The 70,717-nt window shown below is 43.8% G+C and overlaps 5 protein-coding genes across 7 annotated transcripts; 3 read left to right on the top strand and 2 right to left on the bottom strand.

Moving 5' to 3' along the window:
- Positions 1-30,659: 30,659 nt before the first annotated feature.
- Positions 30,660-36,602, bottom strand: LOC129589462 (peroxisomal N(1)-acetyl-spermine/spermidine oxidase-like). The gene is made up of 8 exons (XM_055484239.1): positions 36,316-36,602; positions 36,009-36,231; positions 35,154-35,335; positions 34,842-35,092; positions 33,621-34,098; positions 31,954-32,150; positions 31,751-31,892; positions 30,660-31,267 (listed from the first exon to the last, which is right to left on the bottom strand). The coding sequence occupies exons 1-8, from the start codon at positions 36,391-36,393 to the stop codon at positions 30,839-30,841; spliced, it is 1,980 nt and encodes a 659-aa protein (XP_055340214.1). The 5' UTR covers positions 36,394-36,602; the 3' UTR covers positions 30,660-30,838.
- A 12,338-nt stretch (positions 36,603-48,940) lies between these two features.
- On the bottom strand, positions 48,941-51,870 carry LOC129589508 (uncharacterized). 2 transcript variants are annotated; one of them, XM_055484297.1, is made up of 5 exons: positions 51,500-51,870; positions 51,272-51,436; positions 50,323-50,580; positions 49,575-49,616; positions 48,941-49,374 (listed from the first exon to the last, which is right to left on the bottom strand). In XM_055484297.1, the coding sequence occupies exons 1-5, from the start codon at positions 51,558-51,560 to the stop codon at positions 49,322-49,324; spliced, it is 579 nt and encodes a 192-aa protein (XP_055340272.1). In that variant the 5' UTR covers positions 51,561-51,870; the 3' UTR covers positions 48,941-49,321. The 2 variants fall into 2 exon arrangements, with proteins under 2 accessions (XP_055340272.1, XP_055340273.1); XM_055484298.1 differs by lacking the exon at positions 49,575-49,616.
- A 9,318-nt stretch (positions 51,871-61,188) lies between these two features.
- On the top strand, positions 61,189-64,387 carry LOC129589457 (uncharacterized). Of its 2 annotated transcripts, XM_055484232.1 has the most exons (5): positions 61,198-61,260; positions 61,323-61,703; positions 61,842-62,048; positions 63,559-63,807; positions 63,874-64,387. In XM_055484232.1, exons 2-5 carry the CDS (start codon positions 61,649-61,651, stop codon positions 63,993-63,995), a joined length of 633 nt encoding a protein of 210 aa, XP_055340207.1. In that variant the 5' UTR covers positions 61,198-61,260; positions 61,323-61,648; the 3' UTR covers positions 63,996-64,387. The 2 variants fall into 2 exon arrangements, with proteins under 2 accessions (XP_055340208.1, XP_055340207.1); XM_055484233.1 differs by having other exon boundaries at positions 61,189-61,703; positions 61,872-62,048.
- A 140-nt stretch (positions 64,388-64,527) lies between these two features.
- On the top strand, positions 64,528-67,193 carry LOC129589456 (sodium/potassium-transporting ATPase subunit beta-2-like). The gene is made up of 4 exons (XM_055484231.1): positions 64,528-65,083; positions 65,584-65,688; positions 65,786-65,991; positions 66,501-67,193. The coding sequence occupies exons 1-4, from the start codon at positions 64,795-64,797 to the stop codon at positions 66,864-66,866; spliced, it is 966 nt and encodes a 321-aa protein (XP_055340206.1). The 5' UTR covers positions 64,528-64,794; the 3' UTR covers positions 66,867-67,193.
- A 1,163-nt stretch (positions 67,194-68,356) lies between these two features.
- Positions 68,357-70,493, top strand: LOC129589505 (uncharacterized). Its single transcript, XM_055484286.1, has 5 exons — positions 68,357-68,551; positions 68,943-69,035; positions 69,145-69,308; positions 69,483-69,533; positions 69,694-70,493. The coding sequence occupies exons 1-5, from the start codon at positions 68,488-68,490 to the stop codon at positions 70,066-70,068; spliced, it is 747 nt and encodes a 248-aa protein (XP_055340261.1). The 5' UTR covers positions 68,357-68,487; the 3' UTR covers positions 70,069-70,493.
- The last annotated feature ends 224 nt before the right edge of the window (positions 70,494-70,717 follow it).

The raw sequence follows: 70,717 nt of genomic DNA, 5'->3' as shown, positions 1-70,717 counted from the left end.
TGCGATTATGCTCTGTCCAGCAAGACGAGCCGACGACTTGTCGTTTTTTTAATGGCGCTGTCAGCCCGCTTAATCAGTGTGTACTGGGAACCTGATCGAACTGTTTTATACTGTACTGTTCTCCGCCTTGAAACTCACTGCATCACGGGTATTTTATAGGTGTTGTGCGCGCTGCAGTCAGCTGATCCGCGTCCATCGACGCATTATCGTGGGAAGAAGTGGTGCGTGGATTGCCTGCAAGATTTGGATCTGCCAAAACTGTCGCGCATTACTCGGAGTTTTCTCCTTAAACTGCAAGAAATGTCCTGGTAGTCGTGTTCCCGTCATGTTAGCGGCCTTACAGATGTGTCTGCATTTGATGGCGCATATGTTTTTTTGCAAAGGTCACGCTGCAGTTTCAGGCTGCATTCAGTCGGACGCGCAACCGGCTGCTGAACAGGAGTGACTTTCAACATCTTTGTGTGCAAACTTAGATCAAGTTCATGGAGTACGCAGCGTTTTAGCGGTACTGTCATTGCAATATTTGCTTTTTTCTTTTAGCCCATACGTTCTTTTTGCTGTTTTTTTTGTTTGAATGAGGCAGTGTTGTAATATGTTTCTTTCCGTTGTAACATCCGTCTTGTTGAATGTGAAATCTGGTGAAATGCTGACCTCGAGTTTTAGGTATATTCACGGTGAATTTCGAAATAAACTGTTGTTTTGGTTCTGTGCTAACATTTCTACCGCATACAAATACATTCTACCGTTTGAGGAGATTCCGATTCCGCCATTACTTGTCAGCTAGCCGCAAAAAGCTTGTTGAGTTGACGAAAAGCTTGTTGAGTTGACGAAATGCGAAGGACACTGCAAACGTAAACAATTTTCCCTTCCCAGATTGAACAGCAAAGCAAAGCATTTTGACAGCAGAGTCTGGAAAAGGCAGGAAGTGATTGATGTTCCCTACCGCAAATGTTCTTAGTGCTACTTTTGAAAATGAAAACGCCACCAACAGCTTCATTGAGAGTCGGCGAAAAGATCGAGGTAACCCAGATTCCCGAAATGCTACCAAAACGCTTCCAACCACATTACAAAGCGTATCAATTAACGTTAACCACCTTATCCCGATCCGTGGCCGAGCAGACTTAGTAACATGCCAGCGTAATATTATGATATACCAACTTTCGATTACCAAACTCGTAATAATGAAAAATAAACATATTAATAGACATATTTTATTGTTGTGTTATTCCTTGTAATTTGCACAATAAGTACGTTTGTAGGCGCTTTCGGAGACATTCTGCATGAATCTCGATTTCAACTGATAGAAAAGTAACCACCGCACCACTTGGCTCGGATAGCGTATGTGGCCTAGAGGAAGGAAATGCCGGATGGGTGGATTGGGGACATTTATATATTATAGCGAAACTGCATTGACCTTTTCCCGAAAGCCGGCAAAAAGTTGTATGAGTCGTAAAATAGGTCATGCCACAAATCATCCACCATTCTACCGGTACGTCGACTATTCAGCCGAAAATATGCAGAAAGAAGAATGGGTTCTATACCTTTTTGCCAAAGGTTAGCAGTACTTCTGCGGCACATTTAGCGTTGTCTCAAAGATCAACTAAATCTATGCAGAAATTCATCTGATTTTCTGTCGGCACTTACTGCCACAGTTCATCTACTGGGCTTTCTGTCACAGTTCATCTACCTTTCTCGCAAAGGTTTGCGAATTTCCTGCCGTTTTGGACACTTTTCTGCCAGTACATCTAAACATCTGCGGCAGTTCACTATTCTGCTTTTAAACCATTTTTTAATCGGTTTGACGAACCAGAATTCTCGATCAAAAGCCTTACTGTGGTAGAAATTTCATACCATTTCCAGTTAAATAAAGGTTATTACAGTTTAAGAACTGCAAAGTACTATGTCCGTTTAAGATAGAGCACGGGGCAGCTTCGTGCAGTCGCTTGTAAACGAATCGTGCGTTATTGTAAGCACATACTTGTACAGTATGAAGAATGTCCGTGCAACACTGCAAACTTCCATAGCCATCGAGTAACACCGGTCGATATTTCAAAATTTGTAATGACAGAATGACAAATTTATCAAATGTGTCGACCCTGAAACACAAACACCCGCGGATCTCTGCGTTATGCTCTATGAGCTCCATGCTGCGGCAACCTCTCCACATGAATCGGGAACCCAATGCGCTGACTGGAGCTTTAGCTTGACACTGTACCGGGAACCGCCCCCCCCAAGGCTCCAGCATCGCGAATTTGTTTGCCATCAATTCCTTCTCTCGGCACTCTATCTCCAGCACCGCCTTCATCACCCGCAGGAAATGCGATACCAGATCTTGAGATCGGAGTGCTCCATTTTTGACTGTCAGCTCGAAGTTGGTACGTAGATGACACAGTCCGGTCACACGCTGCATGGCGGTCAACTGCTCTTCCAGCATCTCCTCGTGTTCGCCGACCATGCAGTGCTTCGGTCGCCGGCAACCACTTTGTTCTTGGGTTAACGCTTCCATGCGCGGGACACCGCGTCGTAGAGAACGGCGTTGTCCTTCTTAGTGCTGACCGGCCACATTTTGCACCATTAGCAGACTTCGCGCAGTTTGGCTGAGCATACACTTTTACAGCATAGTTGCGTGCATGCAGCAAAAAGAACAGATGGAGAAACATAATCCATCAATGATCTTATATCGTACTACATGACGCTGTCAAGCTTAAACTTAAAGGTCAACTACATGCTCGATCCCGAGCGCAAGGAATAAAAGTTGCTTACGGAACAAAGGTTAATCTCCTCTTCCCCTTGATTTTCTGACGCTCATTGATCTATGGTACTGCACTGGAATTGATGCCCGTAAGTATTATTTTGATAGGTGTACTTACTACATAGTTAATAATCGGCCAACTTCGCCCTTGCCGTCCATTTGCCTTTGCCGTTTCAGTCTGCCATTTTCAGCTTTACTTTTACCTTTGCCTTTGCCACACAGACAGAAAAAAGATATTATATGTCATTAATAATGGTGCACTCATATTTTAAAATTCATGTGCAGTATTAAAGCCTTGTTTTCGATTCCCGCAGTGAGAAAACCCTTGGTGTAGGCACATTTGTGGTTTTTAATTATTACCCAGTAATAGGTAGCAATTTTGGAAGGTCACATTTTTTCTTTGTTGTATTCCGGCCACCCACTAAAAATGTTTGAAGTTCGGTTGGTGTTGAATCGCGGAATTACGTGAATTAAGTCCGCGGTTGCTTGCCACCTGTAACAGGGCAAACATTTTTCCGATAGTTGGGGAAATCCGATCAATAATCTTGAGACTGATGCCTTTACTCACTAACTTATTCGCCCTTCCAACAAACTATTCAAAATTAGCGAAATTTTTTGCCAGGGTAAACTGGAAAACTTATCTTCGCAACGGAAGTGAGTACACAGTGTTAATCGGTAACATCTTTGTATTTATTTTGTGAAGACCTATTTTGCATATCTCCAACTCGTAGTACGTAATAACTACGTATACTGTAATTGAGCGTTATCTAATCCACCCCATAACTTCTTTCCAGGTTTTATTGAACGCAGCCTCATAACGTTGGCTTCCTAATTCCAGGCCTAAAATAAAATAATGATCTTTCGGTACCACGGAAATTACTCGATAAAGCTGCGCAATTGGCAGGCCCTCTCGATTGCACCAAGTTATCGGGCACTGCAATGTGCACCTCAAAGCGTTGTTTATCGAACAAGACTTGCACATGTTTATTATTTTTGTACACGATACTTCCGGAATAAGTTACTCCATCGAACGACTGCAGATACTGCACTAACGTTACAGCTGTTTAACCGTCATCAACAATTTGCTAACGACTGCTTTACTAGTCCGACAACGGATCTGCTTGATTGCGTTCTTAGTTTGTACACAGTAAGCCTTCTTCTGTCGCAGTTCTGTGTTTTGAAGTGTCAGTCGGTTGTTGATGCACTTATTCAATGTAGGAACGCTCCTTGTATACCAAGTACTCCCTTTTGTTGTTTTGTATAACAAAAGCGGACTGATACTTCCGGCAGAGCTCGCACTTTGAAAGCGACCGCCAGTGTTCAGATACAGTCAAGTTTCATCTGCGCATTCATGGACGAAAGGTCGTCCAACCACTTTATAATAGTGACAATCACTGCATGTGCGCTATGTACGATTTGCAATGCCCGGAGTCGTCCGAATACAGTGTTCTGCTTGACTGGACAGATTTTAACGGATGTACAAAAACAACAGCTTTTTCTTGTTTGCTTATCCCGATTCGATGAGACGGGTGTTCATAGAAGACGTTCCGATGTACGCGCAATCAGCCAGTAGCAAATAATTGCCTAGTTTATGCGTCTGCTTACGCCTAAGACCTTTTGCTGTGCAAGCAGAATCAGAACGCAAATTACACCAGAGACGAAGACTTTCGCAAGTGGTTCCTTGAAATAAGGAAACAGGAACACTGAGATCTCCTAGATTTCAAGGACCAACTCGCGCAGAATGACATGTGTTACTATAACCATAATTTTACCACAACGGAAGCCGACGTGAACGTTATCATTGGTTGTTTGAATATGCCTATTGGTTTCGGAATCTTTGTTGCTTAGTTGCCACGAAAATTCTCGCGCGAACTTCGCGCCGCGAAGTCAAAACTCAAAGAGTGAGATACTATCGCGCGTATCTGTACAAACTGTAGACAAGACGTCAAAAAATTTCAGTACCTAAAGTTTGTCATTGCGTCCTTGTTTAGACAAGTGTAGCAGTGTCGACTGCAACAGAACACAGAAATTCAAGCTTGAAAAAATCGCTACTGTAGTCAACACTCCGTCCAACGGAAAACATTGGTTACGTACTGTAATTCAGAGCAATCGCCTTCACACTGACGAACACTAACGGTCAACCTATGTTGTTAAAAAAGCCGTTTCTTTTGCGCTCTGTTTTAAAGACACCCCTTTTCAAATATTTAAAGCTTGCACTTATTATTGTGAAAAAGCTATGAGCTCACCCTTTTCGAAAAGACAAAAGATTAGACCTCTGGTATGCTTTCCGGTCATATTTTCTAGGCGTCAGATTTGTCTTAGACATTGCACTGCCGGCTTTGAAATATTTAGGAGGTAAACTACCACTCACAGCTGGCGTTCCTAAATGGAAGTGATGGAACTTCCTCCCGGATTTTTTTCAACAGTGAATACTTACTCCTAAGTTTATCAAGCATTCACAGTCGTCGCCACTCGCTGTCGGTAAACTGTCGCTGTCGGTAAAATGTTGAACGCCCTGGTGTAATTATCCAAAAGGACTATCCCGTCCGCATCCGCTCCTTCCTCGTCTTTCGCCGATCAGGCAAACCGGCAGATAACATGCGTAGTACATACCTAATTTACATATTTTTGTGAGTATGTGAGAAACCGACGGTCAAACTAATGCGTCAGATTCTGTTTACTATTGTAAAAAATGTTTTTGTGTGGAATAAACGCATAAAAACGGGATGCCAATAGTTCGACCTAATGAACGAGTTAGAGTCTCCACAAACGTCAGAAGCCAACTGGTAGAAACGCCATAGAATTAGCCAAAACCAACGTAAAATTTTATTCACAATTCACCGTAAATTGTATCGGATAGCCACAATGGAGGGCATTGTTTCGGAAACGTAACAGACAGGATATTACAAAGCTAACAAAACATATTACCAACTGCCGCTTTCAAGGGGTAAAACTGAATAAACTGTAAAAAAACAAACTTCTGGGCCAACGAAACGACGACTGAAGTAAAAAAATGAAATATAAGAACTTGAATAAACAGTAAATACCGAGATTCAGCAGATGAAGTAGAATTCGTCGAACGCGTCGATTCTACAGCTTAAAACAGGTTTTCCGCAATATATCCGGCTGCGCACTGATTTAGAGAACTGAGAACGAAGAGAGAAAGGTAAACGTGTGTTACCAGTACCGCTTGCCGTCAGTATACGTTGATCGCGATATACTGTAGCCCCAAACCGGTTCTAAACAGTAGAATCAACATTAAGTGGGATCAGGGCTGCTGTGCGGCGGGACTCCAGGTTTTCGGCGATGCATAAGAAAGAAACTGGAGGTCCTTCAGTAGTGTGCATGTGCTGCGTTCTCAGGGTTCCCTCGCCAGTTACCATGCGGAAGTGCTGAGACTGTCCAAGTTGTTCGCCGAGGTCCCGACGGTCAACGCTGACAAGGTGCTACCCATTGAATTGTGGCAGGAAGTGTTGTCGTACCTGGACACGGTGACGCAGATGAAGCTGCGCGCGGTATGTGCAGCGTGGAATCAGATGGTCGACTCACCACCGCTTCGTGAACGCATTACGCTTAGCGACTACACTGGCTCCAAGTTCGCATTCCGCCATTATTTCCGCATGGCGACGGTTTACAAACGTTTAAATCCGGGCACGCAACACATTGTGACGCAGTCCGACGCTGGATGTTGTACGATGAGCACCAGTGATATGGTGATGCTGAGCAACATTATCCGTTATGTGGCTCAGCAGGCAACCGGAATCCGATTGAGAACTTTGTGTCTAGATCGCTTCACGCTGGAGCTGCAGGTTAACGGTGCCGCCGAGAATTCTGGCATTGTTGAATGCGTGCAGCATCATGCGGATCCGGCAACGGTCAACAGGATTGCCAAACACGGTTGCTATCCGTTGGAGGATTTTGTTAGCGTTTTCAACCGCCTGCCGTGCGATGCAGTTCACCTGAAAAACTGCGTTGTACGATTGTTATGTGGCTGTTATTCTCGTAAACCGATCGGCTGGGGAATGAGACTGGTTTGTGTTAAGATCGACATCCCGGCAGCGCGACTGCCGGTTGGTCCGGATTTCCGCTGCGCGCTGTGGGATGTGTTGGAGGCGGCGCTGCCGGTACCCAGTGAGCCGCAACAACGTGAATTCTTACTCGGATTGACATGGAAGCGGAAAGTCGAGAAGATCGTCTGCACGGTAAGATTCACAGTTACGGGCTCGTACACCAACCGACAGCCGTTACACCTTCTGCACACATTCTCCGCATCGCGAAAGCTTTGACGAACGCTGTGCGTAACAGTGCGTTATCGTATTATTCACAATTACTAGTTTTTGTTACTAGTACCAGGAGTGGAACTCGCTGTGCGATTCAGGTAGCTGCACACCGACAGACGCACCAGCGTGTTTTCAACAATTGCTTCTGCATAACAATATGTCGACGGTCTCATGATCATGGCAAGCACGGTAGAGCTAGACATTTAAAAAACTCCACTTAATTGCGCCCTGCTTGAGAAAAGGTTTCGTGGTGCGGCGAATGCGATTATGCTCTGTCCAGCAAGACGAGCCGACGACTTGTCGTTTTTTTAATGGCGCTGTCAGCCCGCTTAATCAGTGTGTACTGGGAACCTGATCGAACTGTTTTTATACTGTACTGTTCTCCGCCTTGAAACTCACTGCATCACGGGTATTTTATAGGTGTTGTGCGCGCTGCAGTCAGCTGATCCGCGTCCATCGACGCATTATCGTGGGAAGAAGTGGTGCGTGGATTGCCTGCAAGATTTGGATCTGCCAAAACTGTCGCGCATTACTCGGAGTTTTCTCCTTAAACTGCAAGAAATGTCCTGGTAGTCGTGTTCCCGTCATGTTAGCGGCCTTACAGATGTGTCTGCATTTGATGGCGCATATGTTTTTTTGCAAAGGTCACGCTGCAGTTTCAGGCTGCATTCAGTCGGACGCGCAACCGGCTGCTGAACAGGAGTGACTTTCAACATCTTTGTGTGCAAACTTAGATCAAGTTCATGGAGTACGCAGCGTTTTAGCGGTACTGTCATTGCAATATTTGCTTTTTCTTTTAGCCCATACGTTCTTTTTTGCTGTTTTTTTTCTTTGAATGAGGCAGTGTTGTAATATGTTTCTTTCCGTTGTAACATCCGTCTTGTTGAATGTGAAATCTGGTGAAATGCTGACCTCGAGTTTTAGGTATATTCACGGTGAATTTCGAAATAAACTGTTGTTTTGGTTCTGTGCTAACATTTCTACCGCATACAAATACATTCTACCGTTTGAGGGAGATTCCGATTCCCGCCATTACTTGTCAGCTAGCCGCAAAAAGCTTGTTGAGTTGACGAAAAGCTTGTTGAGTTGACGAAATGCGAAGGACACTGCAAACGTAAACAATTTTCCCTTCCCAGATTGAACAGCAAAGCAAAGCATTTTGACAGCAGAGTCTGGAAAAGGCAGGAAGTGATTGATGTTCCCTACCGCAAATGTTCTTAGTGCTACTTTTGAAAATGAAAACGCCACCAACAGCTTCATTGAGAGTCGGCGAAAAGATCGAGGTAACCCAGATTCCCGAAATGCTACCAAAACGCTTCCAACCACATTACAAAGCGTATCAATTAACGTTAACCACCTTATCCCGATCCGTGGCCGAGCAGACTTAGTAACATGCCAGCGTAATATTATGATATACCAACTTTCGATTACCAAACTCGTAATAATGAAAAATAAACATATTAATAGACATATTTTATTGTTGTGTTATTCCTTGTAATTTGCACAATAAGTACGTTTGTAGGCGCTTTCGGAGACATTCTGCATGAATCTCGATTTCAACTGATAGAAAAGTAACCACCGCACCACTTGGCTCGGATAGCGTATGTGGCCTAGAGGAAGGAAATGCCGGATGGGTGGATTGGGGACATTTATATATTATAGCGAAACTGCATTGACCTTTTGCCGAAAGCCGGCAAAAGTTGTATGAGTCGTAAAATAGGTCATGCCACAAATCATCCACCATTCTACCGGTACGTCGACTATTCAGCCGAAAATATGCAGAAAGAAGAATGGGTTCTATACCTTTTTGCCAAAGGTTAGCAGTACTTCTGCGGCACATTTAGCGTTGTCTCAAAGATCAACTAAATCTATGCAGAAATTCATCTGATTTTCTGTCGGCACTTACTGCCACAGTTCATCTACTGGGCTTTCTGTCACAGTTCATCTACCTTTCTCGCAAAGGTTTGCGAATTTCCTGCCGTTTTGGACACTTTTCTGCCAGTACATCTAAACATCTGCGGCAGTTCACTATTCTGCTTTTAAACCATTTTTTGAATCGGTTTGACGAACCAGAATTCTCGATCAAAAGCCTTACTGTGGTAGAAATTTCATACCATTTCCAGTTAAATAAAGGTTATTACAGTTTAAGAACTGCAAAGTACTATGTCCGTTTAAGATAGAGCACGGGGCAGCTTCGTGCAGTCGCTTGTAAACGAATCGTGCGTTATTGTAAGCACATACTTGTACAGTATGAAGAATGTCCGTGCAACACTGCAAACTTCCATAGCCATCGAGTAACACCGGTCGATATTTCAAAATTTGTAATGACAGAATGACAAATTTATCAAATGTGTCGACCCTGAAACACAAACACCCGCGGATCTCTGCGTTATGCTCTATGAGCTCCATGCTGCGGCAACCTCTCCACATGAATCGGGAACCCAATGCGCTGACTGGAGCTTTAGCTTGACACTGTACCGGGGAACCGCCCCCCCCCCCAAGGCTCCAGCATCGCGAATTTGTTTGCCATCAATTCCTTCTCTCGGCACTCTATCTCCAGCACCGCCTTCATCACCCGCAGGAAATGCGATACCAGATCTTGAGATCGGAGTGCTCCATTTTTGACTGTCAGCTCGAAGTTGGTACGTAGATGACACAGTCCGGTCACACGCTGCATGGCGGTCAACTGCTCTTCCAGCATCTCCTCGTGTTCGCCGACCATGCAGTGCTTCGGTCGCCGGCAACCACTTTGTTCTTGGGTTAACGCTTCCATGCGCGGGACACCGCGTCGTAGAGAACGGCGTTGTCCTTCTTAGTGCTGACCGGCCACATTTTGCACCATTAGCAGACTTCGCGCAGTTTGGCTGAGCATACACTTTTACAGCATAGTTGCGTGCATGCAGCAAAAAGAACAGATGGAGAAACATAATCCATCAATGATCTTATATCGTACTACATGACGCTGTCAAGCTTAAACTTAAAGGTCAACTACATGCTCGATCCCGAGCGCAAGGAATAAAAGTTGCTTACGGAACAAAGGTTAATCTCCTCTTCCCCTTGATTTTCTGACGCTCATTGATCTATGGTACTGCACTGGAATTGATGCCCGTAAGTATTATTTTGATAGGTGTACTTACTACATAGTTAGTATTAATCGAATCTGGGTCGGCCAACTTCGCCCTTGCCGTCCATTTGCCTTTGCCGTTTCAGTCTGCCATTTTCAGCTTTACTTTTACCTTTGCCTTTGCCACGAAAAAAGCCGTTAGTATACTAATCTGTGTGCACAGACAGATAAAAGATATTCATGCCGTAAAATTAATGCAGGTGCACTCATATTTTAAAATTCATGTGCAGTATTAAAGCCTTGTTTTCGATTCCCGCAGTGAGAAAACCCTTGGTGTAGGCACATTTGTGGTTTTTAATTATTACCCAGTAATAGGTAGCAATTTTGGAAGGTCACATTTTTTCTTTGTTGTATTCCGGCCACCCACTAAAAATGTTTGAAGTTCGGTTGGTGTTGAATCGCGGAATTACGTGAATTAAGTCCGCGGTTGCTTGCCACCTGTAACAGGGCAAACATTTTTCCGATAGTTGGGGAAATCCGATCAATAATCTTGAGACTGATGCCTTTACTCACTAACTTATTCGCCCTTCCAACAAACTATTCAAAATTAGCGAAATTTTTGCCAGGGTAAACTGGAAAACTTATCTTCGCAACGGAAGTGAGTACACAGTGTTAATCGGTAACATCTTTGTATTTATTTTGTGAAGACCTATTTTGCATATCTCCAACTCGTAGTACGTAATAACTACGTATACTGTAATTGAGCGTTATCTAATCCACCCCATAACTTCTTTCCAGGTTTTATTGAACGCAGCCTCATAACGTTGGCTTCCTAATTCCAGGCCTAAAATAAAATAATGATCTTTCGGTACCACGGAAATTACTCGATAAAGCTGCGCAATTGGCAGGCCCTCTCGATTGCACCAAGTTATCGGGCACTGCAATGTGCACCTCAAAGCGTTGTTTATCGAACAAGACTTGCACATGTTTATTATTTTTTGTACACGATACTTCCGGAATAAGTTACTCCATCGAACGACTGCAGATACTGCACTAACGTTACAGCTGTTTAACCGTCATCAACAATTTGCTAACGACTGCTTTACTAGTCCGACAACGGATCTGCTTGATTGCGTTCTTAGTTTGTACACAGTAAGCCTTCTTCTGTCGCAGTTCTGTGTTTTGAAGTGTCAGTCGGTTGTTGATGCACTTATTCAATGTAGGAACGCTCCTTGTATACCAAGTACTCCCTTTTGTTGTTTTGTATAACAAAAGCGGACTGATATCTTCCGGCAGAGCTCGCACTTTGAAAGCGACCGCCAGTGTTCAGATACAGTCAAGTTTCATCTGCGCATTCATGGACGAAAGGTCGTCCAACCACTTTATAATAGTGACAATCACTGCATGTGCGCTATGTACGATTTGCAATGCCCGGAGTCGTCCGAATACAGTGTTCTGCTTGACTGGACAGATTTTAACGGATGTACAAAAACAACAGCTTTTTCTTGTTTGCTTATCCCGATTCGATGAGACGGGTGTTCATAGAAGACGTTCCGATGTACGCGCAATCAGCCAGTAGCAAATAATTGCCTAGTTTATGCGTCTGCTTACGCCTAAGACCTTTTGCTGTGCAAGCAGAATCAGAACGCAAATTACACCAGAGACGAAGACTTTCGCAAGTGGTTCCTTGAAATAAGGGAAACAGGAACACTGAGATCTCCTAGATTTCAAGGACCAACTCGCGCAGAATGACATGTGTTACTATAACCATAATTTTACCACAACGGAAGCCGACGTGAACGTTATCATTGGTTGTTTGAATATGCCTATTGGTTTCGGAATCTTTGTTGCTTAGTTGCCACGAAAAATTCTCGCGCGAACTTCGCGCCGCGAAGTCAAAACTCAAAGAGTGAGATACTATCGCGCGTATCTGTACAAACTGTAGACAAGACGTCAAAAAATTTCAGTACCTAAAGTTTGTCATTGCGTCCTTGTTTAGACAAGTGTAGCAGTGTCGACTGCAACAGAACACAGAAATTCAAGCTTGAAAAAATCGCTACTGTAGTCAACACTCCGTCCAACGGAAAACATTGGTTACGTACTGTAATTCAGAGCAATCGCCTTCACACTGACGAACACTAACGGTCAACCTATGTTGTTAAAAGCCGTTTCTTTTGCGCTCTGTTTTAAAGACACCCTTTTCAAATATTTAAAGCTTGCACTTATTATTGTGAAAAGCTATGAGCTCACCCTTTCGAAAAGACAAAAGATTAGACCTCTGGTATGCTTTCCGGTCATATTTTCTAGGCGTCAGATTTGTCTTAGACATTGCACTGCCGGCTTTGAAATATTTAGGAGGTAAACTACCACTCACAGCTGGCGTTCCTAAATGGAAGTGATGGAACTTCCTCCCGGATTTTTTTCAACAGTGAATACTTACTCCTAAGTTTATCAAGCATTCACAGTCGTCGCCACTCGCTGTCGGTAAACTGTCGCTGTCGGTAAAATGTTGAACGCCCTGGTGTAATTATCCAAAAGGACTATCCCGTCCGCATCCGCTCCTTCCTCGTCTTTCGCCGATCAGGCAAACCGGCAGATAACATGCGTAGTACATACCTAATTTACATATTTTTGTGAGTATGTGAGAAACCGACGGTCAAACTAATGCGTCAGATTCTGTTTACTATTGTAAAAAATGTTTTTGTGTGGAATAAACGCATAAAAACGGGATGCCAATAGTTCGACCTAATGAACGAGTTAGAGTCTCCACAAACGTCAGAAGCCAACTGGTAGAAACGCCAAGCCAAAACCAACGTAAAATTTTATTCACAATTCACCGTAAAAAAACAAACTTCTGGGCCAACGAAACGACGACTGAAGTAAAAAAATGAAATATAAGAACTTGAATAAACAGTAAATACCGAGATTCAGCAGATGAAGTAGAATTCGTCGAACGCTAAAATACAACTCTAACAGTAGCGGCATCCAAAAATAATAACGGAATGAACAACGAGAACGAAATCCACGGGCTGAAATCACCACATAACGGTCTATCGGGCCCATGAGCGGCCACGCTGCAGCTGTCTCAGAAAGTGAAGAGAAAGCTGCGATAGGTTCTTCAACTGTAAACCTTTAATGCCGTCGATGCACCATTGCTTCCCGCGGTAATGCGAGGACGGACGCGGATCAGCTGACTGCACCGAGCACAACATCTGTAAATTAACCGCAGTCCAGCATTAATTCCAACCGGGAATACATAGAAGGCGCTTTATTCTGTAAATGAGTACTGTACCTTTGCCAAAATTCTTCTGTAGGAGTAAAAACCACCAAAAATTTCATGTCGCTGGACGAGCTCTTTCATCTGAGTATCGGACAAAGGAAGCAGCGTCGACTCAATAGCATCCCACACGCCACAGGAGAGGTCGCTTCCCTTGCGAACTTTCAGAAGCGGGACATTTACTCCGATGTGAATCGATAATGTGTCCGTTCCCACAACATAATCAAAGAATATATGAATGCCACAGTTTGGAAAGAGAACATCGCAAGATAGCCCATCGCATCCTGCGATAAAATCCCGCAGCCGGTAGAAGCCGGTTTCTGAACTCCACGTGGTTTGTAAGAGCGCCGTGCTGGACTTATCCAGCATACATTCAGGACTATTCACATCGTCGGTGGCAAAACTAATATGCATCTGCATGTCAAAGTTTTTCAACACCAGAACTTTCAAACCGATGTCACGGTCTTGCTGGGATACAAAGAGGAACATGTCACTCAGGGAGAATAACTCAAGCATTGGGAACGGTACCCGCTGTCCGATCCCCATAAGAATCACACACTTTATGCCAGAATGCAGTCCCTTATAAATTGTCGCCAGATGAACAAACGTCGTATAAGGAGAATCCGTAGGATTGCCGAACCCAATGGAAACGCAGTTGCCCGGAGTGAACGGGTCCATCATATCGTCCCAAGCTGAACACACAATGCGTAGTTTAGTCTGCGTTACCGTGTCCAAACATGAGAAAACTTCCAGCCACAGGTCCATTGGGAAGTCGTCCAATGATGCATGCGTACCGTCCCCTACCAGTCCACGCATTCCGACAACTTGCGCGATGCATTGCGAGGTTGTGTTCTGCAGAGATACATGACTGTAAATGAATCGATTTGCAAATCAGAAAAATCTTTCTCACCCATAGCGGCAAGAGATCCTCAGGCGTTTCGAAAACCACCGCACGCGAAATAATATGTACCAAAGTCCCGTTGACGAAATTCACAAATTCACGGGTGTAACCATCCGCCCCCCTAGAATCAATCCGTGCCCGTCTAGACGTTTGATAACGGCGTGCTTCTCTTTAGTGGATAGCGAGTTTAGTTCACCGCCCATTTGTTCGCCTGCAAAAAAACGTTCCAGATTTAGACTTATGAACGCTAATCAACTCAGCGTGCCAAAACAAATGATTATACGCGCTAAAATTTAATCAAAATGGTAAATTCCACATTTTCTGATTTAAGCCTTAAAGACTGGCACACGGCAACTTTGCGAAAAAACGTATTAGATAAACACTCGTAGGTTTTCAACGTTTGCAACATTTTTTTCAAAAAAACTATTCAGAAATTTCAATGGTTGCAAATACGGTTCAAAATTGTTAAGTTGACCCTTACCCAGCAGCTGAGTGTGCCTGGCATAGGTTCCAGGTTCAATGCGCGCAAATCCGCCTGTCCGCGTCGCAGAATCCGGCGAACCGATGCGTTCCATCGGTAGGAAATCGTGTGAGACCGCTTCAGTGTTGCCACGGTTCCAGTACACCACCGCGCCCCCGTAGCGCTGCAAGGGCACTCCGCGGCCAATGCGGATAGCTTCGCCGGGAACCCACTCCCAAGCACCAGACTGCGTATTCTGGACTAACAGCTGTACAGGGATAGTGGAATCTTTGGCAAACTGAGATAGCAGCTCTTCTTCTCTCATTGGAGCGCGGAGGTAAGCGCTATTGAACGACACCGGCACATGGCGCTGGTTAGCACACAACAGGTCGACGAAGAGGCCGCTGTCCGTCACATCCGTTACGCGCCCGTACCGCATTATCTCGTCCTCGCCGAGAATGTCCACGCGATTTGCACTGCGCAGTCCCCCAGGCATCATGAATAAGTGAGATAAAACAAACGGAAGGAAAGACCTGCGCCATTAAGCACTGCATGGACACCGGTCCTCTAATAATTCTCACACAAGTTCGATAACAGCTTAAAAATTTAATCCACTTGCCAGCAGTGCGTTAAAGGTTGTAATGACAATTGACAGTAACGCCAAAACGCAGCGTACTCCATGGCCTTGATATAAGTTTGCACACAAGGATGTTGAAAGTCACTCCTGTGCAGCAGCCGGTTGCGCGTCCGACTGAATGCGACTACGGATCTGTTTCCATTGTTATTCGCTGAAACATCCGACATCCTGTTGGGGCGACTGCTGAAACGTGTATTTCTTACACGACAAATTATTAACTTGAAATATTTGGTGGTGTTACTATTGTGTACTTATACTCGGGATTTAACAGTGTGGTTCTCTTCCCTGTCGTTGTCAGCGCGCAGAGCAATAATTCGGGCACGTTTACCGATTGTTCTGCCGCGCAAGCTTCAACATCATCGTTATAGGCTGCAACATCAGGCTAACGGAAAATAATAATGATCAAACATCGTTCTCCGCCTAACAAGTCACATTGTTTTAAAATCGCGCGTAACAAAACATCCACAGTTCACTGTACGTAAACTTTGTATTCGATTCGCAAACCCAGTCATTCAAAAGAAAGCCCTAACTTGACGTTCAGCAAACCGGTATTTTCAGTAATCCGCACTTTCATATAGAAGCACTCAGGGCCGCGATCGAACGAATAAGTTTGTTACCAGTAAACTTACAGTTCTCTTTACTAATTTTGTGCTATCAACAGGAGCTTCCCGCCGTTTCGTAGACCTAGCGTAACGGCCGCCTGGTCTCAACGAACCGAGAACACTGCTGACTGAGCATCTGTAGTGACATTTCGATTTCCATTCATCACGTATACCAACAGGAGCCCGCATTTCGCTGTGCCGAGCGAACATGCCTATATAGTTGCTCCACCTTCACGTATCTGTAAATACCAGCGCCAAATACATTGCGTGCACGAAATCTAGAAACGAGCCCTGTACTCGTAGTAAGAAAACAGTCCATGTTAACCACCTAAGACCTTTTTTTTTCTATAGTAGCAAGCTTTTCGTATAGCTGATAGTCAGCCGCTGAGCGTAGCAAAATGAGGTTGGCAACTTGGCAGAAGGTCACTAATAAAGTTTGTAACACTCTCCTCATTAAGAGGGTTCTGCTGCATTCTGCAGCAGTCGAAGTAGTTAAGTAGAACGTCAGAACATTGGCGTGAACGGCGAGAGGCGGGAATCCGGGCAAAATGATTAAACGTTCCTTGGTCTTGAAGCGTTGAAGGATAACAAAAGTCTGTTCTTTTGCGACACCCGCGAATAATGGTTTCATGTTCATTTACATAATACCTCACACCAACATAAGACAAATAATTCTTGCGGCTTTCAGTAATCTTTGCAGTCGTTATCATTCCAACAAAACACCACAAGAAACATCTGTATAAAGTGGGTTAGGCAATATCACGTACAGAGCGTGAAAAAAACGAAGTCTGAATCAATCAAAGGTCATGCTGATCGCATCAGAGGTGCGTTCCCTTGTCGGGACGTCAGCGGTTTGATTTATTTGAATTTTCTATCGATACTAAAATATGTAATGAAAGCTGGCTACCCGAGTGGGCGAAGCCAGCTAAAGCACGCCTTACTAATGTAAAACATTATTATGCAAGTCACAGGATAGAGGCACAATCGATTAACTTCTACATACATGACTGTATCACTATTGATCCGAAACTGGTCACAGTGCTTACAACAACTGGCAACCTGAAACAAGCGTGACCTTCCAAAAAAACATATCCGCTATCAAATGCTGACACATCACTATCAGGCCGTCAACATGACGGGACATGGCTACCAGGCGATATCTTGCAGTTTAAGGAGAAAACTCCGAGTAACGCGCGACAGTTTTGGCAGCTGCAAATCTTGCAGGCCATCCACGCACCACTTCTTCCCACGATAATGCGTCGATGGACGCGGATCAGCTGACTGCAGCGCGCACAGCACCTAAAAAATACCCGTGATGCAGTGAGTTTCAAGGCGGAGAACAGTACAGTAAAAAAACAGTTCGACCAGGTTCCCAGTACACACTGAATAAGCGGGCTGACAGCGCCATTAAAAAAACGACAAGTCGTCGGCTCGTCTTGCTGGACAGAGCATAATCGCCGCACCACGAAACCTTTTCTCAAGCAGGGCGCAATTAAGTGGAGTTTTTTAGATGTCTAGCTCTACCGTGCTTGCCACGATCATGAAACCGTCGACATTTTGTTATGCAGAAGCAATTGTTGAAAACACGCTGGTGCGTCTGTCGGTGTGCAGCTACCTGAATCGCACAGCGAGTTCCACTCCTGGTACTAGTAACAAAAACTAGTAATTGCGAATAATACGATAACGCACTGTTACACGCAGCGTTCGTCAAAGCTTTCGGGGTGCGGAGAATGTGTGCAGAAGGTGTAACGGCTGTCGGTTGGTGCACGAGCCCGTAACTATGAATCTTACCGTGCAGACGATCTTCTCGACTTTCCGCTTCCATGTCAATCCGAGTAAGAATTCACGTTGTTGCGGCTCACTGGGTACCGGCAGCGCCGCCTCCAACACATCCCACAGCGCGCAGCGGAAATCCGGACCAACCGGCAGTCGCGCTGCCGGGATGTCGATCTTAACACAAACCAGTCTCATTCCCCAGCCGATCGGTTTACGAGAATAGCAGCCACACAGCAGTCGTACAGCGCAGTTGCGCAGAAGGACAGCTTCACATGGCAGAGCGTTGCAAACGTTAACAAAATCATCTAAGGGATAGCAACCGTGTTTGGCAATCCTGTTGACCATTGCCGGATCCGCCTGATGCTGCACGCATTCAACAATGCCAGAATTCTCGGCGGCACCGTTAACCTGCAACTCCAGCGTGAAGCGATCTAGACACAGACTTCTCAATCGGATTCCAGTTGACTGCTGAGCCACATAACGGATCATGTTGCTCTGCATCACCATATCACTGGTGCTCATCGTACAACATCCAGCGTCGGACTGCGTGACAATGTGTTGCGTGCCCGGATTTAAACGTTTGTAAACCGTCGCCATGCGGAAATAATGGCGGAATGCGAACTTGGAGCCAGTGTAGTCGCTAAGCGTAATGCGTTCACGAAGCGGTGGTGAGTCGACCATCTGATTCCACGCTGCACATACCGCGCGCAGCTTCATCTGCGTCACCGTGTCCAGGTACGACAACACTTCCTGCCACAATTCAATGGGTAGCACCTTGTCAGCGTTGACCGTCGGGACCTCGGCGAACAACTTGGACAGTCTCAGCAGTTCCGCATGGTAATTGGCCAGGGACCCCTTAAAGCACAGTACATATACACTACTTCGAAAGGGACTCCTGTTTCCCGCTTATGCATCGCGGAGAATCTGGAGTCAGGCCGCACAGCAGCCGCTCACATGATCCCGCTTAATGTTGATTGTACTGTTTAGAACCGGTTTGGGGCTCCAGTATATCGCGATCAACGTATACTGACGGTAACTGGTACTGGTAACACACATATACCTTCCTCTCAGTTCTCTAAATCAGTGCGCAGCCGGATATATTGCGGAAAACCGGTTTTAAGCTGTAGAATCAACTTTAAACGGGATCATGTGAGCGGCAGCTGTGCGGCGACTGCGAGACTCCAGATTTTTCGGTAATGTATAAGGGGAAGCTATAAGTAGATCCCCTCCGAACTACCCCACTTTCAACCAATACACCCTTCTCGCTTACCAGAACTTGCCTGTCCCTGGGAGCATATTCTCCAGAAGATTCCTCAAAACCCTGCTGGTAAATGTAACCCAATCGACCATCCACGAGTTCTACAATGTCAACTTTCCACGGAAAGGAAATGCCACGCAGTTGGCCGTCATTCAGTCGCTTGATGAGCTCTTCTACTTCTTCGCTGGATATTAAGGGAAACCCGTAATCCAGCTGAACGGTGCGCTTAACGAAAGGTCCCGGATGGAAGGGATCGTACATCGAAGCGTCTTCTTCGGCCAAACAACGCCAGTCTTTTCCCGTTTCGCGCAGAGTGAGAGCGTTCTCCTTTGGCCAACGGATGCGTTGGTTGGGGACGAAATCTGCGCACGGCAATCCGGAATCCTTCCGTCGCCAGTGGACGATCGCTCCACCGTACTCGTCCAACGACCCACTGCGCCCTAAATTTACTGTTTCCCCAGGTAACCAGATCAATACCCCTGAGGGAGTTTCCGGCACCAAGACTTCCACGGTAGTGGAGTACTCTTCTGCATCAGTGGGATACGGTGCAGGGTAGCTGGTCTCGCTGGGTAGGAAGAGCCGGTCGAATGGAACGTACTCACGCCGGCGGTTGGGGTAGAGGAGATCGACGAAGAGACCTCCTTCCGCAACGTCAACTACGCGCCCGTAACGCATCAGCCCGTCATCGCCGAGAACGTCCACGCTGTTAGCGTAGCGCATTAGGCTGAGCATAGTGGGTGTTGTTTCCCAATCAGTGGACAACATGAAGTCCTTCTCCTCACAACTGTAATCAGAGAAAGCGCTAGATAACAAATATTTTGCATGCATCGAATAATTAGTCGTGCTGTTATTTAAAACAATGATTATCTAAATTTATGTGAAAAGTAAATATATTTATTTGAAATAATAAATATTGGTTACCGAGTATTCTTATACGGGTTATGTGGAAAATTATTAGGACAGCTATGATAAAATAATTATTGTTTTGATTGTAATTTTTTATGAGTATAATTATGTTAGCGAAAGTTTATAGCAGGCATTTTTATTCTCCTAATTTTAGAATAAACAAGAAAACAACAAGCCAGCCGCAAACATACCGTAAAATCTTTCCGCAGGAGAAGATGAGCAATGGGAATCCCCAACAGTTTGGTACTTTTGCCGCACTAAGTCGAATTAATCAACCGAAAACTATAAATCCACAATTAAGCTGTGCATTGCATACTCGCTGGTAAAATCATCCAAGATGGCTGCAGGGCGACCTGCATCGTGCAATTTCGTGTCAATCCAGCAGCACTTAATGTACAAGTGGGTCGGTGGTTAAGGGCGTCAACCGGCTATTCCGAGTGAGTCGAAAGAGAATTGCATTGAATGAATGCAGAATGCGCAACGCCGTAAGTGTCCACTAAATGCCGCTAACGGTATTAAAGGGCTAAGCGCAATGCCGCCAGTGTCGACCGGCATCTGGGCGCCCATACGTACATGTACAGTACTTGTACTTGTATGAACGTCCTTCATTGTTGCAGAGCGGTCAACGTCCAGAGGCCGGTTAACGTCAAGTTGTGGCATTGAGCTTGCGGCATTGATTGAATACGTCTTTCTCTTCTTGCTCACTCGGAAATAGCCACTTCAACGCCCAGAACCAGGGCCTACTGGCACTAAAATTCAAACCGTATCCAAACGCTGCTTTTTTACAGGAAACTTCAATAAGTAGATCGTACAGCGGCTATCTTGGATGATTTTATGAGTAGTTAGCCATTCAGAAGTGAAGTGCGAATTTTGCTTGCTTACTTCGATTCAGTGTGGCCATAAAGCGAAGCTTCTGGGGAGTCGATGTTTTTATTTACCTGCTCAAAGATTTTATGTAAAAGATTTTACGGTACGATTGTATTTCGTTTGTTCTTTATTGTGTAATTAAAATCAATTATCTCTAAATTTTACGAAATTAAAATGAGTGTTTGAATTTCTCTAAAACTCACTCTTACGAGATACTGTAGTTATTACAGTAAGAGAAAATATTGATTAAATATCGTAATACATATTTATACTTCGTATTCTTAATATTTAAAGTTAACCACTTTCATATTTATTTTGACATTAAATGAAAATCTCCATTTTTTTACTGAATAACTCAATTGTTATTTCAATGTATTCGGTATATTTCTTGTCTGATCATCTCCCATTGCAGTTGTTAGGAGCAAGACGGAGTGTCATCCATTGCTTCGTAAACTTCTTCCACTACAAGTATGCTTAGCCTAACGCAGTGCGCTAAACGTGTGGACGTTCTCGGCGGCGATGGGCTGATGCGTTACGGGCGGATAGTGGACGTTACGGAAGACGGTCTCTTCGTCGATCTGCTCTAACCCAACGTCAGTACGCTCCATTCGACCGACTCCTCTTACCCAGCGAGACTAGCTACTCGTCTGCACCGTACCGCGCTGATTCGGAAGAGTATCCACTGCCGTGGAAGTCGTGGTGGCGGAAAACCAGTCAGGATCGTTAATGTGGGTGCTTGGGGAAACAGTCAGTTTAGGGCGTGGTGTGTCTGTGGCGGAGTACGGATGGGCGATCGTCCAGTGGCGCCGTAAGGATACCGGAGTGTCATGCGCAGATCTCTTCCCCTTGCAACGAATCCGCTGGCCAAAACCAATTACGATGCGCCTTGAAGGGGGAAAAGACTAGTGTCGTATGGCCGATGAATGCCCTACGGTGTACGACAGGTTCCGCCCGGACCCTTTGTTAAGCGTACTGTGCAGCTTGACCGCGATTGTCGCTCGGTGTCCAGCGAAGAAGCAGAGGAACTTGTCAAGCTGTTGAATGAAAGCGAATTGCGTGGATTTCCGAAAAGACTGTCTCCATTGTTGGACGAGATCTCCACATCCCATGACGAGATGCCGTTTGGTGTGGAACTATGGCGGGAAGTGTTGTGGTACTTGGACACGGTGACGCAGATGAAGCTGCGCGCGGCGTGTGCAACGTGGGACCAGCTGATCGAGTCACCAGCGGTGCGAGGCAGCATTACACTCGGAGGCTACACTGGCGCGAAGTTACGCTACGCTAAGTACTTACGCTTGGCAGCGGTGTACAAACGCCTGCAGGCGGGAACGCAGCACGTGCTGACACAGTCCGACGCTGGATGTCTCCCGCTGACCACCGCTGACCTGTTGATGCTGTACGACATGATCCGCTACGTCGCTCAACATCGATCCGGCATCCGACTGCGAAGTTTACAGATGAACCGTTTCCAGTTGCACCTGCGGATCAGCGCGGCCGCCGTTCATTCCGGTATCGTTAAATGTATCTTACATCAGTGCGATCAGGCAACGGTCCAGGACATTGAGAGCTATGCGTATGATCAGCTGGAAAATATCGTTGCCGTATGCTGCAGTCTGCCCTGCGACATAACCTAACTGAACAACTGCGTTATGAATTTGCTGTGCGGCCGTTATTCTCCCGACCGTTACGGCTGGGAAGTAAAAACTATCCATGTTAAAATTGACATTCCCACAGCGCGTTTGCCGATCGGTCGGGATTTTCGCTGCGCATTGTGGGATGTGTTAGAGGCGGCGCTGCCGGTACCGGATGAACGGGAGCTCGAAGAACTCAGAATGCGATGGGGGAACGAGTTTTCAACTCAAGAAGCACGTATGCACGGTAAGATTTGTGGTTCCGAAGTTAAACTAGAGCTGGTAGTTATCGTAAACTAATCCATCGCTACCGTAACACGGTGAAGGAAGGGTTCGAGTTGCGCTATGCTATTTAAGTAATTCGACCGGTATCGGTATTTCACGCGAGTTACGTTGCAGTTATGTTTTTTTACCGAGTTACCCCTCAAAGTTACGTGATAGTTTGAAAATAATTCGCATTAGATTAAATCTTTTGAAATGACTTCCCAGGTCAGAACTTTGAGAGCGAACGGCTGAGAGCGCTAGCAAGCTCATACGCGCGCGTTGTACGTCGACGGGTGTGGCAGCGTTCAGCGTCCAGATGCCGGTCAACGGATATATTTGTATTTCGGCATGTATGGAATGCGTCTCTCTTCTTCCTCACTCGTAAATAGCCCACCGAAGGCTTCTAGCCAACCAACGCCCAAGTTGCACATTAAACCTTATTCAATACTGCATCTCCATAAAATTTCATGATATAGATTGCACAGCAGCAATCTTGGGCGACTCTGTGACTTGGTGTGCAGTGCAGAACTGTGAATTTTGAAGCTTTGCGAAATTACGGTGATTTAGTGCGGCCACAATACATTGCTACATTGCTGTTGTTCTTCTTATACCTGGTGGAACATTTTACGGTACGTTTGGAATCTGGCTTGTTTCTTGTTTGTGAAACGAAGACAGCAATTTTTCTAAACTTTAAGAAAACCATAATTGCTAGTAATTTTCCTTCAAATTTATCTGGCAGTTGCATTCAGAAAAAATGTTTAAATAATGTTATCCTAATTTTCTCATTCTCGCAAAATAAGTTTCCTTTCTAACACTTGTTGTGCCTATGCTTATTAATCATAATGATTTAATTTTTGCAATAAATTCAAATATTTGTTGAAATAAATTTGACAAATAAATTTATTAACACAATTATTATTTATTATATCCCGTGTATATATTAATTAATGCTGTCTCCGATTGAAGCTGATAGGAGAAGAACGCTGTTTAATCCTTCGCTTGGCAAACAACACCCACTATGCTCAGTCTGATGCGCTACGCTAACAGCGTGGACGTTCTCGGCGACGACGGGATGATGCGTTACGGACGCGTTGTAGACGTTGCGGAAGGCGGTCTCTTCGTCGATCTGCTCTATCCCAACCGCCGCCGTGAGTACGTTCCATTCGACCGACTCTTCCTACCGAGCGAGACGAGCGAACCTGAACCGTGTCGCTTTAATACTGAAGAATCCTCGACTTCCGTGGAAGTGTTAATGCCAGAATCTTCATCAGGGGTATTGATCTGGTTGCCTGGACAGACAGTAAGTTTAGCGCGCGGTGGGTCGGTGGATGACTACGGAGGGGCGATTGTGCACTGGCGAGGGAAGGACACCGGACTGCCATGCACCGATTTCGTCCCCATCCAACGCATCCGTTGGCCAAAGAAGGACGCCCTCACTCTGCCTCGCGAAACGGGAAAAGACTGGCGTTGCTTGGCCGAAGAAGACGCTTCGATGTACGATCCCTTCCACCCGGGACCCTTCGTTAAGCACACCGTTCAGCTGGATAATCAGTTTCCCCTGATATCCAGCGAAGAAGCCCACGAGCTCATCAAGCGAATGAATGACAGCGAACTGCGTGGCATTCCCTTTCCGTGCAAAGTTGACGTGGTGGAGATTGTCGACGGTCGTTTGGGTTACGTTTACCAGCAGGGTTATAAGGAGTGCACTGGAGTATGCGATCCGAAAGACGGGCGGCTGCTGGTAAGGAAGAATGTTGTATTGGCTGTTGAAACGGCTCGCTTACATACGAATATATTGCGCGGTTTTCAGGCGTCCCTCGCCAGTTTCCAAGCGGAGCTGCTAAGAGTGTCCACGTTGTTAGCCGAGATCCCGGCAACCGACGACGGCTTGGTGTTGCGGATGGAATTGTGGCAGGAGGTTTTGTCGTACTTGGACACGGTGACGCAGATGAAGCTGCGCACGGTGTGTGCAACGTGGAACCAGATGATCGAGTCGCCAGCGCTGCGAGGCTGGATTACACTCAGAGACTACGCGGGCTCCAAGTTCAGATTCGCCAAGTATTTGCGTTTGGCAGCTGTGTACAAACGCCTGCAACCCGGAACGCATCACTTGGCGACACAGTCCGACAATGGATACTGCCCGATGAGCATCACGGATGTGATGCATTTGTCCGAAATGATCCGCTTTGTGGCTCAGCACCAACCCGAAATCCGCTTGAAAAGTCTGCATCTGAGTCGCTTCACTTTAGGATTACAGATTAACGCCGCCGCCAGTAAGTCTGCCCTTACCGAATGTCTCCTGCATCAGTCGGATCTGGAAACGGTCCAGAGCATCGGACGGCTCGATTCCTACCGGCTGGAGAATTTCGTTGCCGCATACGGCGGTTTGCCATGTGACACCGTCTATTTCACCGACTGCGATGTGAACCTGTTCTGTTGCTTCTTTTCTCGCAAATCGCACTGCTGGGTGATGGGACTGGCCTGTGTGGATGTCAACATTCCATCAGCGCGACTGCCGATTGGTCGGGATTTCCACTGCGCTCTGTGGGGTGCGCTGGAGGCAGCGCTGCCGATGCTGAATGAGCAGGTGTTACGAGAATTCTTAGCGCGGCTGAAAAGGGAAGAAGAGTGCAAACTCAGAACGATCGTCTGCACGGTAAGATGTTCAGATTGTGCGAAACGTGCACGATCCAACTGGCACCGCAGCGAGACCAGTTGACGAATGAAGTTTCAAGTTTTCGGAAACTACTCGTAAGTCGTAGGACAGGTTGCCGCATCAGAATAACTTACAACGGTTTTCCCGATTACCAACTTTTATAGCCTGGAATAACTTCGGAAATTTTTTTCTACCATTGAAAGATGTTTTTGTGAAAGTTCTGTGTAGAATAAACGAGGCATGAGCGTTGGAATTTGATGTTCGAAACTGTGAACCCTTAACCTGCTACCTCTTCTTCGCACGGAACCGTCAGTCTTGGAGGGCAGCACTACATCCGCAATGCGTTCAGGTCGTCAGTTGGTCTCGCTGAATCAGCGCCCTCCCGGCTGCATTGTGAGAGGCTCTCGGGATATAAAAAATATTGCGTTGTTCGCAGATGTTGTGTGCGATGCAGTCGGCCGATCCGCGTCCGTCGGCGCACTATCGCGGAAAAAAGTGGTGCGTGGACGGCCTGGAACATTTACAGCTGGCGCACCTGTCGCGTATTAGCCGGCATTTTCTGTTCGAACTACACCGAGATAAGGATGCTTAGCCAATGCCGCGTCGCGAAATGGCCGGAAGACGATCCTTGTGCGCGACAGTCCGAGCACAACTATAGGAATATAATCACTTCTGCGTATTTTGTGTTGCTTTCTTTAGTTTGCTGCATGGTCATTTTTTATAATATTTGGTTTCGGAGACTCATGATGCCGTGTGCGCACGAAATTTTGCATTGCGTCGACGTCGAAAAAAGACATTGGAATAAGAGCTGCATAAAATCTGCTTTTAGAATTACAAAATGGTACTAATTACTGAATGGGCAGATTGCTTCGATTCGTGCTTCGATTCGGGATTAGATGTGCGTGAACTGCTTCCTGCTCTAAACTTCCGCTTTGTAAAAAGTGTTCAGCGGGAATTGCACCAGTTTCCGAACCAGACGTGAATGAGTAACGAAACGGATGAGGCACATTGTGCAGTTCGTCATGTAAAGGGCGCTACAAATAGCCAGTCTGCCGCAAAACTTTCACTAGCGTAGTTAGGCTAATGCTACAGATACCAACACTGGGCCTAGTTAAAATATTACTCACGTTTCCTGTGTAAAGATGTATCTGTAGTACATGTGACGCTCATTGTCAGTATCGCAGTCGACCATGTCGATCACTTTCACTACTACTCAGCAAATACTCAAATACTAAACTGTTGTAAACAAACCGTGTCCAAAATCATGGAATTTTGTAACATTTTTTGTTTCGATAAAGCAGGAAGCGTTCTGGTTTGGTATCTTAGTGCAACTAGGGTGTACCCTTTTCACGGGAATTAGTGTTGTACTTATTACAGTACCATTGCGAAATGGAAGTGCCAAAAGTTTTAAACCGAGTAAAAGGAAAGGTTACCATAATTTTTCAAAGCTGAAAACGCTGCCAAGTGATTCTTGCTACACTGCAACCGTGAGCTTTTGAGAGGCAACAATGTCGCGCAAAATAACATCGGTTTTTTTTTTAGTGAAGAGCGAACAAAATCGGTTGTGTCTGTATTCTGTGATTATAGACTATAGTGTGAGACGGCTTTATATTCGGCAAAATGAACGTTTTGGTCAGGTAGTTTACCAGAGAGATGGCAAAAAAATAATATCTTTTCGCACAATAAACCGCACATCGATAAACCGTACACCATACAACAAAAACCGCAGAAATCGTCCAAAATGTTCGGACGTGCTAGGCGTCCAGCGGACATTTTGGCGCTTAAGGCGGGCATCTAAAATGTCCGGGTGCCACCAAAACGTTAGCCGTGAATTTTTTTCGTTTTTGATCTTGAGCAATTAAGACGAGTGTAATTTCGTGATTTCGTCCTAACTTTTCATGGTCGAAAACGCAAGAGACACTACACTGATGGTAGTGATGGGCAACAATTTACGGCGGCCCCGGACGTTTTAAACGGTTTAAGCGCCAAAACGTCCGCTGGACTTGTCAAACGTTCGGACATTATGGGAGAACTCCGCCGAAGTACGCTATGAGTAAGCATAACACTAATTACGCACAAGGTCACGTTTTGGAACTTCAAAACACTCCCAACTCAGGTAAGCCGAGCATTTTGGAGGTGACTGCGCCAGCTGATTTTTTACCACATCTGCCCACAAACTCAAAGTTTGGGAAACCAGGTTTTTTCGAGGCAGCTTCTCGAACGGAAACTTTGTAGCGTCGTTTAAAGTCATCGGGGGATCAACTCTCCATCTGCAATCGGTACAACATTTCTGAATAGAATTGTGGTAAATGCCGGCAATCGATCGAAGCAAGTGGAACTAACTTGGTGAAACATGCAACAAAGGTCGTCCAGTAACCTTCTACCCAAACTCCCGGCTTTTCAAAAATCTCGTTTAAAACACGGATACAGGATTGTATTGGGATGTACTTGGAAGTGTCTAGTGGTTGGATAAGGTCATCAAGCTGATTTAAAAGCGCTAATTGTACATCGCACAGGGAATCATTGGCGATGGAATAAGTAAAACAGGGAACAAAAATGCTGATTTCCATTCTGTAATCATAATTGAAGCGCGACTCATCGAAGAACTCATACCGCTTTCGATCGCATAAATACCACTTAAATGCAATATTCCGACATATTCTCGACAGAGTGCTCGTAAGTGTGTGACCGTCCCAGTTCAGAAAATCGCGGGTATTATTCGCGCTATTCACCATCACCAGCCAGTGGAGGCGGAATTTCATGTAGGAAAATAGCACGGCACGCGGCTCCAGGAAATCGTACCATGGATAATAGTATAAATGTAAATGGTTTTTCTAACGCTTATTACGCAAACAAGACTGGACTGAATGGCACTGGTCGATATCCATTATTTTATGACCAATGGCAAAATTAACAAATTTATACTTCATTTACTGCGTTTATTTATACCTCCGTAGGACGCTAGGCTAGTCTACTCTGACGCTCTTAACTGCAAAAAAAAACATTTCTAACAGTTGTAAACGAATTGTCTTTTAGGTAATTACCGTTAAATAATTACGTTCCCGGTTGACCGTAGCGGTTATTAATCCTCGTTAGACAGGCTCTGTTAAGAGCGACGCTATCCAGTCATCGGGCGGGACAGCGGAAATCAACGAGCAGGGCCGCCTAGGAAGCGCCCACCACTGTTCCACACTGGGCGATTCCAGCATCATCGGTAATTTCCACGACACTCCCGCGGTAGAAATATACCGTCTGCTGGATGTGGTTACCTTGGCCGCTAAGCGTCAGCATATTATTGTCCATCTTAAGATTAAAACGCGCTGCAGAAGGTTGTAAAGTGTAAAAGACTGGATAACCGGCAAATGTATGCTTCACTGAACGGTTTCAGTGTCCGGCATACGGGTGCCTTGACTTATTTACTCACAGGAATTCGTTTGCCAGCAGTGCGTGGCAATGGAGTTTAAATATGGGTTTGTAGTTTGTATCTGTACTACATTTATTTCAAATTAAGAAACAATAAATTCCTCGAATCCCCGGGAAAACTCGCGCTGGACGTGGCCTGCTTCGACGTCAAAAGAGGCCGGCGTCCCGCGCGAGCGGTTTAGGAAATGTCATTGTTTCTTTATAATTGATCAAATACCGTAATGATAATTATGACTTCGTACTTCACCAATACATGCAGGACATGTTAGCGATTATTTGTGCTAGTTTAACACGCTTTCTCTTTTCGTACTTGTGCTATTATCGCGACATTGTTTTTGTAACTTGGTTTATACAAATGTGATTTTGGCAGCTACTTTGACGTTTAATCGCCGTTTATTAGAACATAAACCAACTAACATAATTATATCAAGCAGCGTTCTATTTTGGCTGGTGATATACAGTACACCGCCTATAGGTTCCGTCGTTCCTGATCGCCAGCGCGTACCTTCAAGTTGTCTGTACCAGCAATTGCTGGAGCCAAGAACCCTTTAGCTGGCGCAGTCTGCCGGTAATCACGAGGTACAATACTCCCTCTTACTGGATGATGACGTTGTGCGGGGAATCGTGACTGAGGTGCCAGAGAATTTTTCGTTACCGAAGACCCTAACCCTCTGTGACTTCGGTTTGACGTTGAAGCGAGCGGACCGATTTTATTGCCTTTTCTGCAAAACATGCTGCCTGAACGTCGGTGTGCCGGACGCTGATCGTCCAGAACCTGACGTGCCAGGTCTTTCGCTCTTATTTGATGAGAACCGACTAATCAATGGCCGAATTCGCATTTGCCGTATAAACAGACAGCGGCCTTTAAGTTAAAGCGACTGGTGGGATCTGATCGACCGGTCCTGTGCGGTGCTGCACGACCGCCAACTATACGTGTTAACAACGTGGATCAAAAGTTATCTGCAATTTCACGCCAAAGCAATTCGGTGTGTACGACGACATACTGTACATTATACGTACGATTTAAAGCAGTTTAAGGCAATATTGCTGTTCATTCCACAATTATCGCTTAAGGCACCTGTAACCGACGAAACCGTTGGAACGGACGCGTCGTCCGCCGAACGCGTTCGTCTCTAACATAAGGCAAAATTGTCTGCCTCCGAATATGCAGTCAGATTAACCCGACCGCCCCAAAATTGCAAATTAAACTTGGACAAAAAATTTCGGTTAAGCAAATTTACGGCAGATGTTTTCCTTGGACCAGCGGACGGTTTAGAAGGTTTCAAGCGTGGTACTTAAGAAGCAGCATAATAAGCCGCAACGTTAAACTCCAACCGAGTGACGACAGCAAGTGCAGGAAGTGATTGCCTCAGCCGTTGAATTTGCTCTATATTATTAACGTAAATAAATGTGTACGCTGGTGAGAGCCAGTTGCTTCTTGCAAAAATGTAATCGGTTTGCCCGAGGGAAGATTAAGAACGACGGTTTCATTATGGGGTTATGCAGTGGGCGCTGGCTTGTCTTGGTCAAATGAAGTTTTGGTCACCTTGCTTATTAGTTGGACGGAAAAGAAAAATACTGCAGCGATTTCCTACGTAGAATGAACCGTACATCTAAGCAAATACCGCAAATTTTAACGTGGTATTAATTCATTACAGATTTGGAAGAAAAGACTGGCCAAGGATCCGCTGACGATGAGAACGTATCGGAAGACGTTTTCCAAGAAGGACGATGCTTTGGGCACGCTGGAGGTGCTCCGACTCACTCGGCTGCACAGCACATGCTGTACTGTGCAGCCACGTCCCAAACTGCCACTATCGAACCCCTCAGTTAGTCGCGAACGTGGATGTAAAGAAAATCGTTATGGATTTTTGTTTCCTATGTGCATTAGAATTTGCGTTAATCTTCAGAAATGCCCTTTTCTTGTGCATAATTGTCTCATCGTATTGAATACATCGAAAGCGAGGGTGCATCTTATCTGTCTCGCATTTGTTGCAAGCAAACCCCAATGAAAATCAAAAACAAGACCAATCTATCACATCATCATCAGCACTTACAAAATACGAAAATATATCACTTTTCTCTTATCTGCTGAATCGCTGCGACGACTGATCCGGCAGTGTTCCCGTTTGCGGCGCACTGTTGCGTGGTGGCGCCGCCTGTGATAGCGAACCTTTTGGCGCGCCTTCCGTCGGCACGGCGGTTAGTGTTTTCCGCTCCGAGCTGACGTAAGCGTTGGACTCGGTGTTCTGCTGGGTCAGGGTCCTTCGCTCCTGTTGGCTTTGGACGCTGGTTCGCTGCTCGAACGGCGCCGTGATCAGTGACTGCTTCGCCGTGGCGTCGGCGGAACCAGCCACAGCGTTAACGAGGGGTTTGTAAAGTGCGATTAGGCGTTCGGCTTCGCGGCGACCGCTCTCCAGGGCGCCGGGCACCGTGGAGAACCAAGTGGGATCCAGCGCTTCCCCGGCGAAGAAAAGAGCGGGTAGTTGTTGGCCATCCATCGAGCGGCGCGGCTGGAAAAGAAGTTTCCTTAATATGAATTGGCTATATGTACAAGTTAGGAAGACTGTTCCTTTCGTTCACGCATGATTGCTCAAAGCGCAACCAAATGCTTCTGTATATACACAGAGTATACTACTGAACGCCGGACATTCAACGGTTTTATAAAACGATTGAAAAAACCAAGTTTCATTTTACGAATAAATTTTAGCGCTTAATTGTCTAATAATTCGTTTTCAGCGAAAAATATGAACTTCAGCTACAGAAAGGCAGTTCAAGCTGTACTTTTAAAGATCTGGTCGCTGATATCGGGCGACCAGGTAGAAACAGAATAACGTCCTAACTTGTACTAACCGCATTGCCGAATAAATAAACTTTGTTTTACTCTATATTTGTTATAGAAAATAAAATGTAATAATGTATCTAATAATGTATGTATGTAAAGTGTAATAATGTATGTCAGTTTTAGTTACGACAATAAATTGGTAACTACTAACGTTGTTGGTGTCGGCCGGCGTCATGGCGCTGAGTTTCTTATACAACCACATCGGCTGCTGCAGTACACTCATGTGTTCCGACTGATTGACGGCGGAGTAGCTGTACGCGCCGAGAATATAAGGATTGGAAGCCCAGGCTGTCCTATACAAGCATTCCCGCAATCGCTCCGAGATTCATCAGTAAAACATTCAGCCTGGTTTACCTGATAACTTGTATGGGCGGCGGCACGATGACGTTCTTGAGAAAGCGTTGCAGTAGCGCTTGACAGTCGGCAGCCACATCGCTGTCCGACATGGCCTCCATCGCCTCGGCCTGCTCAGAACCGCCGATCCAGGCGACTAGCGTGTTCGGGTTCGTGTTGCACACATCGAAGCCGACAATTTGACGGTACCAGGGTTTCTACAATCGGAAAAACATTACTGCAGCATCGGTCTTCTTTGCTAGCGTAAGCACCGTCGAGAAACAGAAGTCTTCAAACAGGTTTGAACATCTTTGCTTTCTGTTTAATGTCACCTCAAGTCATGGCTCAATAAACATGGTGCATTTGTACAACAATCACACATCTCGGTTTTTGTGCCGCTTCCCTCGCTTGCCTAAGCCAGCGACAGATACCTATCTGATATTTGCAAACTACCATATAGTGTGCTTCACTGTACACCCATCCGTTTATATGCGGTTTGCAGTGATGAAAAACAACACCGGTACAAAATCTGAAGTTCAACAAATTTTAGATACATCAGATGCATACGTGTCACTATTATGAACACCATTTTGCCAACGTGGCACGGACAGACGGGAAAGACCGTACAGTCTGAATCTGTCTTGTATGCCACGCCGCAGAAACTGAAATGTATCGACTAGGCTTTTCTGCTTTTCCCGGTCGACATTTTCTTTGCTGGCGATATCACTCGCCCTTGCAACGTTGTCGATCTCGATTATTACAGCCGTAACGCATGATAAAATTGTCTGCGACTGCTACAATCAATATAGCGCTCGTGCATTGCCACATTTGTCACACGTTACGATCGCATAATAAGGAGCGTAAACGATCTGCCAAGAATCCTGTCGACATCTGGCTCGAAGAGATATGCATTATGCTTCTGGGGTCGAAATTTGTCGATCCTCCAGTATAATGCATTTCTGCTCAGTCAGCTTAATGCACGCGTTAATCAGCAGCCAACGTCCTGGACTACGAGTCCCTTTATGGCCCATGCTCGTTCGATTGTGGGCAATGTATTTACTGTTTCTTAACTTTCTTTATCCCCTTTTGCAGATTTACTTATTTTTACTTACTTTTGACAGTTTCCGGGAGTTTTAATCACTTTTACTTATTTTGTAGTTTTCCAAAGCGCATTTACTTACTAAATTAAAGTAAATTTGCCAAATAAATTTAATTTAGCGTTAAAAATTTTAACCCGTGATTGTTTCAAAGCGCAACCGAACGATACAGACAGACTTCTCGGTTTGTTTTCTCGATAAGATTTGCGTTTATTAAACTGCATAAATAAGTGGTAGTTGATGGAGTCAGCCCCTTAGAATGGTGCACGCCCCAGACGGCAGTCAATCAGACTGTAATAAAAAGGTTTTAATAATGCAAAAAAAGAGAATTATGATATTAAATATTTTAGTAAATAACTTAATAAATAATTTGAACAGTGCGGCAGCCTGTTTACAGCCATTTTACTTTTTTTTACATCTTCCTCAAAAGGTCAAAACCGTAGCTTTAATATTAAGCGCACTTTTACTAACATAATATATAAACGGCCGTTATTTAACTTTTAGTGGCAAGGCAGGGAATTTAGGGACCATAAAGAGCTACGCGATTAATTACTGGCGGCAACGGAAAAACAGCATAATAAATGGCTGTACCTGTTGGCTGCCTTTCGGTTCGTTCATGTACAGCAGCTGGAACCCGCCGGTCTTCTCGAACCGCCCATTCCACCACGCCTCCGCAAACGTCAGGAAGATCTTATTCACCGTACCGAAACCGGCCGCTTCGATAGCCCGGGCTTTCTCCGCCGGGAGCGGTGGCAGGAAGAAGGTCGCCTGGTTTTTCTTGAGGAAGCCCAGCGAGCAGGTGACGATGCAGTGATCGGCCACGAAGGCCTGGCCGTCCTCACAGAAGATGACCAGGGGATTGGGCTGGCTGGGGTCGAAGCGTAGCTGTTTCACCGGTTTGTTGAGGAGGATGGGCGCCTGTTCGGATAAGGCGCGCGAAACGCACAGCTTCAGGGCGTCGATCATGGGGACTTTCAATGGGGTGCACTCCAGACTACCGGCGTACTTGGAGTACTCCATCACGGAGAGATCGTACAGGGTGCGGCTGGCGCAATCGGACAGATGCACGCTGTATAAACCGAGCATCATAAATGCAGTTTTGCTTGTAGTGAATCCATTTTCAGTATAATGAGCAATATTAAAATATGACAAGATGTATATCGTGCATAAGAAGCATTCAAATGAAACAGGGTAATATTTGTCCCGGCTAGAATTTTCGCACTTATTTCCATTACGTTGTTTAATAACAGGGATATTACTTTTGTTATCGTATCGCGAGAATTTAGGCATCTTCTAGCGTTTTCTACGCGAAGAACTGCTTTTGTATATTTATAAAAACAGGGCTACGAACTTTCCATATAATACATTTCTGGCCGCGCTTAATAAAAATCCAATATTAGTATTATTTCTTTTTAACCTTTTTATGATTTTTTGGGTTATTTATTTCTGAATTTGAGCCTAACGATAATTAATATTCTGTGCAGTTTTTCTTATTGTAGTTAACGGTGCCGTAATTTGAGAAAATTGATGGAAAAGTTTACGAGCAACACGAAAAGAAATTTACGCAGATGCTAAAACTGCCGGCGTTTTGTAATTTGTGCATTTTAAAATTTACTCAAAACTGAGCGGGCTTCCCGAACAGAAATCAGAACGTTATGTTTAAAATTTATTTTTAAAAACAAACTGTGCTTCATGATTCGACAACACGGAATTCTGGAATTAATATTTGAGTGTGCTGTCGTTTGAATTTACTAGTCGAACGTTACGGCAAGGAACATTTAAATTTTTTACCACAACGCTAGTTTAATTTACCGCATCATCCATTCGAAGATGGCCCAACGGTACGCTTTGACACACGTTGCTTCGTCATCCTTCGTCCCCATGAACTGTTCGAACTCCGTGCGCAAGAAATGCCCTAGCGTCGTACGCCGGGACTCGCCGACGTCCTGCACGCGTTCGGCTATTTCCGGCGCGGTCTGTTTGCATCGATCCACGATAGAGTTGATCGTTTTGTAGGTCTCCTTTAGCGCCTCACTAATGACGTCTTTCGGTAACTCGCTTAACTGCAAAGCCAAACTTTTAACTGTCTTTTTCAATAAACAGCTCGGCCGCGTTAACGCTGACTTGACTATCGTCGTCCAGCAGGAAGACACCTTCCGGGCCGTGCTCTTTAGCAGCCACATGGACCTCTAGTTTGGGCGGCTCGTCGGTGTTAACCGCGAGCGCTAAGCCTTTCTCCTTGACTGCGCTGGTTAAGCAGTTCTCGCCGTGGAGAAACTGTGCGCCTTTTTCTAAGTAGCCGTTTTCTACAAACAGAATTATACACGACGGTAAAAGCAATGTCCGGCCTCGATGCCCTACATCCATATGACCATATCCGTATCTTAGGATTTCAGTTCTTCGAAATGAAAAACAAATAATTCCAGTTTTATAATACACCGTCTCCAGTTTGTCAGACAAAAATTTCATCAAAGAAACTATTTTATAATTCACAAAGCAGCTTTGAACTCGTGCTGCAAATAAATTTTAGTATACAGGCATCAGCACCAAACCCTACATTCTGCAAGTTGCAGATCTCATTTTAAATGATCGCCTTGAAGCTGTTTATTTTTACTTCTCACGCTACAAAATTTACTAAAAACCGACAAATAAAATTTTCCGGTACAACGAAAATGTATCTCAATAGAGAATTTTAACCGCTTTTCAAGCAGTACCAACCTGCTCGCCCCAAGTTAAAAAAATTAAGGTTAAACATACTTCGCTTGGCCTATTTTTTAAGTCAGAACCAGAACGTACGAACGTTTTAAACCAGAACGTCAAAAGTTAAGTTTTGGGTGATTAATATATTGGTCCGTACAGGGGAACTGACTGTAATAATGGGCCAAGCGAAGTATCACAATTGCGAACCCATGTGATACGCGCGTGCGAAAGATTATTAAATGATATTTATCGCGTGACTTTAGTAAATGGTGCGCCTACCTAAACTCTGACTGCAAATTCTGCCGCCGACATAACTCTGCGCTTCCAGCACCATCACATTGTTGAATCCCGCCTCCAGCAGACGCTGCACGGCGGCCATTCCCGCCGCGCCCGCTCCCACGATGACAATCTTGGGACTGAGGACGTTGAGCTCTTTCAGCAGGTCCTTGGATAAACGCGGCACATCCGTCGATGACCCGGCATTTTCCGCGGAATTAACTTTCTGCGATTACAGACAATTTCAGCGCCCCGTGAGAACATGATGACGACGCTAGTTGTTGGGCAATGGGACCGCTGCGGCACGTACCTTCGTATCGGGACCGCGTGTCTCGCTGGCCTGGCGTTTCTTACAGCCTCCCGCACAAGGATTGCAGTATGATGGCATTTTTTTGCAAAGAGGTTAATTATTACAGCGAGTAGTTTATTACTACAGTTCTTCAGGTGATGAAAAAGGGGGGAAATATTACAGAAGCCACGCAGGATTTTCCTTTTTTACTATTCCTGGTAAAATTATGTATACTTTAAGTTGAAGTATTGTATTACAGTTGTATTCTGAACGTATAACACTACAGTGTCAAACATGTTCATGTTGATGTTGGTTCCTCTTCAGCATTTCTTCTGTGCGTGTGCAGTTTGCCTTAGCAACGTTCCATGTACCATTATCCGCGCTATGTATCCGAACACTGGCGAACAGTACTTTACACTGTACGTTGCCAGTACTCGTATTAATTAAGTAAAACTTTTTTAATTTTGGATACTGTTGAATTTCAAAATAGTACAGACTGCAGATGTGCGTATTTATCTGTATAATGTATTCCGAAAAAAATAGATTATCATTTTACGTAATTTAACGTAATGGTCCGTGACCGTCCGTCTAAATGGCGCCATCCTTGTACGCTGACCGCATACACTCCGAGACATTTTTAAAACATTTAAACAAGTTCCATCGCACATACACTTTTCAACACGTATAATAACTTAGACATCAGTAATCTTGGAATGACCTTCTCTTTTATGTCCGCTCGTTTTGAAGTCCTACAAACTTAAAATTGCTGAACACTAGCAAGCCTTGCCGTGACGTGACCACTGCCAGCGGAAGTACGCGTAACGCGTTTATGCCTTTCTGTTTAGCAAGACGGGGAATACCTTTAATAAGTATCGGATACAAACTCAGTACCAAAAACAAAAGTGCTGTACTGCCATGCTGTATGCTGTTTTCAGAAATACCTCGTACTCCACGACACGAAGTATAGAAAGCGTAATGAACGCGACGCTTATTCTGTTGCTATAATTATTATCATTCTTATGACGTAAGCATTTGTCCATGTGTTTATTTAACAGTTCGGCGAGGAACTCTCTTGAAACAAAAATCATATAATGATCGAGTTTCGCCAAGGGTATTTGGTTAGTGAGTTGAGGTGCATGCAGCAATTACGGAGAGCTACGAACCTTGTTGCGGGCTTTATTTGTAAACCGTTCACACATATAAGCGTATGCATTACTGGTTGTAAAATTACTGGTTTATAAGATTTGCGCTGGTTTGAAGTATCACTAAGAAGCAGAAAGGAAACGTCCAAACAGAGTTATGACAAATAATATAGTCCAGTTGGAATTTGAACTGAAAGCCACGCCCCGTCCAGCAGTTTTGTTCATCCATGACTAGGCCGGCGTACCGTCCGCTGCAAGTACGGTCCACGGTAATCGTAGGCCATTTGGCGGGCATAGTCCATGTCAGAACGAGCATATTGATGATAGGGTTGGTCGTACAGCCAGTTAGCTGCGCCATCCTCATTCCCGTAATAGTTGCTGCCTTTTACGCCATAAGAACCGACCAGGCACACAATGCATACAGCTAACACTGCCCAACGCAAAACCGTAGCCATCGTTGCTGATGTAGGGTAGAATGCCTCTGCCACTGGAACGCCCTCGTTAGCCCTTAATCTTATCACGAGTGAATTCGATACAAAATGAACCGCAATTATGCTGCAAACCGTGCTGGCATAAATTAGAGGAAACAATGACAAAATGAATATTAAGCAAAGGCAGGAGCATTGAATTTCTTCGAATCTACGCCAAGTGTTGCCTGGGGAAACAGTCAAGTACTGATACAGTATGCGTCAGACATTAGTCAACCGTATAGTTATTGCAACAACAACCACAACAACGACCGTATAATTAAATATACTTCGAAGTATAAGTATTGCTGGATTTTAATAGTGGTATCCTGCATCCAACAAGATAAGTTAAGTACGAACTGCCACGTAATAATAGCAAACAGCCACGAGTTATCACATCATTCGAAATGTTCACTTACAGTATACAAGGTAGCCTCGCGCATCCGCGCTCGGCACTTAAGTACTGGATAGTATTGGCTTTGTTTTGGAAAGGTCATTATAAATATATAAAAACTGACGTTCGGAATTTCTGACGTTCTAACGTTCTAACGTTTTGACGTTTTTACGTTCTGAAGTTCTTACTTTATGACGTTCTGACGTTCTAAGGTTCTGACGTTCTGACGTTCTAACGTTCTGATGTTCTTACTTTATGACGTTCTGACGTTCTGGCGTTCTGACGTTCTGATGTTCTGATGTTCTAACGTTCTAACGTTCTAACGTTCTGACGTTCTAATGTTATAACGTTCCGATGTTCTTACTTTATGACGTTCTGACGGTGTTACGTTCTGACGTTCACACGTTTTGAATTTTTGACGTTTTGACGCTCTGCAATACGTATGAACTTTTGCATGACGTAATAATAAATATAATTTTACCTAAAGAGCAAGTATTTATGCATCGGCTATAGTCTCCGTGGTTACAGTCATTATGTTTTAAAGCACTTTTAATTGCTGTGCAGTGAATACTTCTTCGTGTGCTCTTTACGTTTCCTATATATAAGACCTGATGAAACCATCTTTTGACCACTGGTTATTAAAAACAAATAAAAATCTATTGGCACACCTATGGAAAATATGGAAAATTTCAAGACCAAGCTGGACTTAAACTGACCACGCGTTGACGAGTCTATAAAAACGGCGCACAAATACGCTTTGGTCGGTAAGCTTGTATGAATACAAGGTATGCCTCGCGCTCCGCGCTCGGCAAAACCATCTTGGACGGAAACTAACATTTGACCTCCCCACGATTTTTTCTTGACCCTGTGACCACTGGCTATTTTTTCACCTTTTTCATTATATGGTCCGTGCAATTTCGATTTTTTTCTACATTATTGCACTATCTGCTGCCTCCGTGGCAACGATTTGTTTTACTCGTAAGAATGTACTACAGTACCACCAGTACTTATCTAAAGAGCGTCGTCATATTAAGCACTCTATTTAAGCACCAGTGAAAATTTCTACTGACCGACGCTTTCAAAACAAAATCTAAATTCAGAAGGCACACCTATGGAAAATTAGGAATTTTTCAAAACTAAGCTTAACTTAAACTGACCACGCGTTGATTTATCCATAAAAGCCCAAGAAAAAATACGTTTTGAACGGTATGCCTCGCGCTCCGCGCTCGGCACAACCATCTTGGACGGAAACTAATATTTGACCATTCCTTTTTATTTTCCTTGATCCTATGACCACAGGCTATATTTTTATTTTTTTTCAGTAAATGGTTCGTGCAGTTCTGATCGTTTCTGCATTAGTGGGTTGAAGGCTGCCTCCGTGGTAACAATTTGTTTTGCTCGTAGGAACGTACAATACATACTGTAATACCACACTACCACCGTATCTAAAAAACGTCATTATAATATTACTCCATTTTCTATACTTAAGAACCTGTCGAAATCTCTTCTGACCAAAGATTTCTTTAAAAAATCAAAATTTAGAAGGCACTCCTATGGAAAATAAGGAATTTTCCAAGACTAACAGTATGCTGTTGCCACACTATCATTGTTAGAACGTTCTGACGTTCTAACATTCGGACGTTCTTAATTTTTGACGTTCTAACGTTCTTATGTTCTTGGTTTTTCACGTTCTGAATTTCTAGCGTTCTGACGTTCTGAATTTTTGACGTTCTGACGTAACTAATATTTAACCACGGACCACCCCACGATTTTTTCCTGAACCTTTGACCACAGGCTATTTTTTCACTTTTTTAAATAAATGGTCTATGCAATTCCGATTTTTCTCTATGTTATTGCACTAATTGCTGCCTCCGTGGCAACAATTTGTTTTACTCGTAAGAACGTACTGTAGTACCACACTATCACTGTATGGACCAATATGTAAAGAACGTCATTATATTATTCCATTTTCTATACTTAAGAACCTGTCGAAATGTCTTCTGACCAACGCTTTCTAAACGAAATCAAAATTCAGAAGGCACACCTATGAAAAATTACGAATTTTTCAAGACTAAGCGTGACTTATACTGACCACGCCTCGATTTATCCATAAAAACCCAGGAAAAATACGTTTTGAACGGTAAGCTTGTATGAATACAAGGTATGCCTCGCGCTGCGCGCTCGGCACTACCCTCTTGGACGGATTCAAATATCTGACTGCTCTACGATTCTTTTTACTTGCTTCCTAGGACCACTTACGTCTTACGGGTTGGACGGCAAAAAAACACAGCCGTACTTTGCGATCGTTTTATTCGGCTAATTCTTTCAAAATCTTACTTTCATACTTATTTACTAATAAACATTAAACACATATCCATGGTTACAGTACAGTACGTACTCTTTACTTATGAATGCTTAAGTATTCTTAAGTACTCCTTACGTTTTCCTATACTTAAGAACCGTTTGAAAAATTTTCTGACCAGAACGTTTTAAAACAATCAAAATTCAGGATGACACCCTACGAAAAATATGGCGTTTTTCAAGACCAGGCTCGACTTAAACTGACCACGCGTTGACGAATCCATAAAAAACAAAATTAATTACGTTTTGGACGGTAAGATTGTATGAATATAAAGATAGAGACAAGGTAGCCTCGCGCACTTAAGTACTGGATAGTATTGGCTTTGTTTTCGAAAGGTCATTATAAATATAGAAACGCTGACGTTCGGAATTTCTGACTCTCTGACAATTTTTATTTTTCACATTCTGAAGTTCTGATGTTCTAACGTTCTGACGTTCTAACGTCCTAACGCTTTGACGTTCTAACGTTCTAACGTCCTAACGTTTGACGTTCTAACGTTCTAAGGGTGTTACGTTCTTACGTTCTTACGTTTTGGATTTCTGACGTTTTGACGCTCTGAAATACGTAATCGCATGCGCATTTTGCTTTTGCGCACGGACTTTTGCATGACGTAATTATATGAATACTCATTATCTGTGCCAGGACTTCGGCCCCTGTCCTTTGAGGCAAAGGATCTCGGCTTCAACTTCACCAATTTTGTTGCTTTAAAGTACATCAAAATTCTGTAGGTGTAGCGGTGGATCCAAGATTGTTGACTTTTTGCCAAAATCATTTGGCTAGGTCCAGTGGTCAATCATAAGCTTGTTACCATGGACGCGATAAGAAATGCACACTTTTCTAACACAACTTGGCCCATAACAGTAGAAATATCTGAGCTGCTACTTAACAATTAGTACGAATACGAGTACAATACAAAGTAAAAAATTCATGTAACTTAACACGCTAGTCATCATCACGTTAGTCGTCATTGCAAGTTATATACAGTACAGTACTGGATGTTCAAGTATACAGTCCGTGTTTCGATTAACTTATGCAAAATGTATCATAATATAGATATTACTAAACATACGTACGGGTTCATCAATATTATGACAGTTTGTAAGCGACCGCAAAGCAACCCATCCTTGGAATTACTTATTTTTTATAGTCATCGGCCAATATTCATCCGTGCTGGGCTTGTAATTATAATATACATGTTTTACCTAAAGAGCAAGTACTTATGCATCCGCTATAGTCTCCGTGGTTACAGTCATTGTGCTAATCAGAAGTACTTTTTATTGGTGTGCAGTGAATACTTCTTCGACTGCTCTTTACGTTACCCATACTTAAGACCTGGTGAAACCATCTTCTGACCACTGGTAATTAAAAACAAACAAAAATCTATTGGCACACTTATGGAAAATATGGAATTTTTTAAGACCAAGCTGGGCTTAAAGTGACCACGAGTTATCGAGGAGACTATAAAAACGGCACACTGAGGAGGAGACTATAAAAACGGGAGGAGTTATCGAGGAGACTATAAAAACGGTAGCCTCGCGCATCCGCGCTCTGCACTTAAGTACCGGATAGTATTGGCTATGTTTTGGAAAGGTCATTATAAATATACAAAGGAGATAAACACCGAGTTATCGAAGAGACTATGAAAACGGTAGCCTCGCGCATCCGCGCTCGGCACTTAAGTACTGGATAGTATTTTTTTCATTTTGTTTGGGAGAAATACGGAGTAATACAAACATGGATAGCAATATTCTATGGATAGCAATATATCAATTTAGCCGGTGCCCGGAAATTAAATGAAGTATTTTACTTATGATGGTATTCTATCAACATGGTTTTTATTTGTGATCTGTGTGGAAAATCTCTTGTGACAAACCATGGCTTGAAGTCACACAGGGATTCTGGAGTCTGTCGAACTGCTAGGGCGAAAACTCTGCAGGCGCCAGTGCCAGCAGGTGCGTCTACTGCTGCAGTTCCCACACAAACCCTTGAGGAGCGAATTTTCGCGGGACGGAGGCAGCATGCCATTCTTCGACGTATCCCAGTAGGAGCCAGACGGGCATGCGCTGAAGCGTATACGAAGATTGTGGAGGATGTATGCGCACGGAACGATGAAGATTCCTGGTCGAAGTTGCTTTTGTTTGCTTTTGACAATTTCCACGCTCCTCCTGGGAAATCTGGCAGAGGCCCATCCTTGGCAAGCGCTGTCAAAGTCAATTTGGCTGGCAAACCACTCGATGCACAGAAAGCTGCTCGTAAGTCACGAAAAAAACGATCATCCGATGAAGCTCTCCGAAAAGCCGTTGACACGAAGCTTCAGGATGGAGACGTTAGTGGAGCCGTCAAGATACTCACCTCCGAAGACACCATTGCTGATCTTTCGGAGGAAGTTATGAGGGCGCTTAAGGAAAAGCATCCAGATCCACCAGCGGATCTGGATACAACGGTCTGTGATGTTCCCCCCATAACACACGATGTTTCTGTTGACGACATTCTGTGTGTTGTTAAGTCTTTCCCTGCAGGCTCTTCAGCTGGCCCTGACGGTCTACGGCCGCAGCATCTCAAGGACATATTGAGTGTGCCAGGGGAAACAAGTTCACACCTCTCATCCGCGTTGGCAAAACTGGCTAAAGTGGTTCTTGCGGGAAAAATGCCAGCAGCTACCAGAAAGGTATTTTTTGGAGCAATATTAACCCCCCTTAAGAAAAAATCCGGTGGGATTCGCCCAATCGCATGTGGATGTACCTTAAGACGCTTGTTCAGTAAGCTGATCGGACAACGAGTCCAGGACCAGATGGGTGAGCTGTTTCGTCCTGTTCAGCTTGGCTACGGAACGCGTGGTGGTGCTGAAGTAGCAGTGCATTCTGCACGAAAATTCCTGGAAAAAGAAGCCGACGGCGTTCAAGTGCTTCTAAAGATAGATTTCGCCAACGCATTCAACACCGTGCGAAGAGATGTCATGTTGAAGAAAACGGCTGAAGTAATCCCCCAGTATTACGCCTTTTTGCATGCTGCATATGGTGGCTCATCTTTTTTGTTTTGTGGTGAAAATATTATTTTATCAGCCAACGGTATCCAGCAAGGAGATCCGTTGGGGCCGTTATTGTTTTGCCTGTGTACAGATGAGCTTTCAAAAGGAATGCGGTCCCCATTTAACCTTTGGCATTTGGACGATGCAACGATGGGAGGATCTGCGATCTGTGTGTTATCAGACTTTAGGACCATAGTTTACTGCGCGTTAGAAATCGGACTGCAAATCAACCCGAACAAGTGCGAATTGTTCATGACCGGTGGAACGCTGGCGAAACAGGAGGAAATTTTTCAGATGTTCAGCGATGTAGCGCCCGGAATCCAGTGGGTGACGGAAGACAAGCTGGAACTATTGGGCGCCCCGCTGACTGACTTTGCAACTGGGCGAGTGCTGGATGGCAAGATCGGTCAGATCCAACGACTGACCGATCTTCTTGGTGTATTACCAGCTCATCAGTCTTTGTACTTACTTAAGAATAGTCTGTCGCTGTCCAGGTTGTTGTTCACACTTAGGTGTTCGCCGTGTTGGAAGTGCCCAGAAAAGCTTCATGAATTCGACAACGCCATAAAGAAAAAAGCGGAGGAGGTTACTAACGTCCAAATGTTGGAAATTACCTGGAAGCAAGCCTCACTGCCTGACCTGTTGGGCGGACTAGGACTCCCACGAGCAGAGGAAATCTCTATGCCTGCCTACTTGTCGTTGCGTTATGCCACAAAGCACTTGTAACCGCTATCGTGCCTGGAGATGGTGAAGGTGACATTGAACTGTGCCTGGATAAGTTCAGTGAGAAATATGCTGAAACGCCCCCACCCGAAGAACACCGTCGCTATCAGTCTGCGTGGACGGCAATTGTGTACGCCAGGGAGCATCGGTCTTTACTGGAGAGTGCCGACGTTATCGATAAAGCACGCTTGTTGGCAATCTCCATGAAAGCGTCAGCTGCTTGGTTGTCTGCTTTGCCTATAGCCAGCCTAGGAAACTTGTTGGATGATGCGGCAGTGAGAATCGCAGTCGCGTTACGCTTGGGTGCCATTATCTGCAGTGAGCACAGATGTATTTGTGGAAATATGGTTGATAAATTTTGCCGCCACGGTCTGTCGTGTAAGAGAAGTAAGGGAAGAATTCCGCGGCATGAGCATTTGAATGATGTCGTTCAGAGAGCTCTCGGATCAGCGAAGATAACTTCCATTCGTGAACCATCAGGATTGGAAAGGAATGGCAAGCGTCCGGATGGATTAACACACTATCCCTGGAAAAACGGCAAAGCGTTGGTGTGGGACGTTACTGTGGCCGACACGTTTGCAATGACTTATATTGGTCAGACATCCGATCATGCTGGTGCTGCAGCAGAAGCGGCCGAACACCGGAAATGCGGCAAGTATGCTGATTTTCTTGAACAGTACAATTTCCAACCGGTCGCGTTAGAAACAATGGGCAGCTGCGGACCCCTCACCATGGATTTTATTAACGATCTGGCCAGACGCATATATGAGCAGACTGGAGAAACGCATGCTAAGCATTTTCTGTTGCAACGGTTGAGCATTGAAATTTTGCGTGGTAATGCTGCTTGTGTATTAGAAACGGTCGAGAGGCAGCATCAGCTCGATGGTTTGTTTTTGATCTGCTAGTTACCTAGTGTTTCGTTTTGAGTCGGTTTGTAACATAAAAAGCTCCAGACAGTATTGGCTTTATTTTGGAAAGGTCACAGTAGATATTAAAAATCTAACGTTCTGACGGTCGAAGGTTCTTAATTTTTCACGTTTTGACGTTCAGATATTTTGACGTTCACGTTCTCATGTTCTGAATTTTTGACGCTCTGACGTTCTTAATTTTTCATGTTCTGACGTTCTGATATTTTGACGTTCTGAATTTCTGGCATTCTTAATTTTTACGTTCTGGCGTTATGATATTTATGGGACACAAATAGAAATATGCAAACCCAGAAAAGCACTTTTGTTCACGTCACAGACAAAACGGAACCAGCCAATAAACCGTTGCCCATCTTCGTTGCGTATTTAACTCGCACTTCCTAGCTTTGTGTTCCGTTTTCCGACTTGCATATTACTGTAAGCATATTACTGCAGTCTGTAACTAAAACCTTCCCAGCGCATTTAATGTGGCTCCGTTCAAGCACGGTACTAATGTTCACGTTCAAGCACGGTACACGGTAATAATAAATTAAAATGTTAAATTAAAATATGTGAAAACTACAGCTTTTTTAGTTTATTAAAATCTAAAATTTAAGCAATTATGCGGGCCACGGCAGTGCGTTTCTCTCCGTTGCTTTTAAAACCAATCCATGCCTCGTGAAGTTTACCAAATTTAAACGACTTCCATCTACCAGAAAATTAGCTGCTCTGCCAGCCATTCAACTGAAACTTGCTCTTCATGTTTCGATCAGTTCTTGTATTTACTTGAGACGAACTGTGATCAGCGTAGGAACAGGCACAGCCTCAGATGCTGATGGGCTCGAAGACGAAGAGCAGAACATGGTTAGTTCAAAAGAAAACTATTTTAACATAACAGCTCTAGAATGCGAGAGAAACATCAGGGAAAACCTGAGGAACCTGCTGATTAGCCTCCTGATCGTAACACATTTCATTAAGTATTGTAAGTGTACGATGGAATAAACAGCTTATCTGAGTTGCCATTTCAAAAAAACTACTCCGGAGTAGTTTCTTTATTCTGCTTATCCTGGGCGGGATATGCCAGTTCTGCATATTTGCGTCACGCCATGCGAACCAACTGCCGTAGAGGGGAGGTGCCTGTGACGTGAACAAAAGTGCTTTTCTTGGTTTGCATATTTATATTTGTGTCCCATAATTTTCACGTTCTGAAGTTATGATTTTTCTGACGTTTTGATGTTCTGACGCTAGGACGTTCTGAATTTCTGACGTTTTGATGTTCTGACGTTCTGACGTTCTTAATTTTTCACGTTCTGACCTTCTGATATTCTGACGTTTTGATGTTCTGACGTTAGGACGTTCTGAATTTCTGACGTTTTGATGTTCTGACGTTCTGACGTTCTGACAGATACTGTATATGCGGCATAAGGGGCGCTGTAATTAACTTTTATTATTAACCTTAATACTTAATTTACTAATTATCATCTACATTAAAAAGCAAGTATTTATGTATTCGCTACAGTCTCCGAGGTTACAGTTATTATGTTAAGTACTTTTTATTGATGTGCAGTGAATACTTCCTCCAATGCTCTTTACGTTCTATACTTTAGACGTGGTGAAACCATCTTTTGATCACTGGTTATTAAAAAAAACAAAAATCTATTGGCACACCTATGGAAAATATGGAAAATTTCAAGACTAAGCTGGACTTCAACTGACCACGCGTTAACGTGAAGATAAAAACGGCGCATAAATACGCTTTGGTCGGTAAGCTTGTATGAATACAAAGATAAAGACAAGGTAGGCCTCGCGCTTTCGCGCTCGGCACGTGTGTATTGGATAGGTGAGATTTGAATGTATGGACTCTGAAGTTCTGATGTTCTAACGTTCTATAATACGTTTTAACGTTCTGACGCTCTAACGTTCTGACGTTATGATGTTCTTACGTTTTGAATTTCTGACGTTTTGACGCTCTGAAATACTTATGGACTTTTGCATGACGTAATATACATATTTTGCCTAAAGGGCAAGTATTTATGCATCCGCTATAGTCTCCGTGATTACAGTTATGATGTTAATCATAAGTACTTTTTGTTGCTGTGCAGTGAATACTGCTCTGAGTGCTCTTTACGTTTCCTATACTTTAGACCTGGTGAAACCATCTTTTGACCATTGGTTATTAAAAACAAACAAAAATCTATTGGCACACCTATGGAAAATATGGAATTTTTTAAGCCCGAGCTGGTTTTAAACTGACCACGCGTTGACCAGGAGATAAAAACGGCGCCTAAATACGCTTTGGTCGGTAAGATTGTATGAATATATACAAGTTTCGGTCGCGCTACCGCGCGACCATTTGTGTTCTAGGTACGGAACTATGAATTAATATTATGAATTATTTAGAATTATTTAGAATTATTTAGAATTATTTAGAATTATTTAGAATTATTTAGAATTATTTAGAATTATTTAGAATTATTTAGAATTATTTAGAATTATTTAGAATTATTTAGAATTATTTAGAATTATTTAGAATTATTTAGAATTATTTAGAATTATTTAGAATTATTTAGAATTATTTAGAATTATTTAGAATTATTTAGAATTATTTAGAATTATTTAGAATTATTTAGAATTATTTAGAATTATTTAGAATTATTTAGAATTATTTAGAATTATTTAGAATTATTTAGAATTATTTAGAATTATTTAGAATTATTTAGAATTATTTAGAATTATTTAGAATTATTTAGAATCATTTAGAATCATTTAGAATTATTACTGTTACATTCTCCAATGTCACAGTAATAATTTATAATATTTACCGGTGCGCTGTCATATCGGCAAAACCATTCCTGTATGCGTAAAAGAAATATAGGTGAATTTTAAAATACAGATATGATGCCTTACCGATTTATGAAGTCTTGTGCTGATGAGTAATGACCATCAATACTTCATAATTATTATAGACTTTTGGGGTTGCTAAGTACATCGTACTGGTAACGCAAATAAAAAACACAAATTTGCAGCTATTGCTGAACTTTCTAGTACTTTTTAAAAGATACTACAATGTCACAGTACTAAATTTTAGAATTTTTTGCTGAATTTTAGACCGTTCAAACTATTTTCGAAACCACTTATGGCCACCCTACGTGTCTGGAACTATTTTTTAAAAATATTAATCGCTTACGAAGTTGTATCTGGAATTTAGAGTTAATTGTCTTGGAATAAAGACGTAGCGATTTATAAATCTATGGATATATAGATATAAAGACAAGGTATGCCTCGCGCTCCGCGCTCGGCAACACCCTCTTGGACGGAAACTAATATTTGACCACCACGTTTTTTCTTTGATCCTATGACCACTGGCTTTTTTCTCACTTTTTCATTAACTGGTCCGTGTAATTCCGATTTTTCTCTGTATTATTGCACTGATTGCTGCCTCCGTGGGTAACAGTTTGTTTTACAGGCGTTGCGCGCAATGTTAGCGGTACTACATATCTGTAGCGCAGATACGATAAACAGACGTTGATGCCATGCTAACAATTTATTCCAATTTTTTAAACTCTTGAGTATTGTTTAAGTCGTTTCGCTGCTGACGTTTACGGCAGCAAAGACATTTTCCAGCTCTATTGCAAAACTATGCCATTTATCTCCATTGTGTTTTATCTGCAGTTTTTAGTAACCAACCGCGCTAACGTTTCGTTTCGGGAGAGAAACACACCATTACAGTAAGCTGCAAAACTCTTTTGCAAGAAAACAGGGACCACATAACCAGGTAACACTATAATATCAAGCTTTAACACACAGTTACACACTGAACAATGTTCAACGTTAGCACAGTTTTCCGTTGTGTTTATCAGGAAAATGCAGTAATTAATCGTACTGCTGCTGAACTGCAGTACACCGCTGCACAACACCAGCGTACAAGACTTCTCCAAAATCTAAGCAGACCCCTTCGTTCAGCCACGCCCACATCAACACTAGGTTCTCATTACGGTCAGCGGCGTCAATCACGGAAAAGGAAGGACAGCACAACCAAAGCGCTTGTTAATAGTACACCTGCAACAGAAGACATACCCTTAGAATTTCCATGATAAATAGAACATCATTAAATTCGTCATTCGTCAGGCTGGCGTTTAGCACGATATTATGATTATAATATCTCCATTTTAAAAATGCAGTGAGAATAAAGTAAAAAAGAGTACAAAGGAATACAGCAAAAATATTAGCAGTATAGGCAAGCTACGGCAAACCAATACCTAAGTTCCACACCGGATAGACTGAACTGGATTGCGCATTCACTGTATAATCAAGCTGCGATTAGCATTAGCATTTAGAGACAGAGGACGCACACGACAAGCCAGTTATTCGCTAGAGTAGCCCATTGGTCAGCCACAATCTGAAGCTTAGGCGAAGTGACCCGATACATGGTTCCAAATTCGTGTACAGTACATAAACGAACACTTTCGCTTTCGCGCACTCCAACAACTATTTTGCCTCGTGTTATTGCATTTTGTAGCCAAATGATTTGTGTACGCTGGCGTGCAAACCGTTTGTGCGCGCAACATCCGATTGGGAAGTTATGGGTGATATATGACTCCGAAAATTTGTAAAAAAAAACAAGAAGGTGTACCAAAAGTCTCATATTATGAACCGATCTCCTCCAAATTTTCCACAAAAAGGCACATTAGCATAAAAATAGTTTTGACACGAAACCAGGTTTTAATCGTGCTTTCCCAATATTAAAATGAATTTAAAAAAATTCAAAAATTTTTTTTGAAACTGGAAAAAAATACCGGAATTCACAACCGAATGTTGCGCGGGCAAACCGTTTTCACGTCCACGTAAAAATTATTTTCGGCAGTACAATGTCACAACACCGCAAAGGAAATGTCTGGAACTGCGCGGAAACAAAAGTTCCCGTGCATAATACACGAATCTGTCGTAATGTACCAGGTCACTTCCCGTAAACGGGCCAGCGTCACAGTTATAGCGCATCGCACTTACTGGCCGTGGAGGCCATGCCGGACAGGGTGTAATTGGTGGATTTCAGCAGGTCAGCCCAGTTGAGTTTGTTGCAGAGGGTATTGGTGGTGCAGAAGCAGATGCGCTGTATGCTGCTCGATACTTTCTGCTTGGGATCGGCATCCGTTAGGCAGTAGGTCATGCCGGCTGGCACTTTTTTGTCGCTGATCAGCTGCTTGTGCTGGGCCGCGTCGTAGGTCCATTTGTTGGGATCTGCGCAGGCCCGCGTCACCTTGTTCACTGCACCCAACCAAAACACCATTATGCGATAATCAAATTCGCCCACGTTGACTGCGTTTAACATTTCAACGAATTTAAATCCGATTTCCAAACTTTTGGAACTAAAAATAAAGTAGAATTTTAATACAAATTCTAACAAAAATTTGGATGTTTATTACTGTAGCGCTATTCTGCAAAGTGAATGTAAGTGTTTATAAATTTCTGTTTACGAGATTATCAATAAGAAATTTTACAAATCAATAATATAAGGCTCGTTTTTTATTTTTTGGAAAAAAAAACGGGCAAATCATTAATTTTAACATTCGGAAGAACATTGAAATGATAGCGTAAGTTTTAGTATTTCGGTTTTTTCGCATTCCGGACATTTTTATGTTTTAGAATAGCGTATCGGACACCATATACAACGACCTATCCAAACCAGATTACGTGATACCTGATTAATTATTGCTCTTACACAAGCTTGTACACGAAATTACATAATTAAAATTTATCAAGGTTTCCAATTTGCAACAATGCGGAAAATATCGTGTTCCAGTATATCCATATTATCAAAGCGTACGCAATGCGAAAACCGTCGAAGTGTAGGAAAATGGACAAGAAGAAAGCAAGTTAGGGAAACAATTTTCTGATCGTAAAGAAATGTCACTTTACTTTTCGTGAATGTAGATACTGCTGCGCATACAGCGCATACCTTGGACCTTGGGATCCGTCCACATGGCGGCTAAACACGCCCCCGAACTGCAGGCCTCCGTGTTGGGACTCGGGCAGGTATTGGCATCAAAAACCAAGGAGGCCGTGGAGCTCGTGTATTCGGAGGTGCAGGAGTAGCAGTTGAAAGCGCTATTCTGTGCCGTGCCTATAAAACATCATCAATCTCAATAAATCCGCATACTGACTAAACATCATGTGCTCTTCCTACTGGCTAATATCCGTAACAGCGCCACGAAACATGTGACTAACATCCTCTGGCATCGCTCCATCAGCAAGAATCTCCCCCTGGCAGAACCAGATATATTATCGTGGTTCACGATTTGGAGGAGCAATGTAATGGTGGAACGAGCAACACCGCAACGCTGGTAGTTTCTACTACATCCACTCCAGTTTGACCCGATAGTGGTTCACAATATTAGCAGACTAATTAAAAAGCCATTCTGACCATTCGACGGTGCACCGTCGGCTGGAAGCGCAACGAATCGGGCAGATATGTCAGGAAATTTTTTAAATAAAAATTCCGCTCAGGCACTGGATACTTTTTAACCTTTTATAGTATTGTCTGGAGATACTGCTCCATACTCGTAGTGGTAGTAATGGTTAGTTTTTATCAGTGCTGTCATTCACAGCGACGTATCGTTGCCAGGCAAAGTTGTGTCACAGCGGACAGCGCTGCAAACAGTTATGCCTACGTATTGTCACGAGGGAGGTCTGACACCCTCTCGAAAATACGGATAAATCGGGTTATGAGAGAACGCAGTTCTCCCACAAAAGAAGAGTGTATAGCCAAACAGGGAAGAAATACCGAAACAGGAGGAAAGGGAAGCAATAAACCAATCATTGCCACAGACAATGGAAGCACTCTACAGTCTACACCAGACGCCGCCCAGGGCGGCTGCTACCTACCCCATGCACACAACGTGACAGTTGCATTTGTCGACAGTTTCGTTTGTCTTGTTTAATGGTGTTAAGGTCAATTGTTTGTGGAATCTATGCGCGTCGGGTAGCGGGCGAGCCGCGTAACAATCGGCAGGGAATCACCGAAAAAAATCTCAACACAACACCAGACGAGCGCGCCAACAAAAAGAAACTGAACGTCGAAGTGCACAGGCCAACAGCCATTTTCTAAAGCATGAAATTAGCAAATGTGGTATCGGTGTCCAGAATTTGATTCTGAGGTTGATCGTTTCGTGTTTGGGTTGATGTATTTCCGTTCCAAGCACACAGAACTTTTTATAGATCTGTTCAAGCCCGTGATTTACTCATTTAGGTAATGGCTATGTTTCGACATCGAAGCGCAACGGTTAGACGAACGCGCAAACTCACTAAGCTGGGTAAACCGTTGCAGAATTTACCATTCACAACGTTTACCTGCTTACACGCTCTGACGTCATGTTTTCTATGTTGATTCGACTAGACACATCTTGGTCGGTGGTTGTACGTTTGGTCTGACAGCTCAAAGCATGGCTGCGACCGCATTATTCGTCTGCGCGTTAATCGCGCAATCTAATGTACGCACTCTGTACGTCAAATTCTTGAAGGACGGTGTTTCAGTTTCACCAGCGTTTGTGCATGCTTTTCCAAGAATTCCCGGCACTAATCAGTTTCACATCTGCTTTTTCGGTTGGAATTTTTCAATTAGTTTTTCAAAGGTGATTAGTCAACCATGGGGCGTGCACTAACTTGTGCAGCAATCCACCCATTGACGATTTCGATGGAAGGTAGAATATTACCATAGTTTACTGAAAGAAATATTTTTATCTGCAAAGATCAACAGGGCGTGGCCATACCGACAATAAATAACTACAGTGTCTGTACATAGTCTACATGCTGTTGCACTACGCTGATTGCAGTACAACCAGGCTGTTTCCGCAGTTTTGATTTTGTGGGGCTGCGGATGGATTCGAGCACCCATGTGGAATTGTGAAGCACGTGTGAGGAGAGAAGCGGCTCACGTAAAGCGATAAAGTCTTTCAAAGGATTTTAACGTATTGCGCCGTGGTGCGTGGTACTGCCTACGCGGTCTAACGTTGTAGCCGGGGTTCGATTCCCCCATCGGCGACTTTTTCAGCCGTTTCTCGGTTTCCCTCGGATTGCGCCCTGCTGATTCAGGCTTGCGATAGCCAATGCCACCGCTTCCAGATTATAGATTTTTCAAATATTTTTCATTGGTTATGACATAACCAATGCCAAATATTTGAAAATTTAACCGTTATGTTGTAAGAATTTATCTGAACTAGTAGACCCCGCGCAAATTGCGCGCAACATATAGGCTACGGAATAGGAACGATTTAAAATCAGAAGGATATCATGATTATTATTTATTTTTTGGCGAAAAAGATCACGGTTAACTTTTCGTATCATGCGTTGTATTGTATGCGCGAAAAATTTTTCGTGGCCACGCCACAAACTTGAGCAATCGTATATTCCCAAGGTCGGATACCGGAAACAGCACTATGACTCAGAACTATGGAGCACATGCTGCTCATTTGACGTTTCTGGTTTCTGCATATCTCACCCGTAAAAATAATTTTTCCACCCGTGCCCTTTAAATCCGAAAGTATCAGTATGGGATGTGGTGGGAAAGCGGAATGCAATCCCGTGCAAAAAAATTGCCACGATTAATGTTTCACTTGATGCTCCGCTCGCGCCGCAGCTCGGCGTCGCCTGCGGCTTTGTCTTCGGTTCTTATGTATTCCACACGTTGGAAAAAAATCAGATTTTCTGAAAATTTATGACGCAAAGGAAAAACCTAATGATCCGTGACATCTGGAGCCACCGTTGCCTACCATTCTCAAATCAGACTTTTGCTGGCTCTGCTGCTGACTTTGATATGTAAGATGTGTATCGAATGACAGACCCCGTGCAAATTGCGCGGTTTAAATCGGCTTCATATCGTTCTGTAGATAATTTTTTGCTGCTGGTTTTTAATGTTTTTTTAAACTTTTTCTCCCTGGCTGCTTCGCCTTCTGCTGGTTGTCACAAATTTTACAAAACAGAAGTTTAAGAAATTCCTTTCTTACTGCTTTCGAGCCGGCAGACTCTGCCAAAAAATGCGCACTTCCATTGCTCACCAGTCACCAGCTGCTGCCCTTGCGCGCGCTGCTACTTTAAAACTGGTCAGACTTCTGCGGAGGTCAGTTGTCTTAATGATCAGGGTTGAAACTGCGCGATACGCTTCGACTCTTCGTTGCTTTTTTCATCAAACTCTCCTTTCTTTCGGAGTCTGAGTTTCGATGAGAAATTAGAAACGCAAGGCTACTTTATAATTTATAAACATTCAAGTTTCGTTCCAGTGAAACGTTCTGGAAGCCCGTGGCTGCTTGGCAGCCACGGGCTTGGTTTTTGGCTGTTTATTTGAGACAATGGTGAGGTGGTCGGTTCTGCAATGGTGGATTCTTCGCTTCTCCCGTAGACTCGGCATGTTACGTTTTTTCACTTTTTTATGAAACTGGAACTGTTTTTCTCAGATCTGACTTTTGATGGCTCTACTACACGATAAGAGCTATCGAATGATACCAAGATATCGAAGTTTGGTCTTGTGTGTGGCTGGGACTGACTCCCCGCAGTTCAATTTTGAACACTTCTTATTCTTTTAGTATAAAGGAATATAAAGGATCCTTGGCATGTAAGAACATTCATTGCCGAATTAGCCAGTATCCACACTTTTTGAAACTTAATAATCTGACAGTGAACGGCCTGAACAGTGTTCTGTGCAGATCTTTAGTAGCTGCCGGCATCCCCGCAAAACTGGAGCCACGAAGCACATCCCACACGTTAGATTGTTGTCCAGAAGGCTGTACAATGTTTGCGTGGCAGCGCGGTATGTGTTTGTCATGGGACGTGACCTGTGCGGATACCGTTGCTTTGTCTAATCGGAAATCTACGTCAGTCACCGCGGGATCAGCTGCTGAGGCTGAGGACATAGAAGCGCGGCTGAAATCGTACCTGGAGGGCAGATACGTCTTCGCACCGTTGGCTTATGAAACATTTGGACCATGGGGAAAGTCAGCTACCCGTTTAGTGAAAGAAATCGGTAAGCGTCTCCAACAGCATATACGGGGGAACTTCGCTCTCACGAGCTTCTCCGACAACAACCATCGCTGGAAATTCAGCGAGGCAACGCTGCTTCGTGCTCGGGACAATGGAAGGAGCGGCAGCATTAAGTGCATATTCCCTTATCTAATTAGGCCTAAGTGCCGATGTGAGAACTGTGTCATTAACCGTCACTTAGTGTGCATGTTGTATATGTACTCTATATATGAGTTACTACCGTCTTAATGGAAACTGGGTGTGTTTGTGCAAGTGTTGGCATTTTATGACTTTCCATTTTATCCTGTTTGTAGAATCGTGGATTTTCTCTTATAAGTCTAATGCTTTTCTCAGTTGTGAAGTCAGTAGTGTTTTTCTCAAGTTTTGCTTTGGATGTGAGTTTAACATAATCGAACCTTTCTTGTTATTTGTTGTGTGAGTAAAGCTACAAAAACACCGTTGTCGCCGCGCTGTCTTAGTGTACACGGTACACTGTAGATAGGCTAGTTACACAGAGTAATTATCGATCCATCTTTATTCTCCCATTTCCCTGCACGGATAAACGTTATCGTGCAGTTAGCAATCACACAGTATCCACCACGTGTAAAGTCTTACATTACCAACTGATAAATAAGCGCAGTGTAACACTATCGCATGTTCCCAATTATGTTGACAACCGTTCTCTCTGTTGTACGCCGCGCAATTCCCGGTGCCCTTTTACTCAGTGTGCAGATATTTATTGTCGGCGTCGATTGGGCCGATCTGTTCTTGAACAATACGGTCGATTATTCCCGTTCCTGTGCCCAATATAAATATAATCCTGTTTTGTTTTTCATAACGGACACCTTCTCCCAAATAACCTCAACCATCGCGCTCCTCGTTCTGGGCGAGTTAGTGATCTTCCACCGCCAGCAACGGACGATCTATTGGACGTTACGCCGCCATGTCTGTAGCGACGACCATGACCGCCCCGTTAACATCGCAAGCCACCGTCTCAGGCGGACGCTGGCCGCGGCACTGATCCCTACCGCCGTTCTGCTGGCCGGGCAGTGCGGACTGGCCATCAAGCCCATTATCGACAGTATCCCCAACAAGGCGGTCGTACGCTATGCCGCTTTCAGCATACCCACTGTGCTGCTAGAAGCGTGCATGGCTGTAATGCTGGTCATCAGCCTACTAATTGTCTGTACCGTCTTTGCCATCATGGCGACCATCTTTGCTACTGTAATCAAGCCGCCAATGGAATACTGGACAGTTTGCACGGCCTGTCCCCCATCCTGCTCCGTATGACCGCCTCGGAGTTCCTCCCCGTAGCGCGCCGGTATGAAACGGACTTGGAAGAGTATGGAATAGTCTTTGGCCGAATGCAGACATATGTCGGCCTGCCGCTACTACTGCTCAGCCTATCCACCTTCTACTCTTGGCTGCCACCGTGGCCCAGCTAATGCTGGATTCAAACACATCACCAGATCCCTACTTTTGGGTCTACTTTGCCACTGAGAATCTCGTCCATCTTTGTATGATGATCACCATGATGGTGCTGGTCGATCGAGCAACTAAAAAGGTATGTAAACGACCTAGACCTACAGTAGCCTAATTAATTAGAAATTCAGCTTACGTGTGTATCGCATTTTTATTCGTATTCGCACAGCGCCGTTCTATTCGTTAAGCGCACAGCGTGACAATACTGTAACTTGACTAATGTACTGCACGGTGCATGAGTACAGCTTTTTACCCCTTTATTACCTGTGGTACAACGGTTATGCAACAGCTTAAAACAACACAATTTTACAACATGAAAATTTCGTTTAACTTTTCTGCTCCTTCCATCGTTCCCAAAACTGATGTAGCGTTTCCCCGTTGTATCACTAGTGACAGTCTCTGACGCAGAAATTCATGGGAACGTCTTTCGCTTTTTACCCTTGCTGCGGCTAAAACTTATGATGCTCTTTTTACCGCGGAAACATGTCTGATCTTCCTTTGAATCCTTTGCGTCCCTTAGAGGCATCAGCAGCATCGTTTTTTCCATACAAAACCATTGTTTAATTACTATAATTTCTATTGCTTTCAAAAAGATTCCGTGCACAGTTGTAGGAATTTTTTATGAATAAGAAAGATTAAAATTAGAATTTCACCTGCCGCGTAGCTAAGACCGGTTATTATAGAACCGCCAGGTGTTACATCATGGGGTACGCACCGAGAGCATTTTTGAACCCATTGATAATGAAACCGTCCACTATGTTTGCCGTTATCCGCATTTAATGTTTTTAGCACGAAGGAATTCTGGAGCAGTGCCAGCGACTGTTGGCCGACTGCCTTCGGCGACGCCACGATGATCACGCCATGACGAATACAGTCTGCCCTTTCACAGGGATAACGGGATCGCTGCCACTGAAACGGTAAGATTATTGAGGCGCAAAACAACCGCAGTGACTTGAGCCCGTCACGATGAGAGTATCGTGGTACACATGAATTTTATGACTTAACGCGTGGCGCAATTGCACAAAATATGCGACGTGCACAAACTGTCCGGTCATATTAGGGTCGGTTACACTGTACATTAGGGTCAGTTACATTCCTCCTTCTGATCCCCCTGAGTCGCTATACGGTTTATTTCATTACTGCAACTCTTACAGACAATCTACAGAACAGTGGATGGCATGTGGGATGATACTCATGCACTAGAGAAGTCGCGTACCGGCATAATCGAGCTTATGGAAACGGTGATGGCGGCGGCAAAATGCCATTGCCGAGGGGAGTTTTATGCCTGCCGCATGGTGACCTTTCAGCGGGCCACAGTTCTCGAGGTACAAGTAATGAGCTTACAGTACAAGGAAGGCGTACCTTCAGTTAACTGACCGACTAACCGTTCCCATCTACCGATAGCCGTTCCAAAATCGGCAGCGATGTTTAAGCGCAGTAAAAGTGAAAAGTGTAGTTTATTCTTGCAACAAACTTAAACACACGAAATACATTGAATTTAAATAAGGAACGTCTAGAAATATTTACGTACGAATAACCGCTAATCAAAAGTGAATAATGTCGCGATAGGAAAACGTACTTAACGGATGTTGGGTACGTAGAGACGGATAGAGCCAGGTGGTTAATTCCCTGTGTAAAGACATTTAGCGCACGCTGAGCGCTGAGAAAAGCTGCCACTACACTACAATTATCGCAGTCATGGATTTAATTCTGCAATGAATTATGTATAACGATAAATAATTCGATTTTCTGTAAATATGCTTATATTACTGTACTTCGATGTTTGACATCAGCGTGCATGTAACCCATGTCCCGTAAAGGTGGTGGCGCGGCGGGACATGGTAAAGAGCTCATGATGTTTCATTTTTTACTATTCAGATACGCAGGAAATTACACACCTGGAGAGCTGTAGCCTATAGCCTCCCGTAAGGCACTGCTACGGATTTCTGATGGCAGAAAACTAGTGCTACGCTCTTTGTTTATTTTATATTATATTCTATCCCTTTCCCTTTCATCCCGGCAAATCACATAACAATTTAGAGTACTGAAGCAGCCATGTTAGCCTTGTAGAAGTACAAAGATTGGTGTTCGGTGTACCAGAAGATATCCCAGTTACAATTAGAGTATTGCTCGTGAGGGGCGTCTGTCGGTTGGTTACGTCACGTGAGCGCCATCTAATGGCCATGACACACCGCCACAGTGAATATGCCGCCGGCTTTGTACATATTTCGACGGCTTCGCAGTTCGCAGTCAACTGGACTTACTGGGGCACCCTGTACCGCTGACATATTCTTAATGTGAACGCTGGTGAGTAGCGATGCTGTAATGTATGTGATTGCAGATGATCATGCTACTTGTGATGGCAGCACTGTTTTTGTGGGACCGCCGCGAAGGGTTCGCGGGATCTGAATGTCCCGGGATGAGCGGAAACCAGTCAGTTGCTTTGCTCAACAGCACGACAGCTCTGAATTTATAAACCGCTCTACGGATTGCTTTGCTGCGCATTCAACTATTCAGACGCCACGACGCAACTGGCAGTATACGGTAGCAATGCTAGCATACGGATGCTATGCTAGCATACGGATGTTATGCTAGCATACGGATGCTAGCATAAAGGCTAAAGCGAGGTGTGCGTTGTTCCATGACCTTGACTGCACCCTGCGGATGACGCACACGATGCTCTGCTTTGCACTTGTCTATATTTCCTACAAGGAGAAAAGCTGAACGAGTGCCTCGTTGCCCTGGACAGCGCAATACCCGATACCGAACTTTCGATGGAAGCAGTGCTGAAATTATTACGGTCAACATAAACGCCGACGGAGGTCGAGAAAACCTCATCCCTTGTTTAAAAGATTTTCTAAACTACATCCCGAAAAGTAGCCGCAACGTAAATGGCGGTGAGATTTTGTTTCTGCCTCCGTATAATTTCCATGTTCAGCGCACGCAAATGCTTACAAAATTTTAATGATAATGATACCAACAAATAATGTATGCACTTCATTACCAACAAATACTGTATGTACTGTTAAATCCCGCTGCCTGATCAAATGCCATAACATATGGCGTGGCGTGTGCCCGTGTGAGAAGAAATCTGGGGGGAATTGACTTATCTTTGGGATGCGAGTGGTACCTTCCAAAGAGCGTCGGCACGACGGCACCCAATCACGGCGCTTGAAAAAAATCTGCGTAGCGTGACGTAGATTGGGTTTATCGTAATACGATTTTCCCCTGAAATACAGTGAGCTGCTATATCTGAATGTATGTGTAGTAATTGTGTGATCGAACTATTCACTAATTCGGGCCGTGGATCACAAGACACGCGGAGGCGAAGCCGCAGCTATTTCTTGCATTATTGCATACATTATTACGTCTTAATAACTTTGCAATTCAAGAAGTAATTCAATATTCATATGATAAGTTTAAATATTTTTTTTCAGAAAAATCAAGCACATAGAAGAATACTGTAGACCAAGACGCTTTTCAAAAAAATTATCGCACACCCAAAAAGCCTTGAAAATTCTTCTAAAGATCTACCAGTACTTAAGCACAGGTTATAATGTACAGTAATAAAAATTTCATAGAACATTATTATTTTACTTCATATTACGTAATTTTACTGGATACATGGATACGGACCTAGCTTAGCAACTGATACAAGGTGCAAACCGTGCAATACCTATTTCTACTTCATAATGAAAATAATGAAAATGAAAGCTGAAAAACAGAAGCATGCTTGTTCCATTGTTTATTCTACAGCCAGTTGTACTGACCTTACAGTGCAGCAATAATTATTACTGTGAAAGAAAAAGGTTTGCTTTTGCCCCTGAGCTTTTAAAACGTTCTACTATCACAGTAATAAAAATCTGCAGTTAACATTTTTAATTTCTCGTTGAAAACGTTGCCGTGTCGGAAGTAACAATAAAAGGAATTATTTTTAAACAAGTTCTTCACCGATTCTTTTGATTCTTGTTTCTAAAGACAGTTTAAATAATCTGTTATTCATACAATCTTACCGTTAGTGTAAACCCGCGCAGGCGCATCATTCTATTTACTAACTGCTGTCGAAAAAAATGTAGTGATCTTGCCGTTTAAAGCGTAATTTTCTTGGGTTATTATGAATAAATCAACGCGAGGTCAGTTTAAATCCAGCTTAGTCGTGAGAAATTCGTTTTTTTCCATAGTTGTGCCTTCTAAATTTTGATTATTTTTTTAAAGCCCTGGTCAGGAGACATTTCGACAGGTTTTGAAGTACAGAAAATGGAATACTGTAACATAATAAGTACTGTGCTGTACTGTACTGTGTTTTCGACGTGGTACAGTGATTGCAAGGGTGATAGTACGGTAATACAGTACTAGTGCATTCCTACGAGTAAAAGTAAAGAAAACCAAACCAAACATATAACCATGTAAATTTGTATGTACATGTTTGGAACCTGTTCACTGGATACTGAGAAAGTAATATATTAAATACTTAACAGTTACTAGAGATTTGCCACTAATGGGTCTTTATTATAAAGGTCACCAAATCGTTTACTGTTTCTTGCCAAAACAGTCCCCGTGCAAATTGTGTTTCTTCTCTTCCCAAGCTGCAACACTAGCTGGGTAACTATTCATCAGTTTTACTTTCTACACGCTAAGCACGGGATCGACAGTGAATACGTGCCTGGCAAATTTATCGTACAATCTACAGACTGTACGTCGAAAGGAATCACAGTTGATATCGGACGATTCTTAGTGCCCAAGACCGAATAACGGGATATATACAGTATGGCCGATCTTCGATGATCTCTTCGGCCAACATGCAGCGCAAGAATAGCACGGCGAGGAGTGTCCTGAGAACCTGATGGCTGGTTGGTCAGTCACAGTCTATCTGGTGGCCATCGTCTCCTTACGAACAGGTGCGCAAGGGGGTTCTCTGTAGAAATATGGGCAGTACGAATGGCCGATTTATTTAAGGCCGTGTTATATAGATTTACTACTACGTTCACTATAATACCAGCAGCGACCTTTCATGACCCTGTTATTCTGTGATTTAGTACCAATTAAAGTGCGGTTTTGCTGCGCAGGCGTGCGGAGTCTGCAGTGCTACAGCTGTTTCAGCGAGGACAACTTGCCCAGCCTGCCCTTCGACCCCGACCATTGCAACCCATACGGAAGTGGAGAGCCCATAATCCGGAACTGCTATACGCAAACAGAGGTTCCCATGTGCATCTCCGGCATGTTCTACGACCCCAAAATCAGACGTATGCTCTTCGCTAGCGAAGCCTTTTTGACCGTAGAACTTGAGAGCTTTGCATTCTTTAACCGCGAACTGCGCTTGAAACCAAAGGCCGCATCTAGAATAACCAGAGGCGGATTATGGCATTTTTCGAGACGATTAACCGCAATATCTCGCGACCTAATTGACAGATTTTTTTTCTGAATACATATTCCGAATCAGGAGAATTTTATCTTTATTTTGGTATAAGATTTTAAAAAAACGCTTCGGAAATTTTGCCTGGGGCAAAACTTACGTGTCTGCCCTAAAGAACAGTACACGTCCAGTAAATTTCCACCCCATGACTCCGTTTATTGAGCTGTATGATCCAAATTTAAATTCTTTTGTCAAGACCTTCTTACCTAAACATTTTCGTGCAGGAAAATTTATTCAAATCACGAAATCTAGGTATAAAAGGAGGTGGGTTCTCGAGTTCGAGGCCGCTGGGTCTTCGAGGTCACTAACAGTTTTACGTGCTTTAGCGATAGGTTTTTAGGCAATAACTTTATTCGTAAACGCTAGCCTATTTTGGCAAGAAAAATTCAACTTGGATCAAGCAAAAACCGTTGGCGACCCCGTAGACCCAACGACCTCGAACTCGAGAACCCACTTCCTTTTATACCTTGATTTCGTGATTTGAATGAATTTTCCTGCACGAAAATGTTTAGGTAAGAAGGTCTTGACAAAAGAATTTAAATTTGGATCATACAGCTCAATAAACGGAGTCATGGGGTGGAAATTTACTGGACGTGTACTGTTCTTTAGGGCAGACACGTAAGTTTTGCCCCAGGCAAAATTTCCGAAGCGTTTTTTTAAAATCTTATACCAAAATAAAGATAAAATTCTCCTGATTCGGAATATGTATTCAGAAAAAAAATCTGTCAATTAGGTCGCGAGATATTGCGGTTAATCGTCTCGAAAAATGCCATAATCCGCCTCTGAGAATAACTAATTTTCCATAATTGCTAGAAGATTTTTCGCTGTAATCGCTCAAACGCCGGCAGTTATTATTATTTTAGGTTTCTGCAATTTTTATTCACCAAAAAGAGATGTGTAATATACATAAATTAACTAAATTTCCAGAAACAAGTAATTCTGAAACCAACGGCTCCCACCCATTTCGCCTGCGAGATAAACCAGCTCATGAATTTTCAAAGGATTTTGATTTAACGTTTATTACGTGAAATGTTAGATGTTTGATTCTTACAAATTGGATGAAATAAGAAAACCAATAAGACAATGAAATTTAAAAATTTAAACGATCGATTGGTTGAGTGTTCTGGATCGATAAATCTACGAAAATTAATTAATTTTTGCGCTACTGGCATCCTCCAGTTTTACATGCAGTCAGTTTGTTTGAAAACTGAAACACTTGGTTCTTGTTTTTTTTGCCGTAATATTATGTTGCACTTCGAAGTAAAATGTTGTCCTCCATAAATCGTACATACGTAGCAGCGTTCTGGTGGGCGAATTTACGTGTCATAACGTTTTTTTAGAGAACCGCATCACCCGCGAGTGCGCCGACGCCGACCGCTGGACCATCGACTTCTTCCGCTTCCGCAAGCTCTTCGCCGTCTACAAAATCCCCATCGGCCGGGCATTTTGTCTGCCGGGGCCGGATCCCAAGCGGCCCAACCAGGACCGTCTGTGCTTTTGCACCACCGATCTCTGCAACAAGATGAACTGGAATAATCTGCTGGATATTGTCAACTACACGCTGCCGATGCTCGGGACACTGCCCACCAGTGAGTAGTGGCGCCACTGCCCGTGTTAACACTGAAAGCCTGGTGACGATATTTACTGTGTTGCAGCGTCGGCCATCTCCGTCAATTCCACCACCACCACCGAGTCGGCTGCGCAGAATGTTATCGTTGACGCTATGGGCGTGGCGGCGCTAACCGTTGGTGTCATGTTCTACGCGAGGATGATGTAACAACGATCACTATTTTTTGCGGCGTGGCGGTTGACCTTTCGCCACAAGCGCACGGTGCACCCAACCGGACGGTCTTCGGTCGGTTTCGCAAAATAATCCGGCCAAGAGAATTCGGGCGAGGAATGCTGTCCGTACGCTGTTTAACAGGAGGACCGTTTGTAATTGCTCACGTTTTTCTTTGATTTAGGTTTTGACAGCATTTTGCTCGCGCTGGAACTTGTGTTTTCTGTTGATCTGCGTGGCGACAGAGATCGATGGGTGGTTGCATTTGCGACAGGATTATGCCCTTTTTGAGCTTTGAAACCTGCTGATCGTTGCTTTCTTCCAGCGACTGTGTTTGTCGTTTTTTAGCCTTCGTTGTTAGGCAACAAGTTTAACGTACTTATGACATGCGAGAGGAAACTGAAGTCCGCTTGTGCGCATCGTGTTTTGTCTCCTACACTTTCCATAAATATTATATATTTGCGTCAACAGAATTTACACAAGTACACTAATTAAATTTGTACACAGCAACAACCTCTCAACGCTATGCTGTTACGAGAAATTAAGAGAATAAATAATCTCACGAGGAAATGGTAGCATTAATCTTGAAACTGAACAAAAAAGTTGAAAATCTTTACATATCTGAATGAGAAATCTGTATCTGTCGTGAAATACGTTGTGTTGACGTGAAAGTCATGACGTGGAATACGAATCCAATAAGTCTATTTGTGGAGTGATATTTCAGTGCAATTGAAAAGAAGGCAATCCTATGGGCCCGACAGTATGTTGCGTATAAGAAGGTGCTAACGGATTAACAATGCCCGATAACGCGGCGCTCTCGGAAGCGCAGCTGCTGGAGGCCACGATCCCGCCCAGTCCCATTGTGCAGCAATGGCGCGAATTGCAGACATTCCTCTACAACCCCAAGGACGGCACGGTGATGGGGCGGACCGGGTGGGAGTGGCTGCAGGTCATTGCGTTTTATCTGGCGTTCTACGGATTCCTGGCGGCCTTCTTCGCCGCGGCGCTGCATCTCTTCATGATGACGCTGGATCCGCGGCAGCCGCGGTGGCAGCGGGATTCCGGACAGATTGGAACAACACCTGGTTGGTTCTTTTTATTTCATGGAATTTGAATTATTTGATCTAACAATGACACAGACTAAATTTCGGGAAATGGTTTACTCAGTTATTGCTAATTCTTCCCAAAAATGGGAAAGTTTTTTGAAACATTTCATTCAGGGTCTTTGGCGACCTTTCGCAATAATCGGATTTCGGTCATTTTTCGGTCTTTCGAGCATAGTTGCTGATGGGTAAGCGACACTAATTTGTCGGAAAACGTAATGACAAGAATAAAAATAAATACAAAAAAGGCGCAAATTCATAATTTTAGAAACCAAAAATCACAAAGAATTAAATTTCAAAAAATAAATACTTGCAGCTTGAATAATGTATTAGCAGATGAATATGTATTAAACAGTTTTACAGCAAGTGCGAAAATTACGAGGAGAAAAAGGATAGCTTGCTATATGAATAATTCTACAACAAAATTATTAGTTATCTCATGAGGGTCTCGTCGTTTTACTAATGCGCCGACATTTTCACAGGAATGGGCTTCCGCCCGCGGCCACCGGATCCCGAGAGCCAGCTGCTCTGGATCAACAGCACCGCGAAACAGATGTACATTGACCAACTAAAGACGTTCTTAGCCCGTAAGTCGGTGAGTGCCAACCACAGCTGCTGCATGTTACACGCTGGGATAGTTCATTCTTAGAAGCGTTATCCTACTGTTTCATGTTTCCTTTGCAGCGTATACCAACCAGGCAACCAACAACGGCCCGCTCTTAGACTGCTCTCCCATGTCGCTAACGCCCAACACGACCGTGACGCAGCCTGACGATACGCACTCGGATTACGTCTGCAAGTTTGATATGAGTTTGTTGGGAGCGTGCGCGGAGAAGTATGATTTCGGGTACAACACCAATCAGCCCTGTGTGCTGCTCAAGATCAACAAGGTACGGCCCAAACGTTTTATCCGTTCTCACCGCAATCCTAAGTAGGAATCTTCTTCTGATTTGCTGGTTATAAATCACATATCTGTAAGTCGGAACCGAGGTAAAATCGCTCGTCGTGAATATGTGGCACGTGTTATTAAACCACGTTGTACATTTTAGAACACTAGTTTGCTCATTCCCATTCTTAAAGCGTCAGAAAGTGACTCTGCGGAAAAAAAAATTATCTGAGTAGAAAGGCAAAAAATTGGGTTGGCGAGTAAAATGTTAATATGCAAAATAGGGAAATAACTAATAAATATAAAAATAAATTCGCAATTTTTTTAATCGAGAAAGGTCATCGGTTCTATGTATAATGAACCTCAATATTGGGTTCATTTAAAAATAAGGGAAACCGTGTTTCACGCCAGTGCTGCTTTTGATAAGGTTTGATGTTTCTTCACTGTCGAATCTGTTCATAAAGATTCGTTCATCGAATAATCTTTATAGCGAATGAGTTTCTCTATCGGTAGATCTACGGCTGGTTCCCCAACGTGATGACCCCAGTCCCCAGCGAAGTAACGGCCTTCCAGCAGTCTATCCAGCTGATCAGTCCACCGGACAGCCAGTCCATCCCGGTGACGTGCGCCGGCGAGACGGAGCTGGACTCGGCGCTGCTGGGTCCGCTGGCCATGTACCCGGCCAGCCTCCCCCAGTCCTTCTTCCCGTATCAAGGCCAGGCCAACTACCTCTCCCCCGTCGTCATGCTGCAGTTCCTGGATCTGCCGCGCGATGTGATCGTCAATGTGCGGTGCAAGTTCTGGGTGCCGGATGTCGTGCACGATGCGGCCAAGGGCTGGGCGACGGTGGGCTTACAGATTATGCTAAACAGCGAATAACGGCGTTGGTCACCTTGTGGCACCGCGCTGCTTTGTACGAGGGTCACTCGGAAAGTAATGATAACTATCGCACGATTTTTTATTGCATCAGCGCTTTCCTCGTATTTTCTCAAAACAATGTCCCTTAATCTCTATACAACGTAAACAGCTAAACAGCCACTCATCAAACGCTTTCGAAAAGAAATTAGGCGGTATCTTAGAGATCGGTGTACTGATATTTTCTTCCAGTTCTTCATCATTTTCAAACTTTTTGCCACGCAACAATTTTTTCAAGCCAGGAAATATTTCGAACAGATAAAGGACTAAGGTAACCTAAGAAAAATAATGTGGAACGATACTTTACTCCAGGCCGAGAAAAAATAAAGCAATGACGGAGTGCTTATCTGTGGATTTTCGCGATATTGCACCACACGGGTGATACCGTGTCAAAACCATTTTCTTCTGCTTTATCAGTAAGAAGCTGCAGCACACCCTCGACACCTTTCCTTCCATAATGCTTAGACCCTCTGCTATTGCTTCGGGGTCGGAAATGAATACTTCCGATCAGGGTTTCGACTATGAGGACTTTTCGAAAGTGAAAACGCAAAAACATTCCAAAATTTGAGCACCGTTGTCAAAACGGATTTCTCGGTGCGAGTTCGCTGGAACCAGCTGGCAACATCAGCAAAGAATGGTCCTTATTAAGGCAACAGAACAGGCAATGCAGCATGAAAAAATTCTACACTTCTCTCTGCAAATCAATTTTTCAAAATAATATCATGAAAACTGGCCAGTAATTAAGGCAACGTTTTCAGTGATCAGTGAAAAAATCAGCGCTACCCAGCCATGTTCAGAGTCTTGCAAACCGCCAACCTTAGGCGGTATGGCCACGGCCATTGCCCTATGATCTAGTTATGAATGCTACAGTTTTTAAAAAATTAGTGCATAATTTTATGATTACTAACTGATACTGATTATCATTACTTTCCGAGTAGCCCTCGTAGTTGGCTGGCTTGTTCTCCAGTTAGTGCAGTGTAATTTTGAGATTTGCTGCAAGCGTTTCTTCGGGGATGTTTCCGTTTGATAAACATAGAAAAATAGTGACCTTTTGCTGATGAGTGCATGACGGTACTAATGTACAGCAATCACACTGCCCTACGACTTTCGTTCATAAGAAGTGGTGAAAATTACAATTAATGCACAACTGCATAGAAAGCACTGCTATTTAATTCCGCGCTGGAAAGTGAGTACTAACTGAATTGGCATTCGAGGCAAACGTAACGGGTTGCAGGTATTAAAAGCAGCTGATTCATTTACCACTCCGATGCATCATTACTAGTATGATCGTTAAATTAACTGTTCATTGCCGCGAGAAAAAAAAACCAGTTACAGCCGCCGTTTCGCCGTCTTCAGATCGGGATTCGTTGTAACATCCTGCGCCAGTCATCTCCTTCCGTCACATGTTAGCACTTTAAGTGTATAATCGGCAATCTGACTAAACTTGCTATAAAACGGCAGTCGACGATTTCAGTGAAATACCAGTACGTAAAATCTGGCCCGACCACAAAGAATAGCAACACCACCGCACGCCGCATTGTTCACCTACCTGTATGTTGTGATTGCGAATTACTTGGCCACCGGTATGCTTACCGTAACGTTGCTGCATCAGCCATCCTCGGCATCGTCTCTAGTTTATTTCTGCGCTGGTAAGGCACCAGTTATTATCATGCCACTTACGCATGGATATTTTTCATAGCAGCTCATTACGTTTTCTTTAATCTTTAAAACGTTTGTCATTGTTTGCATAGTTATAATAAAAACGATTATTCTTTTATGTACCGTTGTTACGCGTATCAAAGGTAATATTATTGATTTTGCTATCTATTCTTATTTAATTTACTTATTACCGTATTTTTTTAAAATTAATGTTGCTGTTTTATACAATATTTCATACATCAAATTTTTATACCGTATTTCACAATTTTTTATATCTGTTTGATCTTATGCTTTTTTCATTTATTTAATTCTGGTTTATTTATTTGTGTTTTATCAGTCACAGTTTCTACTATTAACCTCAAATACTACTGGAAATTTCAGTAATACTCCATGCTGGCGCCTTTCATACCCCGCCCATGGTTTATTTACTGGATAATGTGTATAAGTGGGATCTTCCGGTGACGACGCCTGTCGGTAAGTTTCCGAGTACTTAATGCGTGCACAGAGTTCGTTTCGTTATTAATACCTCCCGTGTTACAAACCGTTGGCAGCTTATGAAGCAGCAGAATAATGGTTGCTTTAGGTACAACGATTTCACAGCTACGAGTGAATCGAGATTATTACCAATCCAATCCCGGAAGTGTTGTGGTGTACAGCATCAGCGCCGACAAACCGGAATACAGCGATCTGTTTTTTGTGGATCCACAGAAGGGAACTGTTATGCTGAAGAAACCGTTGGATTCGCAGGTAGTGCACTCGACCGCAAACGTACTGTGCCGAACAATTTTAGCCATGATTTCCGACATTCGACTGCAACTGTTGCCGTCAGATTCACAGCACGGCACTGACGAAAATCAGTAGATTCTGCCGAGCTTCTGACGGGCACCAGTCGTTATTTATGAGCCAATTGAATTCTTGCAGAACAGCACAGAATTCGTGGTTTCTGCAGAGGCGTCCGATGAACGACTGAAGGTATTTTTGAAGAATTGTTAGTACTTCCCTGATTCCATCCATGTATCATTCTCATGTGCAGTCTGTAGATGGTAATAAACTATCATAAGCAAAAGGAAAGATATTGGGTTGCTAAAACTCCCTCTCTATCGTTTCACTGTCGACTGTCGTTTTCTTACAGGTCCGAATACAAGTGCCGGTGCACATCGTACCAAATGATAATTCGACAGCTAGGCTGTCGACCGTAGACGATCCGTCTATCGGGTTATCGCCATTCTCTCTGTCCCAGCTCCGTCCGTGCCACGTCAGGCGTGCGAAAACGGGTGAAACGGTTGTGTGGGCATTCGGAGCTTGTCTCTGGCCGACGGACAGGACGCCCGACCGCGACACTTTCCATACGAATTCCAGTGGAACATCCACCGCGCCGACTTCATCAACCGCTTCAACCAGCACAACGATTGGGACGGTCGCAGCCGGCGGGGATGAGGGAGAAAGAGCGGACGCTCGCCGTCGCTTTTCACGCCGATTATTCAAAGCAGTGCAGTTGTATTTATAAAACCGTTTGTTTGCAGCAATTATGTAGAACCACTATTATCCACTTTTTTTACATACGTTTTTGACCCGCGGACTGTGTCACGGACGGCTTAGTCATCAGCATCATCGAGGTCAGCGACGATTACATCATATGACATCAGCCTTGCATCAGACTCGCTCAGCCTTGCATCATGCGGCCTCATTCCCACGCGATAACGCCAGTGACCACACCCTCCGGCTGGCGGCACCACTCCGCCGCGCGGGTATATAAAACCACAGCTGCAACCACCGGAAGCCAGTGTGCTTTCCCCTGCGAAGTCAACCGACCAGCAGTCTACAGCCAGCCCTGCACCGGACCATCCAGCGATTGTACTAGCTTGACCTTTTGTTTAGCTTATAGCTTTGTTGTAGTGGGCACATTGATTATCATTAAAGGTCAGTCAAACACCGGTGCGTTGCCTAATCGTTATAGGTATTGTTAAGGTCATCGTTGACCTGATCCATAGGGCTCATACACACAGCACTACAGGTAGAACTCATTGTTGCTACAAATTGGCGTGAAGGTAAGGCTTGTACGTGCTAGAAACTTTTGTGAATTGTTGTTGAGAATTGGCCAAAATTTGAGGGATTATTGTTATGTGATTTGGAAATTTGTGCACATTATTATTGAA

Source organism: Paramacrobiotus metropolitanus, unplaced genomic scaffold, assembly GCF_019649055.1.
Source record: "Paramacrobiotus metropolitanus isolate TYO unplaced genomic scaffold, Prichtersi_v1.0 Parri_scaffold0000035, whole genome shotgun sequence".
Taxonomy (NCBI): domain Eukaryota; kingdom Metazoa; phylum Tardigrada; class Eutardigrada; order Parachela; family Macrobiotidae; genus Paramacrobiotus; species Paramacrobiotus metropolitanus.
Note: the sequence above shows the minus strand (reverse complement) of the source record. Positions and strands in the feature narration are given on the sequence as shown.

Excerpts from the sequence above, each read along its gene's own strand:
- LOC129589462 (XM_055484239.1), bottom strand. The coding sequence starts at position 36,393 with ATGCCATCATACTGCAATCCTTGTGCGGGAGGCTGTAAGAAACGCCAG. Across the intron at positions 32,151-33,620 it reads AACCGAAAGGCAGCCAACAG|AAACCCTGGTACCGTCAAAT; the intron begins GTACAGCCATTT and ends TTCCGATTGTAG. Across the intron at positions 31,268-31,750 it reads CGCCGGCCGACACCAACAAC|CCGCGCCGCTCGATGGATGG; the intron begins GTTAGTAGTTAC and ends CTTCTTTTCCAG.
- LOC129589508 (XM_055484297.1), bottom strand. The coding sequence starts at position 51,560 with ATGGAGCGATGCCAGAGGATGTTAGTCACATGTTTCGTGGCGCTGTTA. Across the intron at positions 51,437-51,499 it reads GCTGTTACGGATATTAGCCA|GCACGGCACAGAATAGCGCT; the intron begins GTAGGAAGAGCA and ends GATGTTTTATAG. Across the intron at positions 49,617-50,322 it reads CGGCATGGCCTCCACGGCCA|TGAATGCGCAATCCAGTTCA; the intron begins GTAAGTGCGATG and ends TTGATTATACAG.
- LOC129589457 (XM_055484232.1), top strand. The coding sequence starts at position 61,649 with ATGGCTGGTTGGTCAGTCACAGTCTATCTGGTGGCCATCGTCTCCTTA. Across the intron at positions 61,704-61,841 it reads CATCGTCTCCTTACGAACAG|TACCAATTAAAGTGCGGTTT; the intron begins GTGCGCAAGGGG and ends TCTGTGATTTAG. Across the intron at positions 62,049-63,558 it reads CTACGACCCCAAAATCAGAC|AGAACCGCATCACCCGCGAG; the intron begins GTATGCTCTTCG and ends ACGTTTTTTTAG.
- LOC129589456 (XM_055484231.1), top strand. The coding sequence starts at position 64,795 with ATGCCCGATAACGCGGCGCTCTCGGAAGCGCAGCTGCTGGAGGCCACG. Across the intron at positions 65,084-65,583 it reads ACAGATTGGAACAACACCTG|GAATGGGCTTCCGCCCGCGG; the intron begins GTTGGTTCTTTT and ends ACATTTTCACAG. Across the intron at positions 65,689-65,785 it reads ACTAAAGACGTTCTTAGCCC|CGTATACCAACCAGGCAACC; the intron begins GTAAGTCGGTGA and ends TTTCCTTTGCAG.
- LOC129589505 (XM_055484286.1), top strand. The coding sequence starts at position 68,488 with ATGCTTACCGTAACGTTGCTGCATCAGCCATCCTCGGCATCGTCTCTA. Across the intron at positions 69,309-69,482 it reads AGAAACCGTTGGATTCGCAG|AACAGCACAGAATTCGTGGT; the intron begins GTAGTGCACTCG and ends GAATTCTTGCAG. Across the intron at positions 69,534-69,693 it reads CGTCCGATGAACGACTGAAG|GTCCGAATACAAGTGCCGGT; the intron begins GTATTTTTGAAG and ends GTTTTCTTACAG.